Raw genomic sequence first — 72089 nt, 5'->3', positions numbered from 1 at the left:
TTCCCTCTGATTCAGTCCACGTGATAGTGTTCCCCTACGCGCCTATTTTGGTGGTAATGTTGCCGAGCCAGCACCAAAAGTCATATTCTCGGTCCTCCATTTTGCAACTAAGATCAAATTGCATTTTTCAAAATCGCCTGCGTGAATACAGCTGCGGTATTGCGAAATAACTGGACGTATGCTTTAAACACAAGCAAACGCAGTGAACAAACGTGCGGGTCTTGATAGAGAAGACAAGTGCCTGCTACAACAAATCAATAATAAGAAGCCCACGTCCGACTATGAAAGATTGCACGGCTTCTGTGAATGATGAGGAATAGTACGTGGTACAGAGGCCACAGCACAGCTGAAAATCCTGTGACGTGATACCCCAGGTCTACCTTGACAAGTGTAAAGTACAACGCCGAACAGTGTGGCTACAGCTCTATATGATTGGCTTTTGGCTTCCATGCGGTTATAGTCGAGGTTGACTAAAAACAACGGACTCGAAAAAGACGAAAAAAGGCCGTGCGGGTCCACCTGGCGTCGTTTCTGACTGCCCCATTTGCACTTGACCGAGGCGCAAGTCGTGATAGCAGCGCAACCTGCAACGCTATCTGTGGGCTAACGTACGGGATAGCAGAGGACCCCGGCTAGCTACGCTAGAGAACGCTACGCGCCGTACACTAGCCCTGCGGAATCCGAAGACTCACGCCGGGTTCGGGTACTCACATGCGGTAGACAGGCTCCGGCAATCCAAAGTGAGGCTTTATTGCCTGGCAGATACAGGGCATATACCAGACAACACGACTATCGCTCGCGGGGAGACAGTGGCTCCTGTCGCTCGCTCAGACCTCGATATCCGTCATCACGGCCGCGGGAGCATGGGAGGCATCTCGTGGCGACCGATCAGGGCAGAATCTCTCGGCAGAGTCCGTGGAGCCACCTGGGTTCACCGTCATCGGGGCATTCGGCATAGGCACTGCCGAGCCAACCGACTCCGACCAAATCGCCCAGTCGACTCCCGGCGGAGCGCTCGTTCGTCCGGCAGGTCAGCTCGGAGGGGAGAGGAGGTCTTCCCCAGGTCGGGGAGAGGGTGGCGCAAAGGAAGCTGACAAACTCGTCCTCCTTCCCTCGCGCCCTCGCGCACACGTTCGCGGCGAGCCGGTTCGGCGCGTCGCACGGGGTCACGAAGAGGACACGACCTACGTGACGCGCCGGCTACCCAAAATGGCGGCTCCCAGCTCGCGAAAACATGTGTAGGCGAGGCGTAGGAAAACAAGGGTCCCCACACCACATGGAACTTTTTTTCCCGCGTTTTGAGGCGTCGACGTCGGCCCGCGTTTGGGCGAGTCAGCGCACTTCGCCAAAATGCATAGAAACGCGAATCGAAGCGCAAGAAGCAATGCTAATGCCTATGCTAGCCAGATATCAGCGTTAACACAGTGCCAGGAAGCATGGGCATCCGCGTGGCAGTGTTCGGGTTACGTGTCTATCTCATATTCGGCGGTCATTGCTTTCAGGAAGAAACAATCAATTTCTTTTTAACCTGCGGTAATCGGCTTCCTTGAGACAAATTGCGGGCTATTTCTGTTTGGAAGGGCGCGTTTCGTTCGTGGCTTGCTTGGCTTCCGTAGGGGAGATGAGGGTATATGATACCTTTTTGGTAGTTAAATAAGGGAGCTTTGGCTAAATCGCTTGTAGGTCTAGCATAGTTGCATAGACTAGCATAGTTGCATAGAATTGCTTCTTACACTAGCATAGAATCGCTGTGTAAGAAGCAATCATTATCACTCCCCGAATTTGTCAAATACGCCAAAAAGATACCCACCCGACAATAGTCGTTGATAACCTGGGTTCCTATACTATGTCGTACCGGGGTTCTTGCACCAGGCCGTGGTTCCGCAGAAAGACACCGTGCCCCCTAAAACCAGACCTTTATTAGGACTCCGTTCCACCAAGTTCCACTCCTCAGCGGATCCGACTGCGCACACCTAGTCGAACCGAGTCCGCCAAGATCTAATCGCGGTCATATCGCGCCACATGTTCATCCTCATCCGGCACATGCCCATCCCGTGGGATCGTCCCCCGCCACTATTACAGGGTTACCACCCCCCCCCCTCCGAAGAAAAGGCCGACGCACAGTCCTCGAGCCAAACCAACAATGCACCAAGAGTAACTCGAAGGCTTTGGCATCGGAGCCCCAATATTACGCCACAGTCCTCGAAAAAGCTTTCAACAGGAAGCTTGAAACTTGAGACATCCTCCGAGACAGCAGTCACAGGATCAGACCAGCCCAGGTACCGCCATAGACGCCGCTGGATCACTGGCGCCACTGGAGGAATCCCACCAACCGATGAGGGTCTGTCCAACAGCCACAGAGTGGGGAGATAGGGCCTCCCAGCCAGAGGCACGCAGCGCCTGAGGCTAGCCGACAGCACCACCGAAACGTCCGGTTCAAGGCCCACAGCACGCAGGCAAAGGCAGCCCAGTGGAGAGGAGAGCGCAGGGACGGCCAGGAGCAAGCGCCGTGGAGCCGGGAAGGTGGCCCCAAGGCCAACGAGTCAGGAGCTCAGATGCCACCGGGTCACGCAGAACGCGGATGTTGATGTGGCAGTGTTGAAAGTCTTCCAAACGGTGTGACGGTTAATGCAGGCGCAGCCGGAGCGAATGCCAAAATGGATGCTGGACGCGAAAGAAGCAAAAATAAACGTCCGGAAACAAACAAGTCTAGCTGGGGGAAAAAAATAAAGAATCGCATCACGTTGGACTGATCAAGCATCGAATTCAGGGCTAAGAAAAGGCAAACCAAAACAAAAAATCCATAAAAAGGGAGCAGCAGAAACATGCAATAGAAAAGTGATATTACGAATACGCAGATGCCATTGAGAAACAAGAGGTGTTGCGGGCAAAAGCAGATCAGTCCACGTGGTCTGCTATGTTAACCGGGCCTGCATGTTCACCTGTACTCTGTGGCGTAAAAGTTACATTATGGGAGACAGGTTCTCGCTTTCGGTAAAAGGGCCCTCCCATTTGGGGGCTAGCGACGCAGCAAACTTGCGGGAAGCGTCGCTCAGCGGATGAGTGCACCGGAGAACAATGCCGCCAACCACAAACTGAACATCTCGACGGCTCCGGATATACTGCTCCGCCTGCTGCAGACGAGCAACGTCAAGCTGCTCCCGGGCAGCCTGTATCGCGTCACGCAGGCGCTGTCGGACGGCCACAGCATGGGGCGACAGACCAGAACACGCGTCCATTTCTGGTAGTATCCTGTCAAGAGGAAATGGCATCTCCCGACCGTAATTCAAATAAGCCGGCATGAACCCGGTTGAACGATTTACCGTAGTGCGAGTGGCAAATGCAATCTCAGGCAGCTTAGCACTCCAATCCTTCTGTTGCTCCGTATGAGCAATTGGCATCGCCTTTAGGTAGCGATTCACACGCTCAGTTATGTTTGCCTGAGGGTGATATGTGGTTGTACGTTTGTGTTTCACACCTACAGCTCAGCAGTTGTCCTCAAATAACCTGCTCGTGATATACGTAGCATTATCCGTTATCAGCTGTGCGGGGATCCCAAAGCGCGAAACCTCTTCCATTAGGCACCTCCATACATTCGGGGTATTGACGGTACGTAGCGGAAACAGTTCTACCGACTTTGTGAAATGGTCCGTCACCACAAACAAATACCCATTACCACACGGGCTACGGGGGCAAGGGACCATGATATCGCAAGCAACTATTTGCCAGGGGCTCTTACTCTCAACAGACTGCATCAATCCGGGCGGGCAACCAACTCGGGGTTTCGCTGTCTGACAGACGTGACCGCTCCTGACATACCTCAGCGCATCCTGCCTCATTCGCGGCCACGTGACAGTCCGACATAACTTCTCATAAGTTTTGCTGCCAGAGCTGTGTCCAGCCAGTGCTGAATCGTGAAAGTAACCAATGAAGGCCCTCCGAAGATTACGCCGTACAACAGCGCGGAATGGGAAATTGGCTTTGTCAGCTTCCTGCGGAATATACCGTAGCAGAAACCATCCTCTGGCAACACATATGCATCAAACGCACCGCTGTTGCTGGGGGGAGCAGCGCCGTGTGCCCCAAGGTGCTCAGTGATCTTACGGCAGGGTCCGTCGGCCCGTTGCGCCGCGAGAAGATCTGACCTGCAAACCAGCGTACCCCAGCGTGCGTCAGCATCCACTGCAGCCACCAGCGCCGGCACTTCCGTGTCCGAAGATGACGGCAGGGGCGGGCGTGATAGCGCTTCAACGACTTGGTTTTGTGAGCCCTTCCTGTGCTGGGTGGTAAAATCGTAGCGCTGAAGCGCACGCACCCAGCGCGCCAGACAACCAGCAGAGTTCTGCAAACGCTGCAGCCACGTTAATGCCCTGTGGTCTGTCTGAATCGTGAACGAGGCCCCGTCAAGATACATGTCAAATATCTTCAGTGCAAACATGATTGCTAGACACTCACGCTCTGTGACCGTGTAATTACGCTCAGGCGAAGTGAGCGTATGGCTAGCAAATGCGACCGGACGGAGAACGCCCTCAAACTCCTGCATTAGCACTGCGCCCAGCACATAGCCGCTAGCATCGGTTTGCAAGACAAATTGTTTGCTAAGGTCCGGTATCCTTAACGTAGCTGTGTCCGCAATTGCGAGAGGCAGTGCTGCAAAAGCTTGCTGTTCAGCGTCCTCCCATTGTCATTTCACGCCTTTCCGTAGAAGCCAGTTGAGCGGACGTGACAAACTGCCGCCAGTTTCAACCAATCCAAAAACATTCGTTCCAAGCACGTGAACAGAAACATGTGGTGCTATGCCCTGTGCGCGCGCTTCAACACGGCAAGCAGAGGGTAAAAAACACCAGTCACCGCCAACAGCCAATTCTGCGGCCCTCGGTGACTGGTTAGTCACCATCATTGCCTCGGGCTGGACTCCCTCATCTCTATGGCTATTTGTATTTCGGTGACCAGCCATCACACGGGGACACTCACGACGGATGTGTCCTGGCTGTCCACACTGGTAACAGCCGCCAGCTTTATTTCCATCAGGCACGTAGCCTCGCGACCCTCCCGTGTCGACAACTGGACGAGAAGGACCTCTGGAGTTTAGGGGATTTCGTTGCCGACCCCAAATGGAGAGACTCGGGTCGGAAAGCGGTGAGCCTGCCAGTAAAGAGGGCCTGTTTTCCCAACGCAGGAACCCTGGCTGAAACCGCTGCGGGGAGTTCTCGCCATTGGCTGCACCATCTTCAGCGCTCCAACTGCCTGTCACCAAGGGCAGAAGGATCTAGTGCAACGGGGGAATTCAGGCCCGCCGCTGCAGAACGCGGCTGTGGACTTCGCTCTAGCGAAGTCTGAAGGGTGTCTCTCCATGCACAAGCTGGCTCGATTGCTTCCCCTACTGGCGGAGGGGGTCCATAATTCAGCTCCTATATGAGAGCTTCCTCGATTGACCGGGCTGATCGTGCCATCTTTTTCAGGCTCGAGTACTCACGACCGCGTAAGTAAGGTCGGAAGCGCGGGTGGCGTCGTAGTAAGACGTGCCTCCCCATTTCTGCGTCAGACGCACCAGAGATAGCTCGTTTGAAGAGCTCCTGATAGCTCGAATGTATTCGAGCAAGCCCTCGCGCGGGTGCTGCGTACGTGCCTCTAACTTACCGCGGATGCGGTAGTCGTTGTCTGGAGGTAAGAACTTCTCGCGGAAGCGCGCCTCAAAGTCAGCCCAAGACGCGAACGGAGCCTGCAGACGCTACCAGTGACCGGCGGATCCCTCCAGAGCAACCGGCAGGACGCGGACCAGGACGAATCCCTCCGAGGCACCCGACACCGCCTTGTATACGGTGAGGTCGCACAGAAAGTCCGCCACTGTCTTGCGCTCGTCGTATCCCGTGAATCGTGGCACCGCAATGCTCGGCAGGAACGATGGCCCGTGCTCGGACCCACCGCGTTCGAGCCCGAGACCTGTCAGCCGGTTCATGAGGTTCTCGCAGAGGTCAATGATCTGGCGGAGCACACCGACGAGCCCAGTGGCGTCCGCATCTCTTGCGGTCTCGCGTGGAGCAACCAAGGGGATCCGACGGGTAGACGCTCCACGGCCAGGCATGTCCCTGGTACGAAATGCTCTCGCGCGCCGCGAAGTAACACAGGAAGAAAAGATGGGGATAAACAACACAAGCCACAAAAAATGCGCCTCAAAATACGAGAAGGACTACTAAAAATCCTGGCGGTGACGAAAAAAAACTCCAATGTAATTCGCCCTGCAGAACGTCCAGCGCGGAATAACAAAAACCGAAGAAGACCAGAATGCCCTTCTCAGGAACCACGGCCGGCTCCACGTTCAGGGCGCCAAATGTGGTACCGGGTTCTTCCACCCGGCCGCGGTTCCCCAGAAAGACACCGGGCCCCCTAAAACCAGACCTTTACTAGGACTCCGTTCCACCAAGGTCCACTCCTCAGCGGATCCGACTGCGCACACCTAGTCCAGCCGAGTCCGCCATGTTCTAATCTCGCTCATATCGCGCCACATCTTCATCCTCACCCGCCACTATTGCCGGGTTACCGCAACTAAATGCTCGCCCTCGGCGAATCATCGACGGCCTTCCGCGTGGAAAGCGGGAAACGGCCGAACACGTTTTTTCGGCTGTGATACAGCAATGGTTTTTTTGTTTTTTGGGATGAAATCCAACAGTGTTTCCGAACCTCGTGGCCATCACCTGATCGGCCTTGAAGTTTCTATGCGGGCGGAGAAATATCGCGTTGTTCGAAATTGTGTCCTCACCGTAGGCCTCCACTTACTCTGGAAAGCTAAGGTAGATGCAGTGGAGTGTGTCCTCCATGGACAGCCCTCATGGCGGCATCTCTACAGAAAGTGGAGTGAACGATTAGCGCGCTCGGAAAACCAGGCTGGGACATGAAAATACGAAGAATTCTCTGGCGAGGCAGCTACGCAGTTAGAAAACAGACAAATGAAGAAGGGCGCAGACATGTAATCATCAGAGCACATGCACACGGTCGAGAATTTAGCGGTTGAACGCATCTTCGCTTTGTTCGACCACTTCGTCTTGTTAGTTGTATATTTGGGAGATTGGCGCATGCTTATGGCGCCGATGAATTTTCTTGTGTGATCTCATATTAGCATTTGCGGTTTTAGTCAGATTGCTCCTCCCGCCCTCTGCGTTAGTCTCGTGTTTTTCAAGTGACCAATACAGTCACCTTTGGTACCAGAGAACAACGTCTACGCACCTTGATTTATGTCCACTTTCCTAAGTGCATGCCCATAGTCACCTTAGTATTAATATTGTAACAAAATACTTTTTATGTCCGACCACTGAATACGTTGTAACCTCTTAGGTGCCCTGTATAGTTTTGCACAAATAAAGTTGTTGTAACAAAATCTTCTGGCGTGTCCCAGTGGGTGGGTGTTGGGCTTCTGTTTTCAAGGTCAATAGTTTGGATATGTGCAAAGCCTCAAGGATTTTTTTTTTTTTTTGCGGCCAGGGTTTGATCATTTTTTTACCACGGTAAACAAAGGGTACCGCGATACCTAGCCTTTTAATCTACAAGGGACGTTTCGCCATAACTTCAAAAGCAAGGGAGCGGTGAAATGTTTTTTCAACGCTTGGAACTCATTCAGCAATCCTTGAATAAGGTAGGACATCGGGTTGCAAGTAAATCCTTTTTTTTAAGTCGTTGTTTGAGGTCTTAGTTTGTACGGTATCATGGTTATAACTTGAAATACATTTTGCAGCATTTCGAAATTGGCCTGTATCATTCATAAATGAATAAAGTAAGGCGAGTACATTTTTATGCAGATCCGGGACATCTAACCAATCAAAAATAACTGCTCACATATGGTCAACAATACGTTGAAAAGGCTGGCAGAGTTTATAAAAAAACATGTCCACCAAAGCACGTCGATACAGCGGCTGACGCGCGACTTCTTCGATAGTGTAACGCGCTTACTTGCCCTGTCCTGCTTGTCAGTGGGGTGCTGCCGAACAACGTCGTTACTTTGGATCCATGTGGTTAGTACTTAACGCTGCAGAGCGAGAGAGCATTTAATTAAAGCTGAACAGGTGAGCCCCGCTACCGGTGGGGCTTGCTACTCCAGATGGGGGTGACGACAATGCGACAAAAGGGGAAAAATACAGCGACAGTGTAATAAAGGAAAATGGTGGGTATGTACACATATATAAAGTGTGTATGTTCAGAGGGTTCACAGGAGCTCTTCCAGCCCTGTTTCAGCAAGAAAAGTAGAGGTTTTCCCCATCCCTGGCTCGCCATGATTTTGCCAGCATCCAAGGAAGTGGGCGAGTTCTAGAGCACTTCCACGTCGGAGTCACACCCGTTCCTTGAACACTGTTGCCCGTTCACTAGCATCTCACGGGAAATGGCATAACGTGTGCTGATGACCTCAGTATCAGAGCACACTGGATATAAAGGCGGCTCTGCCCAGCCTAGGTTAAACAAACACTGTCGTATTTAGGCTGCGTTAAGTCGCAGCCGGTGTATCTCGACATCAGTGAGCTGCTGTGCAAGCATAAAGGCATCCACTTCGCGAAAAAGAAGTAAAAGACTCTTACCGCACCTAAGCATTTCCTCCTGGTTGTGAAGGCATCTAAAACGTTGTTGTGCAATTAGATGTCTTAGACGCCTTGATTTCACCTTCAGCAGTCGTAGAGCTTTGAGACGTTGCCAGTTGCGATGCCTTGGTTCCCTATCCACTTCTGACTTAACGTTTCCGAATGACTTTGCCTATTCTCTTACGCTCCCGTGCTCGTTCTGGCATCGTGTAATGCAAGAGTTGGTGACGATTTTGAAGTTCCTTGTGTCTGTTCGCTTATTTGAACCCGGTCTACCACGGGGCTTACTTTACTTGTGGTGAGGGAGTGCTGACGGCCACCTTTCACAATAGCCGAACATAGTTCATGATATAAGCTCAGTGATAAATTCGTGTTCACCATTTCAGAATGTAAGATCGTAAATATAGGTTCGCGTAAGAATAGAAAGAAGACGGGCGAACGAAGGTTTGCACCAAACTGAACCACGTCGGCAGCACGGTTTCATGCTTTTACTCTTGACAATGAAAATGTCCGAGCTTTTAATCACGCTCAGCGGCCGTCTCACAACTAGAATATTATAACACACTCGATGAAAACACACAATAATCTGCACCGCCTATGCAGGTTGCCACTTCAAACCTAGAATATTATTGGGAGGCACGGAGACATTACTGGATTTGCGCGGCCAACAGGTTTTATGGGCGCTAAATGGTCCGAGCGGAACCTATGCAGAACTCTCGATTTTGCAGCGAAAGTCGGGAAGTTTATTCTAGCTCTTGTAGGAACGCCTCTATTATTCCCATCTCAGTTTTCTGAAGTCCTGCTTGGCGCTTAAACCTGCCTTACGATGACGCAGCAGTCTTTCCCGTCCCTCGACCTCATCAAGGCAGTGCCGACAACGACCCCATACCAAAATTGTGACTACCAAGAGCACGCATTGCGTTGACCAATTCGGTAATGAAATAACAAACAATAATTCGCTGGAAAATAGGTAACTAAAAACACAACAGCGTTCGGGAACAAAGCGAAACATTTCAACACCAGTTCCACGGCATCTACAAAGAACCGAGCAAGAAATGGGCCGGAGCTGCTGGAGGCACACACGTCTCTGTTTGCATAGACCCCTGGGCTTGGGTTCTCTCCTGGCACCACGGGCGAGTTTCGGAGGGTACCGCGATCACGTTCGTCAGGAACGTGTACCTACTTTTACCACAGCGTTCTCATGCACTGTTACATCGTTCGATACAGGAAAACATGGAGGGCTACTTTTCACAGTGTCAATTTTCTAACGATGTCCAGTTATAGCCGTATTATCGAATATTTTCTAATGCTAACACTTTATGTATAACAAAACTTTAGTACAAAGAAGTGATGTTTTCCTGTTGCATAAGTTGTGCATGAAGACGGCGGCACGGCCCACTGATGTGTTTTTTGCCTCCTCGCAGCGCGAACACCGGCGGGAGGACAGCGTGGCTGCAAGGAGGAGGCGCCGTGGCTACAAAGCACTCGCTATGGTGTTCTGCAGAAACGTCGCCACACTGGTTTGGCGCACGCTGTACCTGCAGACCGTGCGCCGCCACTACATATACATCGCCCTGGAGCTGCTTTTCGTCGGGTTTATGTACTATTTGAGCCGGGAAGAGTACGAAAAGCCTGCCCCGCTAGAGCCGCCCATCGCACGGCCGCTGCAGAACGTCTTCAAGAGCGTCATGGCGGTCGTGTACGGGCCAAGCACGGGCTACACCGACAGCCTTATGGAGCCCGTCATTGACATGTTCACCCCGGCGGGGGTAAAGAAAACTACTGAAGGTAAGCGTTGGCACACATTATGGGGATCACGAAGGAGGGAGGCGTCGAACCAAAATGAATGTTGAAATAAGGCAGCAGGCATACAAGACGCACGAAGCAGACGCAGTAGGATTCACCGCGTTGGCGGTTAAACTCGTTTAAGAGGCTGCGGCTGATCGCCAATGAGACAGCAAGGTAATTTGCTCTAGTACAAAAACCGTCAATAAAATAGCTTGTCTTAATTGCTGCACAATTTATTCTCCAAAGTATGCTCTAAATAAGTATGTTGAACCTTGCTCTAAATAAGTATGTTGAACCGGCGGTACCCGGTTTCGAACCCAGTACCTCCCGCATACGAGGTGAATGGCGTACCTCTGAGGAATCACTGCGGTTCAAAGTTAGAGCCCCTTACACCGGGGCATTTCCCGACAAAGTCGGGTAACTTCCCAAGCACGAGATCCCGTGTGTAGGGGGTGCTGTACCAATTTTAACTGGTTGGTGCCCACTGGTACCGAAGTACCTCCCACATTCTCGTACCCCATGGTAAAAACGACGTGGTGGAACAGTTTCGAGTACACTAGATCCCCAGTACGGGGGGCGCATGTCCCCATTTTTATTCTGGTGTGTGACCAGCAGAGCCAGAGGAACCTACCACGTCTGCCGCAGTGGTAGTGCGTGTCCAAGCACTTAATCCCCAGCCGAGACAGGGGACACTTGTACCCTTTGAACTGGTGGGTGCCCAGTGGTCCAGACCCTGCCCGAAGGGGTTCGAGGGACCTACTACATGGCCTCCAACGGCTGCTTTAGTCAAACTCCAAAAGTTTGTTTCACCGTCGAGACCATCTACACTACGGGGACGCCTGTACCCTTAAAAAAACCGGTGTGAATTCGGCGGCCCAGGATTCAAACCCGGTACCTCCCGCTTACGAGACGAGTGTTTTACCACTCGACCATCGCCGTCACTCGACAATCGCCAGGGTAAGGCATAGCGAGGTTTTGTAAAAGCAGACTTTAGGCAAGGTATTTTTAAATCGTTACCATGCGCTCAGCTAAACTGGCAATATGAGCAGTGATTTCAGTCCGTGGATTTATTTGCCACAGAGAATCGTCCTCAATGATGCTTTGCGCTGCATCATCTTGGCAGTGGTTTTATGTGCCCGTCGAAGTTACGGCTAAGGTATTGTTAAGGCTAAGATACTCCCAGGATAAACAGGGAGGATTTCAAGTCAATTTTCTAGTGTTTTAATTCACTGTAACCATTTGTTACAGTGGAACTTGAAGCACTGCTGCAGGATCGACGCTCACGCGAGGTTTTTTTTGTATTTTTGGTTGGAAATATTTTTTCTAACCAGTATTTTGATTTCATATCACAAATATGCAGCACACATTTATTTTTCATTAAAAGAACACTCTTAGTGCCAATTGTGCGCTGGTATGTACCTGATTTTTTCATTTTGCTCAACAACGTTGACAAGTGCAAAGTGTGTTTCCAGATCCGATGTTTTGGAAATATTTTGTCTACATTAACTTCTCGCTGACGAAATGTTTAACCTGTTTTTCGGATATATGAATTTCGGGACAGAGAGGTGTGCACAGAGAGGGACAACAAATTTTGCTTATTGAGGTCGCCCAAGATAAACTTGTAAAACGCGCATGAGGCATTCCATAGCATGAGGCGTTTTATAGCTACAGCTCATTGTGCGAGGCAGCAGCGACAAGTTTAACGGTGCGAGCTAAAGAGCGAAGCTCTACGCGCGAACCTTCAAGAATTGGACCTAGTTCCGCTGATTGAATAAAGTGGAAAGAATGGGGATGCCAACGACACTTTTTCCGGATGCCCGATACCGTTTTCCGGTAAAGTAGTCAGGCCAGAATTACAAGCACGATGCGTTGAAGGTGGTGTTTATGAAGAAAGCAATGAACTTTAAAGAAAGTATATCATGTGCCGGACTTCGGTACATCGTCGCTCAAGCTTTCGCCTTCACGTCCTGTTCGATATAAAAGAAGTGGATTCCTTGCGTGTGTTTGCAAGATTTTCCAAATGACAAATAGATGTCGTAAAATTTGTTTGGCGCACTCATTACTACGAACCCATGCTTTTGACAAAAGCGTACATCAATTATATTTCTCTTTCAGTTTTTTCCCTAACAGGAAAAGATAATACTTCAGGAGAGGAGGAAGACAGGGAAGCCGTCGGCAGAAAGGTTGATGCGAGATCGTACGGTGCCAACGTGGTTCGAAAAGTTGGTTCGGCCGACGACGTAAGGTAAAACCCCAAAACTCGTCTCCAAGCTATTAACCAAATAATAAAAACGACGGCTCAAATCATATCCGAAGAAAAGCCATAGGAGATTTATTAAGAAAACACAACGAACTCTTGCATCGTACATTATAACCTCTTATAGACATGTTTTCTTAAGAGCGCGGGCAAACTTGGCACTCTTACCAGACGTCCTTTCTCACAGTACATTCGTCAAAACGGGATTCGAAACAATGCATACAGTGTGCGCAATTAATTCTGGTGAAAAGTGCACCTGGTATCAGAAGCACATACTATTGAATTTCAAGTAAACGATAGGAGCTAGCCGGTCCGGTTGTGGAACGTTCCCGGAAGTTTGGCAACTGCAGCCCACGGACGGCAGTTTGCTGTGAATTATATTAGGCCGCCATTTGCTCAGTGAGCAATCTTAAAATTGTCTCCACACATTTACTACTAGCCTCATGCTGCAGTTTTGATAGCTTAAGTCAGGGGACTACCAGCGTTGTTTGGCGGATGTCGCGTGTTATCTCCTTGTATTTTTTACATTTGCGAAATGCCTTTACCGCGTTTCATTCTTATGCAAAAAAGAGTCGCTTGTTGTACATACACCCCTTAGTGTTAGCGAGCGACTAAGTTTTTAAGGCGCAGTAACGGCGGGTGTGTGTGCGCCACGAGCGAAGATTGCGCAGTGATCGTTACGCGTGGACGATTTAGGGAGCGCCAAGAAGTTCAATAACTCGTTGCTTTGCCATCGCTCCCGCTGTAATGGCATTGTCGTGAGACTGACGCATACGTATGTAGACAGTTCCACAATTCCCAAACACAAGTACGGTTTTTTATGCAGATTCGTGACAGGAAAGCTCAATTCAGGAATTTTACTGTGCCTAGGCTAGGTCAAGGGGTTCGCCCTGGAAACGAAAGACGAGGGGCGACGAAAAATTCTTCTCCGTGAAAAGCTTTATGTGGTGGGTTGGACGCGTTAGGAAAGGTTTTGTACACGCCTTGTAAAACGGCAGCTTTATTGAAACTAGGACAGATTTTTTGCTACGTTTAGTACGAGGCCCGTATTTATGGGAAGAAGATCATGTACAAGTAGCTGACAACAATGAACAATATAAATTCACGTGCTCTAGGTCAAGGCCTTGGTGTCGCCTTTCGCTCCCTGGACACAAATTACTTGAACAGAAAAGCTATGACATTGGTCAGAGCACCAGCCAAAAGCCTCGGCGGCCTTTCCCTCTGCTGAACGTCTACGAACCAAAGGTGAAGAAAGCAGGCTAACCAGCGCTGTTGTTTTGTCTACAAAGGACAATCTCCGTCTCTCTCTTTTGCCCCACACAGGCGATCACGTCAAACATCGGCTGCAGCATAATGGCGAGTTGGGCTAGTTGGTGAAAGTGGATTTTGAAACCGTCAGAAAGCGCGACACTAATAAAAGGCGACACGACCAAAGGGAACACAGGACGTGTAGCATTCGCCCTGTGTTCCCTTTGTTCGTGTCGCGTTTTTTCAGTGTCGCGCTTTTAAAGGTTTCAAACGCACGAAGTCGATGTCGATGGGGAAATGTAGCACTTACTGGGAGAGAGCTCATTTGGCACTATTGTATGACTAAACACATTACTGGTGAGATCACTCGGCCTCGTGTAGAAACTAATGCTATTATTTTTTAAAAACCAGAGCTGTTTACGTTTAACACCGCATGCATCCCAGGAATGCGTTGCCAGGCGGTACCCGAGGCGGGAAATGCCCGAGTACAAAAAACAAAGTAAAGAGGACCCGCTGGAATTGACGTTTGACTTTTGACTTTGACGAAAAGGTTGACTTTTTACCACCTGGGGATTTTTAACGTGCGCCGAGATGTCGAACACACGGGCAGTTTCGCTTTTCACTTGAAAAGCGAAAACGCCCGTGTTTTCGAGCGGATCAGATATGCGGCCGCCCGGCCGGGAATCGAACCCGCGGCCTTGGGCGTAGCACCACAACGCCATAGCCACTGACACACCACACCGGGTGGCGCAGAACATAAGGCATCGTTCTTTGCCATGAGTCAAATTGCCGATATTTAGTTGACACAAACTAAGGGGTTAGACGCACCTTTAAAGTACAAGCTGCGGTGTAGATTCCGCGGTCGTAGCTGAGAGGAACATTTTGCCCGTATTAGCAGCATCATTTGCTTAAGTTATTCCTTCACACTGCATGCGTGGACAATCATTGCCTGATCAGTCGCAACCAAATTGCAGTTTCTTGCACGTGCTCGTCAGCGTCAGCAGCATCTGTGCCTTTTTCGTTTGCAGGCCCGCTTGCCTAGCCTTGGTGAACGGAACGAGAGACGCACTCCGGTCACTAAGAACCTCACCACTGTGCGTCGCTTTTCATGGCAACGCGGTTTCAGGCTCAGGGCCGGATCTGAAATTGGATCTGATTTCGTACACGGACAACTACAATAAGTTCCCTACGACGTTCGAGCTGGGCGACGGTGTCTCCAACCATGAGATATGGTGTAAGAAATTAGGGTCCCTTGACTTTTAGCAACGTCAGCTCGAACTGTGCGGGCTCTGTACATTCGACTGGATGCTTTGCCAGGAAGATAGCAGAGACAGACGCTAGAGCGGGAAGTGGGAATAGGCTTCCGGCTGCATGCTAGGCGAGGGCAATCGCAAAGTTGTAGCAATATTCTTAGCGCGCCGTCATCGTGGTGTAGGCACCCACAGTACTTTTCACAGTTAAAGTGACGCATAGCAACCATGTGGAGCTTGCATTTGTTTTATGTCCAAAACAAAATACCGCGGAGACTTAAGCACTTCTGGTGGCTTGTGAATGCGAAAGCATGAATATCCACTTGAACGCTAAGACGCCTTGCTTCGTCACACGTCGTCGAAGGGTTTGTAATGTTGGCGATGGAGGTTGTCTGCTTTGCGACCCACCCTAACTCTGTCGAATGGCTTAGATCTGTGTCCCGCTTTTAACCGTAAATCTTCACCCGACGAGACAATTTTTGACAAACCTTAAATTTCATAACGTGGTTACGTGGCCTTATATATATATATATATATTGTGAACTGGCTATAGTACAAAGAAATACGTGAGATACGTTTCTAAGCTGCACCTTAACCCAGTGTAATCCACAGTGGGACGCAAGGAGCAACGGTATCGTACATCATAAAACAAAATATTAAATCTTAAGAGTTCCCAGCTGCAATTCTTGCTGCAGGTTTGTTTGCAATAAATGAACTCAAATGTTGTTATTCTGAGCCAACTAATAGGCCCATAAATTATATTGTCCAATAATCTTTTTAGCCATGCGTGTGACCATTTCTGTTCCAAGTATTCACTCTTCCGGTCGCGTCTCATTTGTGCAAAATATCTTCACTAGCTGTGAGAGTGTTTTGGTTTATAGAATTACTTTTAACGCTGGAGCTCCTGTACGCCCAGCCTTTCTGTCGTCTACTGTTGGTCGCGCAGCACACTGAGCCACTGAGCAAAAATACATATATTAAGAGAAGTCATCCATTCCGGCACACGCGGGTGAGCGACCATATGACGTCACATTGACAACGAACGCCGACTACAATACTTCGTAGCTGTTATGGCGAAGGAGAGGGTAGCGGCTTATGATAAATCAAATGATAGTGGCCACAATTTATTCCGGGGCTGCTTACTGAAACGCCGATCGCAGCGTCTAGGCATTTTTTTGCGGTAAGGATGCAACTTGTTAAGCCCACATTCCGCATTATAGATAGAGGGCTGCCCATGCTCGGGGATGCCACGTGCTGAATTTCTTACTGATTGTTTTCAGTTTTGTAGTTCCTGTCGACGCCATTGCAACGGCTTGGATCAATTTGATCCCAGTTTCTTCGCTGTAGGCGGGTTTGCTCTGCTAGCCATTGTTATTATTTCGTCCTTTCTCGCTCCGTTGTACTCATTTTTCGTCAATTCACCTTAGGGGCAGAGAGAGAATACACTTTATTGAATGAGAAAAAAAAACAAAATGGAGTCTTCGGGGGGTTTCCTTAGTCCACGGCGCCTTGAACTCGGGCCCCATCCACAGCCCTATTGACCAGCTGACGCTGATCCTCAAGGGTGGAGCGGGCCAAGGCTCTCTCCAAAACCCCTAAATGGGATAGAGATTGGGGCGGGGAAGTGTGGCTTCGTCGCAACCTCCTACAATGTGATAGAGGTTCTCGGGGGCCTCGCAGAAGCGGCACTGCGGGGAAAACAGGTAGGAGCCAAAATTTGACGTCTGGTAAGGTGGGGGAAAGTGTTCGTTTGAAGGGCACGGAGAAGTCGGGCCAGCTCTCTCTGGAGTTGTTTTTGCGCTGGGGAGTGAGGCTGTTGCTCTAGTCGGTGTTGTTGCATGATTTTTTGGTACGTGACCATCGGGTGCATGAGCTCAGGCTTACTTCCGGCAACAGCGGCTCGGCGGGATAGCTCTCGAGCTAGAAGATGGGCGGTCTTGTTGCCCGGAACGCCGAGATGAGGGAGGGCCCAGATGATTTTGATGAAACGGTTTGGGGGCGTTGAGCAAGAATCTTGAGGGTTGCGCGGTTAATTCTTCTGATGGTGAAATTTCCGCACGCCTCCGGCGAGCCGGTGATGATGACAGCAGCTCTAGATTGACTCACGGCGAGGGCGATGGCCGCTTCCTGAATGCGTCATTGTTCCCCCTCTACCATGCACATGCACCCAGTGCACTACGCGGCGAGACGAGACGCCAGAGCCAGAGCAATTTCGAGGCAATAACAGAGGCGAATCCGACACTCCCTAGACGTATTGCCACACATCCCAGGATTCAGGCCACGATGGCTGTTGTAGTTACGAAGAAACAACACCACTCCAGTCACCTTAGGGGAATTGCGCACATTTTGTGGTGCCAACGATGTGCTTAAATAGGAGTTCTTTAATGCGAAAGGATAACTTGGCTGGGTTTCCCAAACACACACACAGCAGACGTCGACCAAATGCTTGCCCATCAGGAAAATCGCCCGCAAAAAGCGTCCAGAGCAGCTAACCTTTTGCTAATGCGTTTCATAGTGTTCCAAGTGGTTCCCAGCGGGCACATCATGAGGAATATAACCCAAAGCAATATTCACCGCATTTTGTTCCGTAGCGCGGATCAGAAAAGGAAATACAAGAAAGCACTTGGCACGCGCTGTTTCGTTTAGTGCATCAGAAATAACATTCAGTGCGCGGTCAATTCACATTGGCTTACGACATGTTTCATCGCACGTGTATAACATAACACAAAGAATGTCGTTGGTGTTTTCTGACAAGCACAGGAACCGAACCCGCAATCGTAGTTCGCCGTCAGCTTCTGCGGACGCAGTGTCGTAGCAGCATGGATAGCGAGTCTACTAAAAGTAGCTCAATGTTTCTGGTTCCGAGAGCTCCATGACAAATAGAGCCAAAGGAAACATTTTCGATGAGAAATATGCTAAAAGATCCTATGCAGCTTTTCTTAAATGCTACGTTAAGTGAGCATATCATAAGTGGTGCTACTCATTGCGTCCAGCTGAGCATGATTGGCAGTTGCTCGATTGGCAGCAGCATTTGCGGCTACGAGACCACTCTTCTGAATCACGTCTGCTCTGTTTGCAGCCTCTGTTGCTGGCACGTCATCGTTGGATTCTGCTGCCTCGCCTGCCTCCGTGGTTTATTCCACGTGCGCCTGCGCCACTACCCGCTAGTGTGCGCTTGAGCGTTGGCCAAAAAGACCCCTTCTGAGCGTGCGCTGCCTGCAGCCTGCTGCGCCTGCGCGGTTCTTGTCACCAGCAAGAGGGTTCTTAAAGGCGCGTCCACGGCAACTCTGGCTTCATTTGGCAGCAGCATTTGCGGCTACGAGACCACTCCTCTGAATCACGTCTGCTCTGTTTGCAGCCTCTGTTGCTGACACGTCATTGTTGGATTCTGCTGCCTCGCCTGCCTCCGTGGTTTATTCCACGTGCACCTGCGCCACTACCCGCTAGTGTGCGCTTGAGCGTTGGCCAAAAAGACCCCTTCTGAGCGTGCGCTTCCTGCAGCCAGCTGTGCCTGCGCGGTTCTTGTCACCAGCAAGAGGGTTCTTAAAGGCGCGTCCACGGCAACTCGGGCTTCGTTTGGCAGCATCATTTGCGGCTACGAGACCACTCCTCTGAATCACGTCTGCTCTGTTTGCAGGTCGGTTGTGTCAATATTCAATCTGTTTCTTCTTGTCTAGTCGCAACTGCTGCTGCCCAGAGTTTTTTGGCTTCTTCTGTTTCATTTACTGTCTAGAAATGACTAAAACTGCTGAGCTAGCTAAGGAGATTGAAGTGCTGGAAGCGTTGCTCGAAGGTAACCTAGAAGGGATGATCGATGCACTTGCCGAAAAGTTTAAAACTAATTTGGAAAACTTGGGGCTTGGTGAACAAGCTGAGCTCGCTGAGAGTGTTAACTTCTTGAGCAAAGATTACGACACAATGAAGGCCCAACAGGCTGAACTGATAGCGTCCAACAACGAGCTTTTGGCTCGCAACGCAGCCCTTGAGAAAAGGGTGGCCGAGCTAGAACAGTACTCCAGACTCAACAACATCGAGATTAAGGGAGTGCCTGTGACGGATGGCCAAGACTGCCATGATATATTGCAGTGCATGGCGAAAGCTATCCAGTGCCCTGTTGAGGCTACTGACATCGACGTCATACATCGTGTCCCCATCATGTCAAAAAAACAGAATGAAAAAAAAAACATAATCGTTCGCTTTTGCTCCCGTGAAAAGAAGAGTGACTTCCTTCGCAGGGCACAGAAAGCAAAGCTTTGCGCAAGCAACATCGGGTTCTCAGGGAAGACAGATGCACCTGTCTTCGTCAATGAGCATCTGACTTTCGAAAACAAGAAATTGTTTTCAAAGGCTGTAGCGCTCAAGAAGGAACACCAGTGGCCGTTTCTGTGGACGGATAACTGTCGCATCAAGGCTCGCAAAACGGAGGACAGCAAAGTGTTTCGCATAGCGACTGAGCGTGACTTGAGGGTTTTCACATAACCCAGAGTCCTGTACCCTCTGAGAACTGCCCCCACATTGCAACCGATGGCTTTGCTGTCTCCCGAGGAAGTCAAATTCCGTCTTTTTGACAATAGGCACTCCCTAATTCACTTCAATGCACGAAGCCTTAAGAAAAACCTTGACACGATTGAAAGTTTTTTAGATACGCTCAACCACTCCTTTTCCTTCATATGTATATCTGAAACTTGGCTATCTCAATATGACAATAATATGTACAGTTTTCCGCGGTATCAAACAGAGTATTGTCATAGAATTTCGGATAGTCATGGAGGCACAGCAGAGTTCATTTCGCCTAATATATCGTATACACGCAGACATGATCTGTTGTTTACCAAAAACCTTTGTGAATCGGTGTGGATTGAAACAGATCGATCATTCCTTCCACATGGTAAAAATGTTGTCATTGGCTGCATTTATCGTTCCCCGTCATCTTCTTTCACTGAATTCTTGCTCAACCTAGATACAATCCTATGCCAGCTGTCACTTGAAAATAAAGATGTTCTGTTAGTAGGGGACATAAACATTAACTTACTGGACACCGAATCTAACTTGTACGCTGCCTACACTGACTGCTTTTCTGGATTTGGATTCGAATCTCTAATGCATGCGCCTACAAGATGTGTGCGCAATGGTCCTCGCACGTTAATAGACCATGCACTATCTAACATATCACCCCAACCATTTTCAGCTGTTCTTGAAACAGATATCACGGACCATTTTCCTGTTTTGCTTATTTTTGACGTTGACGTAACAAGCATACGCAACTCCCGCGTTACTTCAGTGTTTGACGCAGTTAGATTTAAAGAAACTATCGTGGCGACCGACTGGTGTCTCTTTAATTCGATAGATGATGCAGAGGAAGCACTGCAACGCTTTTCTTGTGAATTCTTAAAAGCCGTTTCATTAAGTACCACGACGGTTAAATGTAAAAAAGATTCAGTTATCCGCACAATCCATGGATGACTAAAGGGCTGTTAGTAAGCATACGAAAAAAAGATAATCTGCACAAGGAAACGAAGAGACAGCCCTTTAATTCCAATCTAGCTAAGCGGTACAAGAAATACTGCGGCCTCTTGAACATTCTCTTAAAACGGGCAAAAATACGGCACTATGAAAATGAATTTTCTAAACACAAAAATGACCCCAAAAACAATGGAATCTGCTAAATACCTTCCTTAACACAGCTACAGGTAATGCCTCAATACCAAAAATTACCCATAATGGAATAATCTTGACGGAACCCACTCACATTGCTAATGCCTTTTGCGAGTATTTTTCGTCCGTTTATAACAATACCCCCCAGTCCTTGAACGCACAACTTGGTTTGAGGCGTGCTAGCCAATCATTCTTTTTTGTTTCCAGTTACAGCAGAAGTGCTCTCTACGCTTGGTACGCTGAAAAACACTAGCCCAGGTCTAGATAATATTTCTATTCGTCATTTGAAGCTAGTTTCCGATTCAGTCGTAAATACACTCAGTCACATAATAAATCTTGTCTTTAAGTCTGGCACTTTTCCATCTTTTCTGAAGAAAGCAAAAGTCGTACCTGTTTTCAAAAAAGGTGACCGGTTATTAATATCCAATTACCGCCCAATTTCCATTCTTTCTTGTCTGAGCAAACTAATCGAACAGATATTTGCCAAACGTCTGAACAGCTACCTCAATAAATTTAATCTACTGAATCAATGTCAATTCGGTTTCCGGTCTGGACGTTCGACTAACCTAGCATTACTTTCCCTAACGGATTTCATTAAAAAATCTATTGACTCTGGAAATTTTGTGGGTTCAGTTTTTTTGGACTTTACAAAGGCGTTCGACATGATTAATCATATCTTGTTTAAAAAATTGGAAGCTTTGGCATAACAGGACCACCTCTAATATTTTTGAAAAACTATTTACTTAACAGGCAATACTCTGTATATGTGGCTAACGCGTTTTCAGAAACTAGAACATTTAACCAAGGTGTGCCCCAGGGGTCAATTTTAGGTCCTTTACTCTTTATTTTGTATATTAATGACCTTCCGGATTGCGTTAGTTCTTCCCATTGCGTCTTGTATGCTGATGATACAACCATTTCTTTATCTGATAAATCATTTATTTGTCTCACGACATACTTGAATGCAGTACTAATTAACGTTGTAAAGTGGTGCCGTGACAACTATTTAGTGATTAACCCTGAGAAAACTAAATTCATGGTCTTTAGGTCTTATCAGAAACCCATAACTTTTTTTCCAGAATTAAACCTTGGACCTCATTTAATCACAACTTGCGACGATGTTACATTCCTTGGTATTCACCTCGACCCTCACCTTACATTTTCTTCGCATTTTTCTAATCTCAAGCAGAAAACGGCGTTCGGCATAAGAGCTTTAATTAAAGCTCGCCGCTTTTTTCCTCATACAGCTTTATTATCTTTGTATTTTGCTTTCGTTCACAGCCATTTTCATTACGGCATTGTCTCATGGGGCAACACATACCCTTCTCACGTTACATCTGTGCAACATATTCAAAACCAATGTATTCGCATCATAACATTTAGTTCCTGTCACTCCTCTGCCTCAGGGCTTCTGCGTCAGAATAACATATTTATTTATTTATTTATTTGTACCCTCAAGGCCGATAGGCATTTCAGAGGGGAGTGGGTTACAAGGTTTATACACAAAACTAGAAAGCAGCAACAAAAGTAGTAAGCAGTTAAGTACAAACATAGATGGGTCCCAATCATACAATGTTAGCTAGGGCTGCACGAAACTGACGGTTGTCTTCGATTGCGGCGGTCAGTCCGGGAAGGCGGTTCCAATCTTGTGACGTCCGAGGAATAAATGACTGAGAGAAGGCGTTGGTGTTACATGATATTGTTCCTACTTTGTGTCGGTGGTCAATACGAGAAGAAATATATGAAGGAGGAGTAATTAACTCACTGCATAGGGGCGAATTATGGTAGTAAATTTTGTGAAAGAGACAGAGGCGAAAGTGTTTGCGGGGTGAACTTAGAGTGGGCAATTGAAGCAAGTTTTTCATGGACGTGACACTTGCCGCACGGGTGAAATTGCCGAGAATAAAGCGTGCTGCGTTGTTCTGCACAAGCTCAAGCGATGTCACCAGATAGTGATGGCTCGGGTCCCAAATGGATGACGCATATTCGAGTTTGGAACGAACCAATGAATTGTACAAAAGTGTTTTTAAAGAGGTAGGTGCAGAAAAGAAGTTGCGGCGAAGGTAGCCAAGCATGCGATTGGCATTATTAATAACGGTATTAATATGAAGCGATCAGGTAAGATCAGTTGTGATGTGAATTCCCAGGTATCGATACGACGTTACAGGTTCAAAAAGAGTGTTGTTAAGATAATAGGAAGCAGTCGAAGGGGCTGTTCTTGAAATGCGTAAGACTTTGCACTTAGTAGTATTAAGATCCATTAACCATTGCTCACACCAGTTAGAAATTGCATTAATGTCTGATTGCAGTGCCGTAACGTCGTTATCGTTGTTAATTTCCCGAAAAATAACACAGTCATCTGCAAACAAGTGAATATTAGAGAGAACACAGCTAGGTAGATCATTAACGTATATCAAAAACAAAAGTGGTCCCAAGACAGAGCCCTGGGGAACACCAGAATGAACAGAACTGGGTGGAGATTCATAGTTATTGGCTGTGACGAACTGGAAACGATTAGAAAGGAAATATTCAATCCATGCAAACAACTTAGGATCTAGATTTAACTTGCTTAGTTTGTAAAGGAGTAGTTTGTGAGACACTTTGTCAAAAGCCTTCGAGAAATCGAGGAAAATACAATCAGCGGATGAGCGGCGACCTAAAATTAAATGTAGCTTGTGGGTTAAAGAAAGCAATTGGATCTCGCACGAGAACTTTCTTCGAAAACCATGTTGCGCGGGTGAGAAGAAAGAGTTAAATTCAAGAAATTTGACCAAATGGGAAAAAATTACATGTTCAAGAATTTTGCATGGAATACTTGTTAGCGATATGGGTCGGAAATTGTTAGGCGTGTGTTTGTTACCGGACTTATGGAGTGGCACCACCTTCCCGACTTCCCAGTCCGCAGGCAAGATGCTCGTGTCGAGGGTCTGCTGGAAGATTTTGCACAAAATAATAGAGGAATACACAACAGTACTTTTTAAGAACTTCATATTAATAAGGTCAACACCGGGGCTTGATGTGGGTTTCCATGACTGGATTATTTTACTTACACCACCTGGGTCAGTAACAATGGGGTCCATGGAAAGATAGTTACAGTTCTGAAGTTCAGGTAGTGAGGGGTTAGAAGAAACAACAAAGTTCTGGCAAAAAACTGCATTGAGTAGGGAAGAACATTCGCTACTGGGTATGATGGAACCATCTGGCCCAGTCAATGTAATGCTATTCGTTTTAGAAGGAGTGATCACACGCCAAAATTTTTTAGGGTCGTTAATAAGCATAGAAGGAAGCGTGTGCTGAAGAAAGTGCGATTTGGCAAGTTTTACTGCTGCAATGTATGCTTTGTTGGCGGCTGTGTATGCGTTCCATCGGTAATCACTCGGGGATTTTTTAGCCAGACGATAGCAGCGCTTTTTTCGATTAGATAGCCTGTTTAACTGCCTGTTTTACCAAGGCGCCTCCGGGTTAGAATTTATTGTGCGCAGAGGGATCTATTTATTAGTTAGTTCGTGAATTTTATTTTTAAATAGGTTCCAGTTTTCTTGAACGGTACGCGTATCAAAATGCAACAAGAAAATGTCCAGAAAGCAAGCTAGTTCGTTGTTAATAGTTTCAAAGTCAGCTCTTGAGTAGTCGCGAATTTGCTTAGTTGAGATCGTAGCCTTGCTTAGTGGAACGTTTATATTAAATGAAAGGAGCGAGTGGTCGCTCAGACCGGGTAGGTGTGAAATCGGGGAAGCAAAATTGGGGTGCGTAGTTAATATCAAATCCAGTATGTTAGCGGTCTCTTGCGTGGTTCTAGTTGGTTCAGAAACGAGCCGGGAAAAGGAAAATAATGAACAAAGATTCAGAAATTCAGTTGTTTGAGATGAAGGTGGTTTGGATGCGGGAGTGTCCGAAGACCAAGAAATATGTGGGAAGTTAAAATCACCCATAAGGAATATAGGAGCATTGGGGTGTCGTGTAGAAACAATATTCAGGGCATCGTGTAGTTCAGAGACAAACGTTGGGGGATATGAAGGTGGACGGTAACAAACGCCAATAAAAAATTTCCGGTGACCAATGTCAACGCAAGACAATACAGACTCTAAATCAGTATGAATGTGAATTAAGTGAGATGGATAAGACTTTTTGACAGCAAGTAATACGCCACCGCCTCGACGCAAGGTGCGATCGCAGCGATAGACGTTAAAACAAGACATGTCGAAAATTTCACTATCATGAATGTGTGCGTGCAACCATGTTTCAGTGAGTGCTATAATGTCTGCGCTGATGGTGTTAATGACAGAGTTAAGGGATTCCCGTTTGCTTGTTACACTGCGAGTGTTTGCTAGAATTATGGAGACACATGACATCGGTGCACCAGCTCCCCTCGCGTGTTCCTAGCTGGTCGGGCTGCCGGGCGAAGCAGACGCACTCGCAAAAAGCGGTGCTGCGGACGTGGTCTCGGGAAGTGGCGCAGTAGGCGGCGCCCGTTTGATTTCTTTTACGCTGTCAGACACGGCATCGTACATGAAGCACCGGTCATCTATTATTAGTTTGTTATAGCGCAACTGGAATTGGGGAGAGTGTGGTTGGCCTTTGCCGAATTCTAGAAGTTTCTTTCTAGCCTGCCTTGTCCCGGCTGAGTAGTCTTCCGATACCGCAATGTTTTTAGTTTTTAAAACTGCGCGGTCGGAAAGAATCGCTTCCTTCATCTTGAAGCTGCGAAATTTAATGATGACCGGGCGAGATTTGGAGCTGGAAAAGGTACCTATGCGGTGAACGCGATCGACATCGTTTCCAGTAATGTTTTTTCCTGTCGCACTTGATAGCGCAGCTAGCGTCTTCTCCTCTGTTTCTTGCCACGATTCCCGCGAGTCCGGGATGCCATGAACGAGCAGGTTATTTCTCCGTGACCTGTCCTCTAGGTCGTCCAGGCGAGATTGCAAGACGTCCTGCTGCGACATCAAGCGCTCTGCAGCGTCGCTGACAGCCGCCAGGTCATCACTCATCTGCTCTATCGCTTCCGATTTTGATTCTAAGCATTCAAGACGGCCGAAAATGTCAACCAGCTTTGTTTCTATGGCCTGCTGGCCAGACTTGATTTCTCTGATATCTGTTTGAACATCCGCTTGCCCTTTAGTTAATATGATTGTCCGTTCGTTGATGTCTTTGAGTATCTGAAGCATTGTGTTTATTTGCTCCGAGTTCGCATCCAGAGGTTCGTCGCGAGCTGCGGGTTGGTTTCGGGTAGAAGGACCAGGGTTAGTCTCTATGTCGCCTGACAGAAGCAGCAACAGCGCGACATCAACGCAATCGAGCAATGTTTTACAAAACACTTGTGGGCATGGGAGCAGTATCAAAAAGCGATTGTTAGATCGCTGTGCGAAAAGAGAGAACTGATTACGCACCTGCGGGGCGTAGAGAAGAATTTTCGGCATGGTTTCACGAATGCTGCTCCCATGCCCACTGAAGGCAAGTGTGCTGCGCGGCTTGTTTATATCCGTGCGCCACAGTGCTGCCGCCGTCACTTTGGCCGTGTTCCGAGTAAACGACGAGTTGCTTAGTCGAAGGTTGATACCGTCGCAGCCACGATTGTAGATATCCAGAACGTCATCGCCAGTTGACGCTTGAAAGGCCTTCCCAGGATCGATGCGCGTAGGACGAGATGGCCAGACGAAAAAGACGGTCAGCAAAACCTGCGGGGCGTAGAGAATTTTCGGCATGGTTTCACGAATGCTGCTCCCATGCCCACTGAAGACAAGTGTGCTGCGCGGCTTGTTTATATCCGTGCGCCACAGTGCTGCCGCCGTCACTTTGGCCGTGTTCCGAGTGAACGACGAGTTGCTTAGTCGAAGGTTGATACCGTCGCAGCCACGATTGTAGATATCCAGAACGTCATCGCCAGTTGACGCTTGAAAGGCCTGCCCAGGATCGATGCGCGTAGGACGAGATGGCCAGACGAAAAAGACGGTCAGCAAAACCTGCGGGGCGTAGAGAAGAATTTTCGGCATGGTTTCACGAATGCTGCTCCCATGCCCACGAATGCTGCTCCCATACTATCAATCAAAGCGCTGTTTCACTATAACTTAGGAATGTTTTTTTACAAATTGCTACATTGCAACCTTTCATATAACCTTATCGATGTCACTATTTTGCGCGGCAAAAGCACCACTAGGTTTTCAAGAAATGACAATTTCTTACTACCGACTGTTCACACTAATTATGGGAAGAAAACCACTTGTTTTGCAGCTGTCACATTTTGGAATAATTTGCCAATGGCCATTAAATCATGCCCGTCCCTAGCTTGCTTTAAGAAAAATCTCAGAGAATTTCTTTTGCTGCAGTAAATAACTTTTTTTTGTTCTTAACTATTGCGTACTTTCCTGGTGTTCTCATGTGACTTTGTTTCCTATTTTCTTGTTCACGAATTGATTGAACTGGTTGGTTATTTGGTCCGGCTACCTTTTTGAGTGTATGTATTTTCGTTTGTATTTTCGTAAGTATTTTCGTATGTATCATTTTACACCGCGTACTTAACCGATGCGCTCTTGTGCCCATTTGCTGCTTTCATGCAATTATCGTATGTATTCAAAATCGAGGGTCCCCTTTCAGTCTTCTGACTCTGGGACCCTCGGCTGTATACCAATATGTTTGTATTGCTTTCATGAAATAAACTTTCACTTCACTTCACTTCAAAAGCACTTTTTACACCAGGTTCCCAAGGCATCGGTAGGGGTGCAGTAGTTTAAAAAGATATCACGAAGATAACTGCATTTTTAACTGCAGTCATTAGCCGGAGAGGACTGTCATGCCCACTTGGCTATTTTTTGGGCTTGTAAGCCACCCGGATGGCCATACTACAAACGTGGCTCCAGTTATGGCGGAAATGCCATAGCCGGTGAAGAGGTTGCCACGATTAGTGCTCTCTTCGCACGGAAAACAGTGTTTTCGCACAATAATGACGGTCCTTCAGCCCACAGAATTGCCTTGTTGAAGCTGTTTCATACAAGTTGAAGACTTCCTTAAACTTTTTTGCAAGTATTTTGGTAAGCTTCCCGTAAAAAGAAAGCTGCTCGACGAAACGTCATAGTCAATAAAGTGTCCGAATCTTTGATTGAACGGGAATTCTTGAAAATAAAGAATGCTGGTGGACCAGGCAGATATCTTGGTTGTTTCTGTACGTTGGAATTTTCTTAGCTAAGGAGTGGGTCTAGACTGTACCGTAAATTCACGGACCTGCCCAATATTATAGGTGCTCATCGCTACAATGATTGGTACAATCGCTGTACATTTTGTGCGAACAGTCCCAGGTAGATCTGCGAGCGAAGCGAAACTGGCGAAGTTGGGGAATAAACGTAGCACCACCGGACGGAGTGCGCCGTCTCTACACAGCAATGTTTCGGTGCGCTGGCTCCCATTGTGGCCCGCTGCGGTGGGCAGGTCACAACCTCTAAAGCAGGTCGTATCTAAAGCACAGGCCGAACTGCTTGTGACGCTACGTGACCGCCAACAGAAGCGCCGTTCCCGCTAATTGCTGTTATACCGTGCACATGGGTAGGAGCAGGTCCCCAGACCTGCCGGCGGACTCACAAACCCTGGTTCCGATACCCGCTGACAGAGGGCGCTGTAGAATTTCAGGGCGTGGTTCTATCCCTCCCGAGACGGAGAGGGGACGGAGACTTCCGTAGCTGAAGTGTAGCTGCCGATTCACTTGCGCGAACAGTACGATTTGCGCGGTGTCCGCGCTGCCATTCTCGAACGAGCACCCATTGTCGTTTAAGCTGGCACCAGAGAAGCACACCTCCGCTCTTTCAGCAGATTTCATAGAAGGTGGAACTGTGATTATTTTTAGGAATAACATATATCCGTGGAAGCATTAACACTTAGGGTAAATTGGATAAAACAGTATGACCTACACTGATAAAACAGCCTGAAAATTTCGGGGCCAGGTACAGTGCACCTGTACTTTTCGGAGCCTACCTATCAGTACACAAGTCCAGTGATGGTGGCTCATGGTTAACCTGCACCAGCCTCTTTAAGCAATAATTTTCAGGGGCATTTCAAGTCTCCTCAGCAAGTTGATGTCGACAGTTTTTTTACTTTTACGTTACTTTAACAGCCTATGTTGCATTTACACAAGCCATATGTAGGTACTCTATAGAACCAGGAAATCGACTAACGTCGCTTCTACCCAACATTTACAGAGAAGGTTCCTTTAAGCCTCAAATGTGTTTCTCTTTCAGACCCGGCAATCATGTTCGACTATTTCATTAAAGAGTCTCACCTGGCGCTACAAAAAAAGCAACAAATGAAAAACGACTCCTTGCCAAAGGCATGTAATCTCCAGTATGCTTTGCTTTCTGCGCGCTCTGTCAGGACAAAATATCGGAACTCATGCAGGCCAGTTCCTGGTTTTATCAATAGAGGAATGGTAAAACTCAGCACTGTACATGGTGTGAGATACTTTCTTGCATTTAGTACGACGCTTCTATCTATTATTTAAAAATGAATGTTAAACTGGCTTTTTTTGTATGGAGCATTTGTAATTTCCTATAAAAAGGGCTGATCCATTTGTTTGGGGTATCACAAGCTTTAAATTCTCTGTGAATATTTGTGGTCATGATTACGCAGATGATGATGATGATTTCTAGTGGTACCCCTTTTGCAGCGGGGTATTTTAATCTGTATTTTACTCTTAGTTTTATACTAGCGCAGCTCTTAGGGCAGGCATAAAATTCTAATTAGTTCTGTTACAGGTGGTAGCCTTCCTAGGCAATATTCCCCTCTCTGCTTTTCGTCCACCATCATTCTAAATTCGTTTTCGTCGCCTCGACAGCCTTGAAGTTACCTCCCTCTGCGCGACCCTTACGTCCTAGGGCTTCTGGAAAGTGAATATTTCCCTCATGTAGGTTTGGATGGATACACTCGCAGTACAATGCTATCTGCACATAGTTTCTCTTTCTTTACTGCAGACCACGCATATCCCGTCATTTTGCATATACTTCCGCCGAAAACTCTTAGTTCGCAAGCAACCTTCTCTAGCGTAAAAGGGCAAAGCACTAGCATTGAAATTAGACATTTTAAGTGCGAATGCACTTCTTAGTCGAGCCTACTTCGTCCGCCGCCGTCCGTCCGCCGCTCCGGCGCGGCAGGTGTTATCGGGCACCTCCTCTCCCCTAGCAACGGAGATGAGCGCGTGCCTAGCAACGGCGCCGGCGCTACGGCGGGGAGCGGCGGGCCGGCGCGCGGGCAGGCGCGGCGGCCTGGGCGGTGGTGCGCTCCTCCTCTCCACTCTCCCCTCTCCTCTCCTCGCCGTAGCGGCGTGAGCTACTCTCCTCCTCCTCTCTCCTCGCAGTTTCACTACGAGCGTGGGCGCCTCCTCTCCACTTCGGGCGGGAGAGCGCTCGCTCGCTTCGCGTGCGCTTCGGATTTCCGACGCGTGGGGGCGCTCGCGTACCGGCCGCGTGGCGCGGGAGGATCAGTCGAGCTCCTGCCACCGTCGAGAGCGGATCGCTCGTTCGTCAGTCTCGATACCGATGATGGCGGATCGTTCGCAGGCAACGGTACCCCCAACAACTAGTGAAATACAATCCAACAATAAATGTATCTTTCTTTCTGTATACTTGTGTGTGTGTGTGTGATCTCTCTCGACTACTCATTTACATTACCGGACCGCGCAATGAACTCGTGCATTCGCACTTTCACATTCTCCCCCTCGGGGAAATGCGGGGGAATTTTTTCTTTATGTGAAATGTATCAGCCCTGGACATCTCGAGCGAAGAATTATCTTGTGTTTTTTCTCTCCCTTTACTAATTTCTATCTGCCTTGCTTCTTTTTCGGTTACATTGGCTTTCTTTCGCTCTCCACTGTTCTTTCCATTTTTTATCGATAGCCTTGTAGGAGTTCCCTAGCCACTGCGTGTCTAAGGAAGACTACATGTATAGGTTCTTACGCTTTTCATGTATAGGTTCTTACAAACTTTAGCTGTCCACACACGTTTAGCTGTCCATTGCTCCGAACCCCATTCCCGCCTCAAATATATTTCACTCTGAGCTTCTCCAACCTCAAACGCCGTCCAGCCCATATCTAACTGCACAGCTTGGTTAGTTCTGTTACCGTGCGCTCCTTAGGCCAAAGGACATATTGCTGGCTGGTTCACGTCAATGCATACTAGAACGTCTTATGTTAAGCAGAGCACTGCGTTCGCACATGTGAGGCCCGGAACCATTATTCCTTTCCACATTCATCTCACTAGCTTATATTTCTTATACCCCAAAGAATCTATGCTTCATTATAGCTGCGTTACGCTTTCCTTACTCTTAAGTTGGTCATCGTGAGTTCTTAAGTAGTTGTCACCTTCATTTATCCACACTGTCTCATGCATATTCGTTCACTCTCCGAGATACACATCGTTGAATTTACACTACGTCACTGCTAGTGCAGTTGATAACCATTACTCCTGGTTTTTCACTGTTAATATTTAACCCGAGGTCTGGGGCATCGTGGCCACTAATATTTATGAGCCGTTGCATACCGCTCTGCTTTTCAGCTAAAAGAACAATGCCTTCTACGTAAAACATTCCCCGAATACGCGATTGTACCACTTAGCCTTGCAACATATGCGTTAGTTTGAGCCATATCTGACTTTTTCTTGTGTGTTTTCTAACCCAGCCATGTGATACCTAAATCCTATTGGGCTCAAAGCGCATCCTTGTTTCGATTCCCGGTGGGTGTTGACCTGCTGTGCGCATTTCTGCAGTTCCCAAGTATGGTGCACTCTATTGTCTTTATAGACTGCTATAAGGAACTGTATCAACTTCTCCTCTAAGACCTGGATATTCAATATTCTCTGCAGCATTTCTCTGTTTACATTGTTATATGTTCTTTTAATGTCCAAGAACATAATCCGTACCCGTCTGTTCTGAGCTTTCGCAATTTCATTGCAGTGTGTTATCATAAAGAAATGATTACGCAAGGGACTGTATTGTTTAAATCCTTTCTGCAGTTCCCCAATGTGTTCACTTTTTTCCATCCGTGCTTGAATTTCAGCTCTTATCGCCTCCAATGTGGATCTATACACCACTGACGTTACTGTGAAGGGTGTTTATAAATGAATACTGGCTTTCTTGCCTCTGCCTTTATATAATTAATTCATCCTACTATCTACCCAAACCTACAGCACTTGCTTAGTTTGTATCACCTTATGTATTGCCTGCAAAAACGATGCCTTATTGTTTGTCCGGGCAGGTTTATCACCTGCATTGGTATTCCGTCCGGGCTCACTGCTGTTTGCTCTTTTCCAATTACGGTTTCTCAAACTTCTTTATCTTCCCGCCGTCTTCCGTGGCGCTGAGTTTATCGGTGCACTCTTCCCTTCCTCTATTCTTCTAAACAACTCACTAATCACTCGATGAATATGCGCCACCGCCTGCTCTTCGTCGAAATGTTGGCCCTCCTAATCAACCAAGAATTTTTCATAGATATCGTTTTCGGGCTTAGTAATTTTACATGGTTGCAAATTTTTTTTGATGCGTTTTGGTACTTCTTCTCTAATTCTGCCATCCGTTGTTCGCCTGTTTCTATTGATCTTTGCTTGAACCATTTTCTGCACTTCAGTTTTTTTCCGTTGTAGCTATCCCATTTTTCCTTCGCTATCTACGATTCCACACCATTTCTTCTTTCCTCGCTATGTTCTCTCGACCCGTTTTTCCGCTGCTTAATAGCCTTTTTTATTTCCTTATTCCACCAGCTTCTTGGCTTTCTGTTTCCTTTCCTAGGTTTCGTTGTTTCGCTTCACCAATCGTATGCTTTCCGAACCCGATCATTTTGTCGCAATCCCATTTTTTGTCTTGGTACTTATTGATTTTGTCGTCTATCGCATCATAAATGCTCTTCAACTGTTTATTGTTCAAATTATTTCCCCCCGCTGTACGAATTTCTAAATTCGTCTGTGTTGCGCCTCCAAAGTGCAAGGTGTAAGGCACTTGTGCTCGCTTCCTAAGCGGTCTGTTCCGTTTTCATGTATCCTCATTTCCAGAAACCTTTCGTATACTGTCTCGGAAACTAGACCATAGCCTATGCTGGACTCTCTAGTATCTCTTTCCCACGTTATTTGTCCGTTACACTTGTTTACTGTGTACTATTATACGCCAGTTTTCCGGACACAAACCTATCTCTAGAGAACCATTGTGATCTGTTTATCTACCCAAGTCTTCCATTTGTGCATTCATATCTCCAACTAAGGTTATTTCACCGAAATCTTTGAACTCGTTGATGTATCTCCTCAAACAGTTTACCATTTGCAAATTTTCCTAATTTCCAAATTTTTCTTCCGAACTTCGGTGCCGGCCCACAGATACCCAGCTCCTACTATGTATTTTTTCCCGCTATCGTGCATTTAACCCATGGATGCTTTTGCAGCTTTCATGCACTCTCTTCAAGTCGGTCCCTTGTTCAATAAGCGTGCCAACGGCTCCCCCTCTCCTCATCCCTGCGGTTTTGTTCATACGTCTCATACATTACCTATGAAAGGTAAAGCTTCCAGGTCGAGGAGGTGAGGCTCGGCCAAGACTTTCGCGTTTATTTCTACCCGTTCAAGTTGGTTTTCAATTTCCACCCACTTATCAGGCTTTCTGCATCCCTCCATATTTATGTATCTGATTAAATAATTATTGACTTTGCTTTTCCTTTTCGCTTCCCATTTAGAAGGTTTATTTCTGTCTCACAAAATTGTTTGTGGTATTGTTTCCACTCAAATTTCCTTTGTCTACGTTCTCAGCTATGGCTATAGGTTCTTGGGTTCGCTCTAGGCTTGGCTGCCGCCCAGCGTTGAGTGTTTATACGTCCCTAGGTTCCCATTTGTCTCCTAGTTTGCCTGCCTTAGCTTCGCTGTGCCCCCTAAAAAAGCTACTGCTCTTACAACCTAAGCGCCACCTCAGCTTGTTTCATAGCCTGGAACTGAAGTTAATTCCGTCCCTATGTGCATTGCTTCCCACTACCCTGTTCACGTCTATCACTTGAAGCGCGAGGTAAATCCCTCGCCTTTCAATGTCGCTGTTAGCAGCGAGTACTGGCCGTTCGGAGTGCATGCCCTGCTTTCTCACCTCCGTCACTGTGCAGGCTGCAATCAGCACATTTGGGGGCGTCGCCCGCAGCTCGTTTACCCCCTTTGCTATCTCCCGGCCAAGGTTTCTCTCCTCTCCCTTGAGAACATCGATTAGCCCCGCGGCAATCACAACTGGGTTTCTAGCATTCCTGAACAACGCGAGCTGCCCCTTTCCTTCTGACATTACGGTCTGCAAGGTCTGAAAGGGGAAACACCCGTCCTTCACACGGATATCACCGTCTACCCATCCCGTTCCTCCAGCACTGCTGCTCTTCATGTTCGAATCTCCCGCAATGATTACCACGCCATCTGCCACGTGCTGTTCTTCACCCTGCTTTCCGACTGGTTTAGCTTGCCTACCTTCCAGCACGTAGAAGTAGTGATTGCCTTTCTAACCTGCCGTCCTTTGTGTCACCGCGGGGCATGCCTCCCCTCCGCTGCATAGCCCGAGGTGTTAGTCAATGTTTGGCGAAATGACGATTCTTTCTAGCTTTCTTTCAGCTGCTTCTAACTTTGCCTTAAAGGCCCTGCGTTCGTCGCGTTTCCTACTTTTACTGCCCCCAGTTCTGCAACCCGCTTAGCTAACGCCGAGTTATCTAGTTCTACACGTTCTAGCCGTGACACCACTAAGCGTAAACGACACGTTCCTACCCCTTCGTCTGCCACGCCTCCTGAATGCTTCTGTCCTGAATGTCGAACGAGATAAAAGATCAACCGTGTTAGAACGTCAAATCCGTCACGTGATCGGCGAGACGAAACATCCACCAAGACGTTAGGTCCGATCGAGCCTCAATGTCCACTGTTACGATTGAGGCCGCCGCTGGGCTTCGTTTTAATACTCCTCGGCCGTGCGGCGAAGCCTCCACTACGTGCGGGTTTCGAGCAAGCCACACCGTCTTGGTGACTCATGTTTTCACGTCTCGGCAAGCCCGGGTCAGACGCTTCGCTTTCGGCGCGTTGCAAACTTCGGCGGTTGCCGGCGAGGCACGCCGAGATTTGCCCAAGGACACGGAACACCGCTAAAGAGACTTCCTCTTTCCCCTCTCTCGGGATCAGCGTGCGCCGATTCTACCGACTGCTCACGAACTCTGTAAAGAGTGTTGTGTGTGTTTGTGTCGTTCGTGGTGTGTGCACAATCTAGAGGGAACGCTGTTTTGACCGTTGGCGCTTTTGGGTATAAATACGAGCCCCTCAAGCGCTATAACTCATTCCTGTTTGAGCAGTGAATCAATGCTGTCACTCTGCTCGAGTCCTGTACTGTAACCTCGCCCGTCGGGGCATTGTTCTTTGGCTTCGGCTCACCTCTCACTATGATGTAAACAGTTACGTCAGCCAACGGCTTCTGGACTTCTTCACGGCTGCAAAAGCGGCTGGCCGCTCACTTCATACCACGCTACCACACGTATGTCGGAGGCGACGGAGCTCGGCTCGGGTCGGCCTTCCCGGTCGCAACACCACCGAGACGAAAGATCCACTGAAATTCAAAACAGCGCAAAAAGACGGGACAACAAAACGACGTCTTTTTGCGCAGTTTCGAATTTCAGTATGCCCCAACTAGCCCAAACCACCGTTCTAACGCAAAGATCCACTGAGGCGGATGTTACAACCGAACCGCCAACAGAGTGGCGTTGGCTACCACCCCCAAGGACAGGAAAAAAATTACATTGACATAAATACCCCAGAAAGCGGGGGGGAAAATCGCCCCGCCGGTACCGTAGTGGTTATCGCCAGACCGGTATTCTGGAGGTCGTGGGCTCGTATCCCACCTGGCGGGCATTTTTTCTCCGCTTTCTTTCTTTCTTTCCAAATTCTTTATCTGTTTCAATGGCCTACCACAATTTCCCCTTTGCTTTCCGAGGTTTTCTTGACTGCCAACCCTTACTTTCTATATATATATATATATATATATAATTTCTCGATTTTCAATTTTTTCCACGAATTATCTCCATTTACGCTATTACACATGTTGAGTTTGGAAATGATGGGAGCACAGCGACACGGCAGCAGTGGCTTATTGCTTTATTCGACGCATGGACTGGCGTCAGCACAAGGTACAAGTCAAGAAGCACACACAGTTAGGGCTGCCGGCTTATGAAGCCGGCGCACACTACGTCACCGTCGCGTAGACAGTCGCTCAGATCTTATGAAGAGATAGCACCGGGCGCGCGCTACGCCGAACACTGCAAGATGCCGAGCTGCGGGACGTAACATCCCTCCCCTCTTAAGCCAAAAGTTCACATCAACTTTTTTTTTTCAGCACATGTACAGCATACGCAGAACAACAAAATATGCAATCACTCATTGCAACAAAATCATTCGTACATCAGCCGGTCAGGCGACCGTCGACTCCGGGTACTGCGCCGAAGTGGGGTTGGCGAGGCAGCACGGCTACGGACAGTTTCTGCACGCGAGTCACTTGTGTGATTGTTCTCAGGGAAAGCTACCCAATCAGGTTGCACATCTTGTTCGCTGGTACATTGAGGCACAAAGGTTGCTGCCCTCAAATGATCTGCATGCACAAACCGTATGCGCTGTTGCACACGAACCAGAAATGTGACATCAGACACAACCTTGATCACTTTGGCCCGAAACCACTTGATGTTTTCCCCTCTGACCGATTTCACCATGACCGCATCCCCCACAGAAAAAGTGGTAGCAGTACCGCGACGTTTGTTTGCGGTACTCTCAATCCTTTTCATTTTATCTTTCATTGCTTGAGTCATGTCTGGTTTCAACAGGGCGAGGCGCGTTCGCAATTTCCTACCGAGAAACAGTTCACTTGGTGTCTTTCCAGTGAAAGAGTGGGGAGTCATTCGGTATGAAAAAAGAAAGTTGTCTACCTTGTGCTGCATGCTTCTGCCGCACTCGGTCTTTTGATCAACAAGTAGGGATTTTAAAAGAGCCTTTTTCACGGTCTGAACTGGACATTCCGCGGCACCGTTTGACTGTGGATGGTAAGGCGGGGTCAGAGTGTGCTTTACATCATTTTTGCGAAGGAATTCTTGGAATTCCAAACTAGTAAACTGGGGACCATTGTCCGTCACCACTTCAACCGGCAGGCCATAGGACGCGAACACAGAGCGGACAACTTCAACTGTTTTCTGCGCAGTTGTGCTGGTCATTAGTTTAACTTCCAGCCACTTTGAGTGCGAGTCAACCATGACCAAGAAGGATTTGCCCTCTTTTTCCGTGACGTCCATGTGTACGCGCTCCCAGTTGTTCGAACACCACATCCATTGCTGCAATGGAGCGGCCGGGGTCGAAGTTCGAACGCTGTCACAAATTTCGCATTTCTTGACACACTCCTCAAGATCCTTGTCGATGTTCGGCCACCACACCATTCCTCGAGCCAACATCTTCATTTTGTTAATCCCAGGGTGCTCTTCGTGCAGAAGGTCTAAGACGTGTTTCCTCAACGAACTGGGAATGACTACGCGGTTGTTCCAAAGAAGACAGTTCATTTCTAAGGAAAGCTCATACCTTCTGATAAAATATGGCTCTAGCGCTTTGTCGAGTGCTTTAGGCCAACCCTGCCACGTCATTTCGCGAATCATTCCGAGTTCGTCGTCTTTGTCAGTTTCTTTGGCTATTTCTTTAGCCGTGAGTGGCATGTCTGGAATGGGTGAAAAGTAGTTCACGTTTCGTCAATAGACCTCCGAGGCAACGGTAACCGTGACAACCCATCTGCATTGCCAATCGAGCCTCCCTTTCGGTACTCAATCTTGTACTGATAACTAGCCAGCAAATTCGACCAGCGGCGCAGCCTTGCTGCTGCAAACGAGTTTGCATGTTTCTTTGGGTCGAAAATGTAGGTCAGCGGCTGATGATCCGTCAAGATAGTAAACATTCGCCCATACAGATATTTGTGAAATTTCTGTATGCCGAACAGGATTGCAAGTGCTTCTCTTTCAATGTGCACATAGTTTCTTTCCGCTGGGGTCAACGTTCGAGAAGCGTACGCCACCGGTCTATCTTCCCCGTTTACAACATGAGAGGTAACGGCAGCCACGCCATGCGCAGATGCGTCACAAGTTAGCCTCAGTGGCTTTGATGCGTCGTAGAGTTCAAGTACCGCATCGCTACAGAGAAGCTCTTTGCAACACTCGAAACTTTCTTGGCATTCTTGGGACCAGTTCCATTCATTTTCTTTCCTTAGGAATTTATGCAAGGGTTCGAGCATTTCGGCAAGAGCTGGCAAGAACTTCGCGTAAAAGTTCAAAACACCCAAGAAAGCTCGCAACTCTTTTTCGTTTTGTGGCTGTGGCGCATTCCGTACAGCCTCAACCTTTTCTTTCGTCGGCCGCAGCCCTTTGCCGCTTATCTCGTGCCCGAGATATCGAACGCTGCTTTGAAAAAAATTGCATTTTGCGACATTTGCGCAAATGCCATGCTTCTGAAGCTGCTTTAGAACGCGTTCAGTGTTTTCTGCGCATTCCTTTTGAGTTTTACCGGAAATGAGTACGTCGTCTAGGTAGCAAACAGTTCCCGGAATTGCCTTTAGGATTTGGTCCATAACTGACTGAAACAACGCCGGGGCGCTTGCCACGCCGTAGGGAAGACGTTTGAACCGAAACAACCCAAGGTGTGTGTTCACCGTTAGAATTTCCTGGGAGTGCTCGTCAAGCTCTAGTTGCAGATATGCTTTTGACAAGTCTAAAACAGTAAAAACTGTACCCCCTGCTAGAGTTGCAAAAATATCTTCGGGCAGCGGAAGCGGATAGTGATCTATCTTCAAATGCGGATTTACCGTCACACGATAGTCACCGCAAAGCCTCACACTTTTGTCGTCTTTCAAAACTGTGACTAGGGGCGTTGCCCAGTCACTGTGTGGGACTCTGTAGATAACGTCGACTTTTTCCAAGCTTTATAGCTCAGTTTCTACGCTTCCGTGAAGCGCGTAAGGCACTGGCCTCGCTTTGAAAAAAATTGGCTGGGCAGTTTCCTTCAACACCAAGCTTCCTTTGAACCCTTTGATGACGCCAAACCCTTTTTCAAACACGCCGCGGTACTTCTGTTTCAACGACAACTCCGTTGTGACCGTGTTTACGGACATCACTTGTTTCCAGTTTAAGCGCACTTGCGAGAACCAATCCCGGCCCAGCAAATTCGGCATAACAAGACCCTTGACGTCTCGCGCAATGATCAACGGCAAAGTGTGGTCCTTCCGTTCATAGGTTACACTAACCTGAACTCGTCCTATTACTGGTGTCGAGCTTCCGTTGTAGGCTGTTAGCCTTACGTTTGTCTTTTGACACTGCTTGTGCGGAAACATTTTTCAAAACTCGCTTTCGCTCATTATTGAGACTGCCGCACCTGTGTCAACTTGCATATCGACCTGTTTGCCATCAATCACTACGCTTACAAAATACGCCCCCAGCTTAGGCGTTGCTTCCACTTTGAACAGCACAGTCTCATCAGTGGCAGCATCTACGCTCGTTACAGACCTAATGTTAGTTCTGCACATTTTAGCCAAGTGTCCCGTTTTCGAGCATTTATAGCACTTGCTAGCTAAATGCGGACACTTCTTTCCGCCATGTGCACTACCGCACCTAGTACATGCAGCACGAGTCCTTGGAGGCGGAAAGTTGTTTTAAGTGCGATGCACTTTATAAGCGACCCTGAATCCGCCGTCCGCATTGCTCCTCCTCCTCTCCCCTAGCAACGGCGCGAGGAGCGGAGAGGAGCGTCTGTAGCAACGGCGCAGCGACGTCACACCCCACGTGACCCGCGCGCGCTCCGCCTCCCGCGCCATGGCTGCGCGCGCCCGCGCCGGCTCCCGCACCGCTCCTCGCGCCGTGACGTCACACTCCCACGTGACCGCGCGCTGGCGCCTTTGCGTCTGCTCCCCCTCTCCTCGCGCCGTGACGTCACATGCTCTGCAGCTGGCGCGCCTCTCCCCCCGTTAGGTTTGCACTCACCCTCGGCGCGCGCCTCTCCCCTCGCCTGACAGCTCCCCCTCGCCGGTACTGCGCCTCTCAAGGCGATGGCAGAATTACTACGCCGTGTACTTTCGGCGCAAGAAATGCATTCGCACTTCCTCACGATTCCCTTCGGGGAGGTGGGGGCAATTTTTTTTACCTGATGCTGCAGACTTTCGTTGCCAGCAGACGTCTTCCATGGCACTGGCGCTGCCTGCTGTGTCGTTGCTGCGCACTTCCTTCCTCTGTGCTTGCGCTGCTTCCATCCCCAACGCGGAGCTGTAGGCCTTTTCGAAGGTGAGGTCGTGGTCTTCCGTCGCGAGAAGCTTGGAGCGGATGGCGTCGTTGTGTAGTCCCACGATGAAGCGGTCTCGAATCGCCTCTTCAAGAAACGTGCCGAAGTTGCACGTGGCTGCCATCTTCTTGAGCTCCACGACGAAGTCACTGATGCCTTCACCTGGGCGTTGGTCTCGCCGATAGAGCTTGTACCTTTCCACTACCACGGAGCGCTTCGGTGTGTAGTGCTTACGCAGGGTCTTCACAACATCTTCGAAGCTGAATTCTGCAGGAGTCTTCGGAAACAACAGGTTTTGAAGCGTTATAAACGCGGCCTCCCCAATGAGCGCCAAGAAAGCCTGCTGCTTCGTTGCCTTCTCTATCTTGTTTGCAGTTGCGAATGCTTCGAAGCGTTGAACGTAGACGTCGTAGTCACCTTTTTCCGGCGGAAATTCCGGAAGGTGGACGAAAACCGCGCTGCTACTCGCCATGGTAGTTGGTTGTCCCGTTGTCATCGCTTCCTGCGTTGAATCCATCCCATCCTCGTCGCCACTGTTGGGTTTGGAAATGACGGGAGCACGACGACACGGCACCCGCCGCGGTGGCTCAGTGGCTAAGGCGTTGCGCTGCTGAGCATGAAGTCGCGGGTTCGATTCCCGGCCCCGGCGGCCGCTTTTCTGATGGAGGCGAAAAGCAAAAACGCCCGTGTGTACGAGATTTCGGCGCACGTTAAAGATCCCCAGGTGGTCAAAATTAATCCGGAGCCCTCTACTACGGCGCGCCTCATCGCCTGCGTTGCGTCCGCGCGTTAAACCCTACAATCAATCAATCACGACGACACGGCAGCAGTGGCTTAATGCTTTATTCGACGCATGGACTGGCGTCAGCACAAAGTACAAGTCAAGAAGAAGCACACACAGTTAGGGCTGCCGGCTTTTGAAGCCGGCGCACACTACGTCACCGTCGCGTAGACAGTCGCTCAGATCTTATCAAGAGATAGCACCGGGCGCGCGCTACGCCGAACACTGCAAGATGCCGAGCTGCGGGACGTAACAACACAGACTACAGGCATTATCTACGCCAATTATGCAGTGTTGAGGAAATGAAGGGTGGTACACCGTTTGCTGAATCTCGCTGTTCGTTATTCGTATTTTCAACATTTTATTCGGGTTATTTCGAGCGGTCTTTTTTTGACTTTCAGTTAAGTGTTCGTGTTTAGAGGCGGTGTTACGACGCATATGTTTTTTAATTTTTACTGCTCTTTGTCTTAATATTTTTTTGTATTTTGATCTTTTGAAATTCCGTTCGAACAAAGATATGCATTTACGCTACTGTAAATAATTGTTTTATTACTAGAGACCGGAACTTTAGGCAAAATGCCTACTTGTTCCTTCAGTCCGCATCAAGCCTATTTAACATATAAGCACGAACTAATGAAAGGGTTGCATTTTAAGCAACAGTTTATTGTGCCTATAGTGCCTATTTTGCCTATATGGGCTTTTTGGAGCCTAAAAATTCCTTTTTTGTGTTACATATGTCTTTTCATTAATTTTTTGAGTCGATGTTCTGCAGATACTGTTCTCGCTTCAGCAGCCCGCAACGGCGTGTTTGCTTCACGCCCTTTGCGAGAAAAATCCACTAGCCATGACAAGCACGCCAAAATCCCAAACCGTGCGCAAGCCGCCACCACCCGTAACTTGCCACCTCGGCCGAGCCGCCAGAAACCCGTGCGCAGCAACGCCGGAGCCAAGCTCACCGACGACACCCCGGTCCGCGCGAACTCTTTTGTTCTATGTCCTTCTGACGGGCTGTGACCACGGACCAACAGTGAAAACTTCTGCCCACGTGCCCTATCTATAGCTAACAGAATAAAAAGACAGCAAACAAAAAATGAACGCGACACAGCCACGTACATGCCGCTCAAGCTCAAAGTCGTCTGCTGGGGGAAAGTACGTGCAAATCTTAGGTACCAACGTTTTAAGGTGATGCCACGAACACGTGCACTGTGAGCCACCCATAATGGGTGCCCCACCGTCTGGCAAGATGCTGTACGCGTACCACGAACAACGAACGAGAAACGGAGCTTAGGAAGGGGGATCTCAGCACTTTACAAGTCGTCTAGTCGTGACACCCGTCATCTGCCGCGGCCGGGTATTATTTGGGGGCATTTGGAAACCTAGTATTACGGAAATCAGTTCCGAAGAATCGCACTGTCTAATATTGATAATCGGTGTATAGTGCATAGTTACTGAATGGTGTTATTCCGGCAGCTTCACAAGTCATCCGCTTCTGCAGTACAGAATAGCCCAGTAATATGTACGGCATTATTGCAATTCCCTGTACTATCCATGGGATAAATGGGTGTTGTAAAGAGCTTAGGAGGTCGCTCTGCTCCGTCAATGAATAAGCTGCAGTAAAGATATTTCTTCAACGCACAGTTAAGTCTTCAAGGGGCAGCTACCGATTGTGCCTCTTCCACCGGAGCTCATTGTACACCGTCATGAACTGGGGTGAGGGCAGAAAACAACACAAAAACACTCCGGTTTCTATCAATAACTTTGCAATTGACAAAAGCGTCGCAGCCCAAAGTATTTGCCCCACGCTACAGTTCTAAGTGACATGGCACATTCGTGTGCTTATTTCGCACTCTTAGAAGAAAGCATTTCAGCAGCAGAGGGAGTTGGCGCCACTATAAGAATGCTAAGTTCATTTGAGAGGTTCAGGACAGATCTGCCACCATCACCGAAGGATGGTTTGATTAAATCTGCCTGACATGCAATTTCTGGATTTCGCGTGCTTAAATAACTTTCGAATATTTGAACAGCCAAAATTGTGATATTCCAGGTGTAATTAGATCATGGAGCGTCCGAAAGTACAAGAACGCTCCGCCAACTTTAATGGAGGTGGACCGTTGTTTTTTCGCACACAATTATTGACTGAAAGAGGGTACAACTTCAAGCAGCAAACCATTGAAATTGCTGTGGTTTTCTATGGCTTTCAATCTTTTCTTTTGGTGTGGAATCACCGTAAATTTCGCGCAAATTTTGAAATATGGACTCTTGTACTGCTTATTTACCGGATGAAAATAAGACTACTTTCCCGGTGCACATTATTTGTCCGCGGTTTCACTGCAAGTCAAAAATTTGTGCTAAAATATGCTTCTGAAGCAAACAGGAATTGAGCCTGTATATGCCTACTCGAGAGTATTTGGTGTCTATATATGTGTCTAAATGGCACTTCTCAGTGCCTAATATAGGCGCCTAAAACAGAGATTTGCGTGTCTAAAGTTGAGGTCTCTAGAGCGTATTACGGTCACTTTTACACTTTCGTGGAAATGCTCAGCCTTACCATGTCTGCTGATTTTTTGATCATTTTTTCAGATATTCTTTCGGAATTCTTTCATTGAGTGTTCGCTTATGGAGAAGGTGTATAAGACGCCTATCATTAATTTTGTCAGCTCATTCCTGTACTTTGTTTTCTAATTTTGTGGTTCTTCAAATGTATTTTTGGCCTATTATCTACGTTCACGCTATTAGAACTAAAGTTAAACCTCGATATAACGAAGGTGACAGAAATTCGCAATTTTTTGTTACATGCAGATTTTTCTTACATGCAGGTTTTGAGTTAAGGCTCGCGAGAATGAAGGAGAAGCGATACCAAAATACTAGACACCAGTGATGGTGAAGTAACCACCCAAGCATTGATTTCACGGTGGAAAACGGCGTCAACTGCGCCTGCTGCTGTTCCACGAGCTTGGGCACTGCACGCCACTCCAAAGAAGCCAGATCACTTACCTCCGGATTTACAAACGTAGTTTAGGGCACGTTTGACACTTTCCGGTGCCTTAAAACGTTTCAAGAACCAAACTGAGGATGATGAGGGGTCTTTTCGCGAACTTGATGCTATTTTCTGCACTCAAATTGTTGAGAAGGTGCTAGCTCTGATACTGTACCGGGCGGGGACGTTTTTTTTCTCGCCGGCGGAGGCGGCATTTAAAATTGCTAGCTGTCTTCAAGAGGCAGAACGTTTCGTTTTATGGCCAGCAGGACTTATCACCCACGAAGCGACAGCACAGATATCAGTGGAGACGCGTGACTACACGCCGACAGGCAGGCCTAGCACCCAACCGACACCGCAATCACACTGGAAACGCTGGAAGATTTGCGGCGCGGACGAAGTTGGCTACATTAGTGCATTTTCTTTTCCAGTTTTTCAGAAAAAGTGTAAAAAGTAATAGCTCATCAGTGTAGCGACTTCGGTACATCCGGGTTAGCCGTCGTGACGCCTTCGTTACATCGAGTTCACGAACACATGGATTTCAATGGGGTTGACAATGGGGAACTGAAAAACTTTGTTTTATCCAGGAATTCGTTAAACAGAGGTTTGTTACACCAAGGTATACCTGTACTATATCTATTACTGCCGATTATTAAGCATTTTTGTAGAATTGCAGGGCCTAACACGGTTTTCCCACATTCAGTCATTTTATTCTTACTCCCGACGCTTTTTCCTGGGCTTTTACTGCTCAGCCATGAATTTTCAAAGTTGTTTATAATGCGTATATTTCATACCGTGAGCTCATTTCTCTAAATTTTCTTTTCTTTTAGTTTTTTTAGTTAGGAACTCTATTCGACCGGTTATCGCAGTTTACACTACTGCGACAATAAAATATATTACTTCCGTCACTTACAAACTTTGCGAAAATGTAGGGCGTTGTGCGGTTCCGTCTCCTGGTGTACTCGGCAAGAAATTCTACGCTATCAAAGGAAAGAAATACACGATTCTTCCTTGGCCGGAACTCTACGGTTCCAGTTCACACTACGAAGAGCAAACCGCATACAAAAGCGAAATCGCACAATAGTGCAGTCCCCCTCATGCATATCAAGGGAAAGCAGGAAGTTACATGGTGGGCGCCCCTTACATGGAAAATATGCGAATCCCAAACAGTGAAAACGAGAATAAACAGAATAAAAAAAGTAAAAACCAGTACAGTGAAAAGAGGTATAGTATTGGGAATTAAGCAATCTTTATTGGTTGTTATTCCTTTTCAGACTCTGTTAGGAGTACGTGCTGTTACAGGAATGGGCAAGTTCATCATAAACGATACTCATACACAAAAATGTCACAGTGCAAAGCAAAATAGCCAAGAGTAGCTTGTGTTGGTTTAGGAAATTTGCCACGATTTGTTACAAGCCATTATTGCTCTTATTTCCCGAAGAAACTCGCGGGTCAAAGTTATTCTACTGCAGAATAGTTTCGACAAGTAAAGGAATGCTTAGAAATAATAATTGGGGGAGTTACTGAACAAAGCGGCTCGCGTAATTTAAATGTTCCTGTTGGGTCCACGAATGCATCCACCATTCCGGATGCCGGGGAGCTGGTTTTGAAATGCATCCTTCCTATACGAAGAAAAAAAAAATCTCTTCAAAAATTGCTCGTTAAATTTTCTAGGTCGCTATTATGTACACTACACCAGGATGAGGAATGGCGAGTGTTGTGTCGTTTTCTGCAGCTGCTTTGAAATAGTGCCGGCGAAAGTTTAGTTTTTCTATTGATAACATTTTTGTCTCTTTTTCCCTGCTGCAAACCTGCTTGGTTTTACCTATGCACATTACCGTTTGATAGTGCAATATGTTAACGAAATTTCCCTTCCTACATGCAGGTGACGGTCGAACCACTGCCGGAGTGGAATCTTCTGGATGCAGGGAGCGGTTCCTATAGACCTGTCCTGGGTCAAATGATATTGCTCACATACGCCTGCGTTTTGCTCATCAGAATACCAACTCTGATCTCCGAGTTTTCTTCAGGCCTGGCGGTAAGCTGCAAACAGGTGTTCGGCATTTCGTCTAGGAAGTCCTTACACACTTAAATATAATCTATTTGGGCGCTTGTGTTCAGCAGTGAAAAATGTGGTGTCGTTCGAAGCACAGTATTTAAAAAAACGTGCGCCAGCCGTGGAATTACGGACTTGCAATATTTTCCCGCGCTCGAGTAGCATGTCTTCCGAACAGTCAATGGATTGAAACAATAGTCTATGTTAATCGAATTGGACAAGCATACTTTTGTACACGCAAAAGAATAGAAATTCTGGGTTTGAGTTAAACGTTGAGATATGTAAAAAATTTATACAATAAAAGAAGTGGCGCACAATAAGTATTTTGAGATACAAATACAGCCACACATGCTCCTCAGAGAACGAATGCTCTGTCTGAAGGACATTTTGCGTACGTTTGAGGAGGTGGTTTACGCTGCAGCAGTTGCCAAATAGTCCACTTTGCATTTCATTTGAGAATATACTTCCCTTCCTCTTGGAAGTGCACGATTGGTGAACTAAATCTTGCTGAGAGAACCGACCCGCCATCCGGGATCACACTCTCACAAACGAACAGTACAACACGATCAATTTCATAAAGACGCCGTCCCGTTGATGGTACTGGAAGCAAAAACTACGTGCAGAGCTATCCCATCTGCGTACCTCAACGTTTGTTAAACAGGTATTTATTGGAGTTGAAATCATAGGTTTTATGAGGGAAAACAGTCGCGGCTATGACATGCACAAAGCCAGTGTCACTGCTCCTGCTCTGCGAAGACAATGGCAAAATAACCAGCCTTTTACGCGCCATAAAATTTGATGCTTAGTAAATGTTCCACAGTTATGGCGAACATTCTAAGATTTTTGTTTTAGTGACCTTTTCAAGTACAAGGTTGGAAGGAACATTGTCGGCTCGGCTGCACTAGAAATACCATCTCTCAGGCAAAATGGCCGTAGTTTATCATGTATTTCGTTCGTAACTATTATTAATACCACGAAATTGAGTCGTGTACAAATTAGAAGAGGGTGGTAACACGTAATATGGAATCCGTTAACATGCGAAGTTGCCCTCAAATCCACACTATTCCACACTAGACGTCTGCGTGGCAGCAACTGGAACTTTGAGTCGTGGGCAACGACGTTGAAGCCCATTTGACTGACGACGTAGATGCAGACGACTGCGACGTGTTCATGCAATAGAAGGACGTCGCGAACAGCATGTTTGCATTGAGTAGCGACGTTCTGCACACCTATGCCATGCTTCCATCGTCGACTCCACCTTCAGCTGTAGCCGATGCGTCTCTAGAGGCGGCAACCAGCAGATACAAACCACCTGCACCAGGGTTCGGAGTAGGGCTTCACAAATTAGAGCTCCTTCGGTTTGACATTTTTGAGCACAAATGCCTCGAGAATGTGCGTATCCTCATATCTGTAAGCTCATCTAGCAACGTGCTTGTTTTAAAGAAGCTTTCGAAAACGGTGTAACTGAACAGGAGGATAGTGCATACCCATGACATCTCAGAGTCTTCATACGGAGCTATGCTAAACGGTGCGATGCCCAACGTGATACCAGCTGAAATCGTTGTAAATTGCAACGAGAGTTTACGAAAATTGCTCCAGGAAGCAGCCAAACTTTCTCTGGAGAACTCGACCAATTATTGCTTAAGTTTCTCTACATCGAAGTCGAATGCTGAGAAAAAACTTCGATGATCACCAATCGGCAGAAAAGATAAGAGAACAATATTCGCGTCTTCTAGCGATTTTTAAGAAAAGGGCTGCGATTCCTGCCGCGTCGGCTCTTCAGAAAAGGACGAAGTCTTTCCTTTCGATCCGTGTTTTTTTATGTTCCGCTACCCAGCACTAGCCTGGCGACTGCACGAGCGATACGACTCTCGCATAAAACAGCAATCAACTGGCATCAAACAGTGGATGCTTCGAGTGAACAGCAAAAGGCGATATACTCCGTGACTGCAGACGAAGAGTCTGCTGTCAGGCTTGAAAACACCGGCGCACGTCATCTATGGGCCACGCTCGTAATGCGAAAACAGCGCTATCCACAAGTTCTATAAAGTAGAGCGCTACAAGTCGAGTCGTGGCACCCTGCTCTTGAGGTCCTCCACTAATAAATTTTGGGATACTCCAGACATCTCGAACATTTATGACCACGCCCGAACGTTGCTCTCACATACGCGGAGTACTCGACAATGGCAGCCAATAAATGTTCGTCATAGAAAGTGTTCATTCTAAGTGCAATCTACGGCTACTCTCACCGTGGCCGAACTCGCCATGAGCGCTTTTGATAGAGGCAGCAGCGCGAATAGGTGACAAAGAATAGTGACGTTTACGCTACCGCAGTAAGCACGACAGCCTGACTACCGATACTGAAGCTACAGTCCTGTTCTTTATATGTGAAGACGGCTGAAGGTTCGAGTAAGAGCCGCATTTTCCAAGCCATGGTTGCAGACGGGAAACAGCAAGCACATGCCTAATTATCCGAGCCTGGATTCGGAGCCAATAGAAAGTGTCCTTACTGGCTCTGATCAGCTGTGGAACGTGATGCCCAGTACAGGCGAAGTGAACTGGCAAAAAGCCAGTCCTGCGTTAGCCGTTATCAGCAAAAAATGAATTATCAGCGAGGGCTTTAGCATGGTGGTTATAACGCCGCACGCAACGAAGCAAGCAGACATGTATGTGCTATGAGAACAGCTTCCCATGAAACCTACGAGACAACTTTCCCATAGCGAATACTTGGAGGCCTTGATGCCATCAGAATTTTAGAAACGGCATCACCCCAGGGTGGCGCAGGTGCCTTGACACAATTTATCAACAAAGCCATTAGCCGACATAAGCGCTGTGCGGCGGTAGCGTTACCTTAAATATTGCCTCTTTTAGACACGGGTGAAAATGGGAAAGTCGCCCTATTAAGGCTTTCGGGACTCATCACGCCTATATCACATACAAATGAATCCTTCAGTGTTATGATGAAACTATCCAGCAGTGCGAGATGAATCGGCAGGATTCACCTTTGATACACACAGCACCGTTAGTAAATCCGAGGGGCTCCTACGGTGGCCCGACGTCACGTCGCAGACTCGGCTCTATGAGCACCGTATAACCACCATCTGTGAAACCACCCTCGGCGGCGGCGCGTCCAGATTCATGGCATGGTATTTTTATTTAGCTGAATTGAAAGGAGAGCGTTTACCAAAATGTGCAAAAACAAAGACAAGTAAACACGAAAGTCGTTATTTATAGTGAAGCAAGATTCCAGAATGTTAGAGAAAGGTCGAGCTTCGCGGTACAACCCATGGTCCGACAGGTATAACTGATCTCTATGATGAGAACAGCTGCTATTCCGCGCTTCGTTACCGTCCTATCATCAAATTTTTATAATTATAAACAGCGCCATCTAAGCTGAAGCGCTACCAACTACACAAATTTTACGTCCTTTTAAACAGTGCTGGTAAGGCCCGCATATTGCTGTGTACATGTGCCGTCATTATGGCTATCCAGTCGAAATTATTCCCCGGTATGACTGCGCGATACTCTTATTGGCTTTCCGTCGGTTTGTGCCACCACGTGGTCTGCCCAAACTTGTTTACTGTGACAATGTCCTAGAATTTTTGTGCAGCCAGTCGTGATTTGAAAGCGGCTGCGGACGTTTGGGCCTAATTACCTGGAACATATCGCCGGAGATTTTTTGCTCAGCGCAGCGCGTGATGGGGAGGGTTCAGGGAAAGAATAATTTTATCGATCAAAGGCTGCCTGTGGAAAACGTTAGGGACAGGTTGCTTCAATTTTGAGCAGCTGGCCACCATCCTTACAGAGTAGGGGAATGAGGTATATTATAGAGCGCCAACCTCAATTTCTGACGCTCCTGAGACGGGGTACTTACGCCTTCACATGTCCTAAGAAGTAAGAGGTTCACTTCCTTGCCTACCTGTAATTGTGCTGAACCATCTTCAAATCGCTGATATTCTCAAGCGTTGGAAGTGCAGCCACAGAAGGTGAAGGACATTTGAAATTTCTGGCGCAAGGAGTATCTTTTATTTCTGAAAAGCACCTATATCCGGTGAATACAGCCCGGTAACCAGCTTAATAAGGTTGGCGATGGAGTTTTCATCCATAAACACAAAGTGCGAATCCCCGCACGGAGCACCTTGAGTAATCTTGGTAACGGTATTGGTGACACCGGGGACCCAGAGCCCCTACTAATGCTGTGTTCTACCCTGGCAAGGAGTTTTAAGGTGAAGGGCAGAAGCCACAAACGGTGGCCGTCGGAGCCGTTTGTGGCGGATGGGCTCCCCCTCTATTTTCCAGGCAGGGACCTCCAGGAGCTCTCTACTAAAAGGGTAAGACAAGAAAGGACAAGATTGTACCCACGTTCCCTGGTTTATACAACAGCGTATTGTATATTCTATACCCTCTCGACCAAATGATCGAGCCCTGAATAAGGCTCGCACCGACGTAGTTGCTTCTTCACCATTTTCGGTTTAATTGTTTCACCTGAAAACTTCTTTCCTTCTCTGCTAATTCAGTTCATTGATAAAGATACACCAATCAGCAGTAAATCAGTTTTTGTTTGATAGCTAAGCTCATCGAGAGCAGTGTTGCGGAGTTACCACTCCGGAATTGGAATCACTCCGGATTCATTCCACCTTTTCGAGTTGCCGGAATGGAATGGGAATGGAATGATGACAACGCTTGGAGGAATGGAATGGGAATGGAATTAAGCGTCTTTTTCCCGGAATGGAATGGGAATGAAATGGTGATTTTTATATGAAGGCGGCCCCATCGCTGGCGCCTTCCGGTTACTTATTAGTCTATGGCGACGACGGCGTTGGTATATCTCAAAGGGAGCACCGGCGATGAAACCCAGAACGCATACCGGGCATCTCGAGTAACCGAATCCGGTAGCCTGTGGCAGCGCGTGTGAAAGTGAACTTCGAGTTGTGCAGCGTCTGGCCGCCGAGCCGGTGGCGACGTTAAATCGGCTCTTCGTTCTTTGGCAGGCTTTTTGAGGCTTAGCTTTCTCTGTGCAACTGTCCGTGGCACCGATGGCAGGTTGCCGTGTCAGTTGCAGGTGCTGTGTGCCCAGGCCAGGAGGCGGGGTATAGCATCGAGAAGCAGGGGCTGGGGAATACAAACGGCGCGCATCCGAAGCCACGGTGTTTATCAGCACAAACTGGTGCTGCGAAATCTTGGAGCTAGCGATATATAGCGTTCGCGCATCAAGCATGAAACGAGTCACCTTGGCGTTCTCCTTTCATCCTCCCTACCCGGCGCTCAATGAATAGCGTTGTAGCTTGTCACCGGACCGAATACAGCGCCAAGCTGTCGACCCTCTGTCCGTCTGTTGCAGCGGGGCCCGGTGCTCCACCAAATCAAAACCAAGGCAGCAAAAAAAAAAAAAAAATGTGGGTGAGGACACTGTGTGCCCGAAACCCGCCATAGGCGTAAGAAGCGAGCTTCGGGTGTGTTACTGGGCTTTCTACCTCCACGCTCTGCTACAGTAGTGGGCAGCTCTGATATACCATTACATTAGATATTAAATACGACAATGCAGGAGACACAGCTTCCAAGGGGCGTTTGTTTCTAAATGTCGCCCTTGTTTGCGAGTGTTTTGACAGCTCTCAGCAGTGCGACGCTGTGTTTTGCTTCTATCCGAAAATGCGGCACTCTCCTCCAGTTGTGCTAAACTCGTTCGTGGTTTGGTTGTTGTGTTTATGTACATGTGGCCTTTGTGGCTGGGTACAAACTCATCTGATTACTGAAGCCTTAGTCTTCGGTTTGAAAGTTGGAGCATCGCCACTACTCAGGAAGGAAGGCCTCGTTTTAAAATTTTGATCAGGTCCTTCGCATATTGGTTACGCATTCATGGAAACAAGCTGTCTGACCACACTTTCTGGTTTTGCCTGGGCCCCCGTCACGATATGGTTCTGTCACTTCAAATGAGGGGGTCATAAATAATGTCCTGTATTGAACGTATTGGGCTGAGGTAGTGGCAGGGCAATAGACAAGCGGAATGGAAATCAACGTGGAAGTGGTGGCGACTTTCCTACGGTAAATGCAAAACTTAACTGTGTTCCGTGACGCTGCCCTCCCGTCTCTCACGTTGGTACAATAGATTAGTGCTCAGTGCTGTAAATTCCCTTTAAATCATTCAAGTAAGCATTTAGAATGCGTGTACATGTGGGAAATCTCCGCGCGATATGGCTGTGAGTTATCTACGGCATACTAATTACGCTGGTGTGACGGTACGCCAAGCATATAGCAAGAAAGAACGCGATAGACTGTGACACGAAACGGAAAAAGCAGACATCAACGGAATAGCGGCTTCACCTCGCGTCGCGCAAGAGCAAACCGTTAAAACATGCTAACATGCAAATATCATAGTAAGCAGCGGGATCCCGCTACTTATTATGCAAAAAGGGAAAGTGTGACACTGCCCCTTCTTAAAGCGAAAGCTTTCTTAGAGGGACCGATGGCGTTATGTGAAAAATTTATTACATTTCCCTTCAGACCGGCAGCTCGACCGAAATGCTCTAATATCATCTCTGGACACACAGCGCGTGCGCGAAATCGGGGACTGCAAATAGTCTGTCTGTCTCTGTCTGAAACCGGCCTTCCACTGTGTCAAAACGGTTACTTTAAAATCGCGAAAAAAGAACGGTTCTAAATGAGAAAAGAAACGCGTCGATCATGGAGACGGGGTACAATACTAAATCTTTAACTCATGAACCACGTAACCGTGCACATTTCTACCATTCGTAGATGCGTTTACTTAGTGCGCGAAAAATCGTCCCATGGGTGCGTTCTTTGCTGGCGATTTGGGTGTTTGAAGGGTTTACGATCGGTTGGACGCTCTTTCAGCGAAATTAGGACGCACGTCTGGCTTTCGCACTTCGCTCTACTTTAGTTAGGAAGGAGTAGTAAGCGTTTGCATTAGAAGGATAGTGGTTCTGCTGGAGATACGTAATCAACCTGCTACCACCTCCCAAATCGGTGACAAGCGACACACCTTGCATAGTTTTGCAGTTTTCAAAGCGTATGATAACGTCAGATTCATGTTGAGTTCCTCGATACCTCGACAGAGCACCTGAGGCAGCTTTTACGTTGAGGAATTAAAGGAATGGAATTGAACTGCCCATCCATTCCAGGAGTGGGAATGGGCTAAATTTTGTCATTCCGAGGAATTGAAAGGAATGGAATCACGACAAGTTCTAATTCCTCGGAATGGAATTGGAATGGAATGGGGATGCCCATTCCGCAACACTGATCGAGAGCCTAGTTGGCATAAACTACAAGGCAAAGAAGCTAACTTGAGGGGATATTCTCGTTTAAGTGCAAACTAAAGAACAATCCATGAAACTATTGAACCAGACTGACATCCACGATGTCAAAGTATCTATCACTCCACACCAAAAGCTTAAACAGCTCGCAAGGCGAAATTTCTGAACTTCACCCTTTGAAAGAAACAGATTCTAACACCCTAGAAGGTTTGCGTGACCAAGAAGTTACTGCAGTCAGGAGAATAATAAGTCGTTAGGGTTGTGAAATACCCACGACGCATGTGATACTAACTTTTGATTGGTGCATTCTTCCCCAGTAAGTCACGGCAGGATTCTTGCATTGCGAAGCCCGACCGTACATCCCCAACCCGCGCCGATACTACAAGTGCCAATCGTATGGACACAGTACAACCTCCTGCCGCGGACGTCTAACGTGCGCCAAGTCTGCAGCACATGATCACCCGTCCTGATAAATGTACAACCGATCAGGAGAAAAATACCAACTGTGAACAACTGCACGCAAACTATTCCAGAACATGTCAAACATTCAAAGCTGAAAAACAAATATTCAGCCTCCAAGTAAGACAAAACATCACCTACGAGGAAGCGCGGGGAAAGCATGCCATATTTTCTCTTAGTTATGCAAACGCGGCTCGCCGTCTGGGGAGCCTGGTGTGGTATTGGTGGCGATCCAGTACAGCAGTGCTCACTTGGTCCCACCCCGCCACCCCGCCCAGCGTTGTGCTACCCTCGGCCACCAAAAATGTCGCCACAGTGCCTGTGCTTGTGGCAACAGTGATGGCAAGCACTGCGGATGGTGGTGCCGCCGCTCCGTATCTGTTGCACCCACTCCCAGTGTTCCTGTGGGGCTGGGGAACATCGAGACTGGAGAACCGGCTGCGCCTTCCACGCCCGCCGTGCCGCGTTCTGCGCCCGCTGCGCGCATGACCAAGCAAGGCACCAACCCTCTGGGAGCACGGCCGAAAGAGCAGCCTCTGATGGGTCAGTCGTCGAACAAATGGACGTAACGCCCTCCCCGGGGGCTCCAGAGCTGCAGAGGGAGCGGCGCCCCTCAGTTGATCGTAGAAAACAAATAGCAAGAGTACCAGGTCCCCCGTGAAACAAATAATAAAACAGAAACAGCCATACCCAAATAATCATCACTCAGATCAGGTGCAAGACGCAAAATATATTACAATATAATCATAGGGGCCTGATCAAAAATCTTGATGACCTTTATGAATTATTGTCAGACACAATCCAGATGTAATGTGTCTCCAGGAAACACATGTGAACGCAGTAACACCCCTTTTCTGACGAGGTATATTGGTTTTTGGAAAGAATAGAGACGGTTACGCTCACTCTTTGGGAAGTGTTGCCCTACTTGTACAGAAGTCAGTAACAGGTTGCCAAACAAGGCGCCAAACTAACCATGAAGCGGTTGCCATGAGGGCAATTATTTTTGATAAGTTAACAACATTCTGTTCTTTATATATATCACCCGATTAGCAACTCCAAGCAAATGACTTTGAAAGTCTAGTTGACCGACTCCCACATATTTTTATACTGATTGGTGATTGCAATGCTCACATGAGTCCTAGGGCTCTCCACGACTTATACATTTTTTTTGCTGTAATCTGGCATGCTTATTTAACGGAAACGGCCAACTTGTTACAGTACAGCACACAACACATACTCCACGATCGACCCGGCAATAGGCTCCCCCGCTCTCTTTCCTTTAGTAAAGCGGAGTGTAGGTTTCAATCCCTACGGCAGCGACCACTTTCCTGTCACGTTAAGCGCTCTAAGCACCCAATTCCAGCACGTGCAAAGAGATTTCATATGGTGGGTGCGGATTCGAAAATTTTCATTGAAATGTTCCAACTGTGTTAAGCACAATAAGAATACCTTGGCATTGACCACACTACGGATATCATTACCGCGCACATCATAATTGATGCTCATTCTTTTCTGGGACCTCTGGTGGAAACAACAACAAACCGAGGCCTTGGTAAAACAAGGAGTGCAGTGGAGCTATAAATGAGCAAAACAAGGCCTGGGTGCCTTTAGAAGGCATCCTACGACTGAGAACATCATCTCTTTTAAACGTACAAAAGCAATTGGCAGGCAAATCAGACGGGCGGGCAAAAGGGAGTTAGAAAAAATTGATCTCATCCATCAACTCATACACTGATATACACAATGTTTGGAAAAGAAATTAGTGCATTGCAAGGACGTAACACAAACACTCTCCCACTTGTTAGCACGACTAAAGACACCCTTGAAGACGAAGCTAATGCTCTTGGCCAACATTTTGAGGGTGTTTCCAGCTCTGCTCACTACACCGCACACTTTTTAAGACACCAAAACGTAATGAAACTGCAGCCTCTGCAAAAGATGAAATCTGAAAAAAGGGATACAACTGTCCATTTACTATGCATGAGTTCTTGGTAGCACTCTCGACATGTGAGAAAACAACCCAAGGGGCGGACAGTATCGCATACGGAATGATAAAAAATACACACAGGGACACCCAAGATGCAATTCTTTATTTATTCAATAAAATATGGCAAACAGGACGTCTCCCAAAATCATGGGAAAGGGCCATTTTATTCCTATCTTAAATGGAAAACGTTCTACCATGCAGCTATAGGGCGATTTTGTTGACGAACTGCCTGTGCAAACTGTGTGAAAAAACGGTTAACAGATGTCTAGTGTACGTTTGGAACATAATGAAACTTTAGACAATGCCCAGGCAGACTTTTGGTCATAAAGGTGCACAACTGACAGTCTCGTGGTCGTTGAGTCTTATTCAAGGAATGCATTTTTACATAAGCAGCGCTGCATGACTGTCTTCTTTGACAGGGAAAAGGTTATGACACTACGTGGCGTCATGGTATCTTACTAGATCCCTGCTGGTGTGGAATTTGTGGCAATATGCTAACTATTGTCACTATTGTCACCTTGGCGAAGAAAATGACTTCAATGAAGGAGCGAAGATTATCCAGGTGTTCAGTTATGACGAAATTCTGCTCCAGAGACACGCGCCACTGCAGTGATCGGAAACCATGCTGGTACGCAGCCTTGGAGAAAGGGGACGACGACGCTTAGACATTTGCAGACGCGCGCGCTGTTCTTTGGAGATTGGAGCCGCCTTAGCTACATGGTCGTATTTGCCTGTTAATACATTTTATTACGAACAGTTCCTTCACAGCCACGTCACATCGTGTGGTAGAGGTGTAAGTTTCCTACCTGTCTCCCGCCACTCTTGACACAACACGAAGCTTTGGCGAGGACGTCGCACCCATCGCTGGACGTCACCGCCAACCCGCGAGCCTGCATCCACCAACCCGATAGTCATTGTCTTCTCACCTCGCAACACCGGCTTTTCTCTGGGGCTGACGATGTTGGCATTGATCAATGGCTGAGCATGTACGAGCGCGCGCGTCAGTACCCACAAACGGTGGGATGACACTTTCATGTTGAAAAATCTCCCCTTACATCTGAAAAAACCAGCCATGGAGTCATTCCAAACAAACGAAGCGAAACTGACCAGCTGGGATCAATGCAAACAGGAACTGCGTGATTGGTTCGGTAACTTCCTGGCGCGCTAGCTTGCCTCAAAGAAAGACCTCTATTCCCGCGTCCATTCATCCACCGAGTCTTACGTAGCTTACATTCTAGACGTTTTGCGCTCTCCTCAAAAGAATACCACAGCATGCCGGTATTGGACAAAGTTGGGCTCATCCTTAAGGCCATTCCGAACGATGCTTATAATTTGCTGATACGCCAATTGTGCACGACGGTTGAGTGTGTCTTCAAGGAATCCCGCCGGTTTGAAGATGCGAAGTGTCGTCGGATAGCGAAATCGTTCACCTGTTCCCTCCCACCGCGGCACCATCGTCGTGTGGGGATGTGGCAACGCCTTCCCGTCCACCGCTGACACACGACCTGCCAACTCATACTCACCCTTTGACGACGATAGTGCGCCGTGAAATAGAGACCATCTCTCCGGCTATCGAGTATCAATACGGCTACGTCCGAAAGGCCCCGACTGTAGCACTTATCCAGGCACTCGTGCGTGAAGAAGTTGCCAACCTGGGTATTTATCCTGTATGTGCTCTTACGAGCTCGCACTCACACGAAATCGCCTCCACTCGCTTTTCACGGAGCAGAATGCACCACCTTTACTACGACCCACCCCGTTACCGCCACCGCAGCCCTACGGAATGGCGCACCGCTGACGACCGGCCAATCTGCTTCAATTGTTCTCGCGTTGGACATGTGTCTCCCTACTGCCGTTACCACTGGTCATCGCCGCCGCGGCCAAGGTTTCCTCATACAAGCAACTCCAGCGACAGGACCCAGCAAATCATGCCTGGTTCCCAGCAGCATGACGTTTCGGACAGTACCCTAATGAGTCGTTTTGGCCGCTCCCCGTCTCCACAACGTCGCTAGTCTCGTTCGCCCCAACCCCGCCACCCTTCCCCGCCTGCTTCGTAAGCCGCCGCCTTAAGCCGGAGGTGATGCTGCATTCCCGACCTGGTCCGAAAATGCTCTATTCACTAATACGACGAACCAAAATCTCCTGGAAATTGATATCGATGGTATTCGTGTGAACACCCTAATAGAGACAGGTGCGAACATTTCGGTCATGAGCTAGCACCTTCGCCGCCGGCGGCACAAAGTTATGACCCCTGCTCCGTCCAACGTTTTACGAGTCGCCGATGGCCGCATGTCCACCGTAGCAGGTCTCTGCGCAGCTCGAGTTGGCATCGCCAGACTCAACATTTCAGTCCTATTCACCGTCCTGGACGAATGCTCTCATGATACTATTCTTGGTCTTGGCTTTCTTACTGACCACGCCGCCCTCATAGACTGGGCCTCCGGAATCCTTCATCTTGACCTGCCGACCGCTCCTGTGCCGATGCTGAACCTTATCACCGTCTATTGTCTGCCGAACACCTTCGATTAGCTCCAAAAGGCATAACGTACGTCCTTTTTCCACGTCCCCACCTCTCCCGAATGGTTAGTACATTCCCCTCTTAGTGATGTCCTCCTACGGCACAACGTGGCGCTCTCTTATGCAGTCGTCATGGCCGTACGAAATAAAATAAGGTGGCCGTTCTTGAATATTGGTCCTTTCTACCTCGTGCTTCCACAGGGAATTTCACTGGCCACTGTTTGTCCCTTCCATATATGCTAGCTCTCTTCTGTGTCCACTGATGTCTCTCCAAGTGCTCCCGACGGTCCGAAAGATCATCTGCCGACCTCCGATGACTTAACAAAGATGATGTCATCGGTCCTTTCGGCCTCACAAGCTCGCCAACTGCACGAGTTATTTGCATCCTACCGGGACACCCTTGATTTGGACGACCGTCCGTTAGGCCAGCCTTCGGAGGTAATCGTCTACGCGTGCATTTATGTTCCGTGATGGCGTCTTGTTCGGCCGAAACTTTTGTGAGAGCAGGCCTGGTGAGCTACTTGCTGTGCCTCAGAATCTCCGCTCTGACGTCCTCTGCTAGCTTCTCGCCGCGCCTATAGCTTGTCACGTTGGCGTGGCTCTGAGTCACGACAGCGTGCGTCGGCGCTTTTACTGGCCGGGCCTTTACCGGGCCCTGTACACGGGGAGCCTATCGGGTGTGTCATACGGAACGAACAATCATACAAATCGTGGCAGAGAAAATGCTGAACAAGAAAGTCATTGAACCTTCAAGTCTGTGGGCGCCACCAGTCATCTTGGTGTAAAATAAAGATGGTTCGTGGCGCATATGCGTTGACTTCCGGCATTTAAATAAATTCACTAAGAAGAACGTTTACCAGCCCCCCCTCGTATAGACGATGCCCTCGATTGCCTTCACGGTACGTCCTACTTCTCGTCTATAGACCTAAGATCTGGCTATTGGCAGATTGCTGTGGATGCCATGAACTGCGAAAAGGCCGATTTTGTGACACCCGACGGCTTGTCTTTGTAATAAAACTGCGACATTCTAAAGGATGATCAGCTCGCCTTCGCGTGGTTTCAAGTGGTCGAATTGCATCTGCTATTTGGATGATACCACCGTATTTTGTCCCCAACATTCTAGACACACCTACAACGCCTTTCGGACATCCTTGCGGTCTTCCGTCGTGCCGTCCTCCACCTCAACGTGTTTAGATGCCACACACTAAAAATTTTTACGCCCAAAAGGGTGCTTCAGCTTGTCGCCGCAGGAGCACCCTAAAAACTGAATATTTTACGCCCTTTAGGGTGCTTGGATTTTGTCGCCGCAGGAGCACCCTCTGTGAAGCACCCCAGATGACAGGTGCCTTATAAACACCCTTTTCCGCCTAAAAGTATCCTAGGGTGCTACTTAGCACCCCAATCTGTAGGAGCATCTTCTGCAAAAGCACCCACCTAAAGGGGTACAAAACGGGTGCGTCATCCTCGGTTCACAGGTGCAGCAGGTGTGAGACCACATATTGCACAATATCACACACGATTATGGTATGAAACATTCGTGCTTTCCAAGCTCGGTTCTGTGAGACATTCCATTGAAGCTCAACATCAGCTGATAATTTCCTTGAACTTGTGTCACCGATTGTTAAAACATCAATTTAAAAAGTCAGGAGCCACATCTCAGTACAGTTATAACTTTAGAGGTAGTTGATTACCCAAAACTTCGTAAAAAACCAATTATATGTTCACTTTGCCGAACTGCAGTACACATCCTTCGAGATTCACTGCAGAGCCTAACCATGCTGTGCAGTGAAAGCAATTAGGTGTGCAACACTTCAACCACACAAAACTTCCTTGAACCTTAAAACCCTTGGCTTCTTAGTATTGCATCAAACTTCCAATCAAGGTAGCTACCTGCAATGTTTAGTGCCTTATTCTTGAGCTGAGCAGGAAGGTTCAATATCAAGGAAGACCAAATGCAAAATGTATAGTAGTTTCCTCCGTAATGCGGCTCATAATATAGTTCCCTCCGTACTGCGGCTCATAATCTACTTATAAAAGTTGGGTACCCAAGCCATTTATTTTCGTTTGCATTATTCTTTTTGCTTTACGGAAAAATATTCATATGGTAGAGCACTTGCAAGGTTTGGTGGTATTTGGAGTTTTATAAACATACCTTTAGACTAGATGACCCCACATAGCAATAACAAGAACTGCAAACATCACAGAACAATGCATACAAGTTCCCTGGTGAAGCCCATGGTTGAAATGTAATGCCATTGTTCAGAAAACATTATTTTATCATGAGGCTAGCTTGTACATGGTGCTTTGCATTATGTCCCTGCCGGTGGATGTGGGGTCATTTGTCACTGTTGCAAATGAAAAACCAACAGCCAGGGCCCATTAGTTTTGGCTAGTATTACGAGGTGCCTCACGGTAAGCATTCTACGTCGATAGACTTTTTTAGAGTTGACTAGAACTGAAATCAGCAAAAGATTCTCTACAAAACATTCATTCTATCCGCAGCTTTAGGGTTTGCTATTTCCATAGTTGGGTTTCTTCTGCCTTTCTTAACAACATTTTTCTTTTGATAAGAAGGTGCACAACCAAAAGCAAAAAGCTTTTCTGAAACCTTTGGTAGCTATATAACTGTTACGAAATATTTTACTCTAAATATGGCAGCTTAAACTGAGAATATTTGCATTTAAAAACATTAAAATAAGTTTAAATTGATCATAAATTTTTAGCTGTTTTTACGCAAAACTGTTCATGGGATATGAAGTGCACCACAAGGAGGGCTTTGGATTAGCTTTAGCAAATTTGGGACATTTAAGGTGCACTGAAATCTCTACACATGCGCTTTTTCACTTTCTGTATCCACCAGGAAAATGGCTGCCAATTTAGACAGCGATTCTAAATAGTAGTTGACGTGCATTTTAAAATAATCACAAACATTATAGCCACAAAATTAATTTTTACAAGTTGTAGACATTGCCCGTTACACCAGACATTGGACTACACTGTCAAGAGCTTTGACATCTACAATGACGTCTACAAAGCAGGCTTATACTGGTAGAATGTTTCATACCATAATTACTGTGTGTTCAGAGCTCACGTGTGAAGTATGGATACTGCTGCTTCAGCAAGAACCGAGGATGAGCACCCTTCCTGGTTCTGAAAAAAAATAACAGAGGAAATGCCTTAAGCAGGATTCTGAAACGGGGTTGAATGAAACAAGAATGAACAAGAAATTCTTTCAAAACATGTAAAGCAATGCAAACAAATATTTATTTCAACTTATTTCTACAAAAGACCACCTCATGAAGACTGGTGGTGGGGTATTGGCTCAAAAAAAAAAAGCAGAGAGCACTTATACAAATGCTACAGGGAGCCTTCGCAGCCAACAATTGTTTGAACACACCTAAACTAATCACTGTTCAACAAACTCATAAAAAATGTTTGAATGCATAAAAAACCAGTGGTAAACACAGGAAACAGTTAAAACAGAATGACGGCACAAGTTTGTCCCGTCGTTCTCTTCTGTGTCCTGGGTTTTCCTATGGTTTTTCATCCATTCAAACATGTACCAGCTAGCCCAGTCCAACGCCTTGGTATCATAAAAATATGGATAGTCAATCCTTACACAAAGTTGAAAAAAAAAAGAAAGTATAAAGTAGGTGACAAAATTAAAACGACAGCAAATTGGTTGGCTTTTAATTTTAAATGATAATATAAAAAATAATGGCATGAATGAAAGTGAGCAGCACGCGAAGTACCTTGTTGCTAGCCCGACATTCCACTTTGAAGCAAAATGTCCGCTTTCAACACTACATAGGCTAAACATGCAATGAGGCATTCCTTCAGGCACACAAAATATACCATAATTGTTAAAAAAGCTACGAATTAGTTGAAAAAACCTGACCACGACAAATTCGAATTAGTGACTAGATACAGTTTCAGAAATACACAGCGACATCATATAAAAATATATGGTTCCCATACAAAGATTGATCATAACAAAAATTCAGGACATTTATCAGACTGGCATCAATGTGCAAAGCAGCTTAATGAAGGAAGACGGTCTTCACTAAAAACATGTTAATATTGGGAGCTCATGTGCTTCCCTGCAAGTTGGGTGTGTAAACCCACTGACATCTTAACTAACCCGCCTGAATCATCACATGATAGACATTGAGGAATTTTACGAATTGGTTTATTGTAGCCAGCTGTCTAGATTATTTCCCCATTTTTCTTGGCATTTCGTGTCTAATTCTAAATTTGGTGACTAGATAGCTTTTACTATGGTCATGCACTGGTGACAACGAATATTTGATTTCACTTTAAAAAAATTTCAGTTTTGTTTTATTGCTCACCAGCCAACGATCTGAAATATCAGAAGTGCTTAAAACGTATGTTGGCATTTCCTTCCTGCAGTGTAGTACAACTAATCATGACTTTTACCATAATTTGTTCACAAATCGTAATATGTGGAAAGTATTCAGCTTAATGAAAATGTCATTTCAGAAGCATGCACAATCAACAAGGCCTCAATGACTCTCATGACGTGGTCCACTTGTTTCTGTCACAAATAACCTGAGTGCAGACACATTCCACCGAAGACGAAGGTAACATGCCCTCTTGGGTGATGAATATTTAAAAAGCCTTACGAGTAAATTTGCTGCTGAGCACGTGAAATTGTGGCATTAAAACAAAAGATCCCTCTGCGGCATCTTTCACTTGGAGGAGCACTTGACCACAAACTTTGAGAAGCTGAAAAATGCTCCATGAACCGCTCCAGCCAGCAGAAACGATGCAGGACACAAGTTGGTAGGCGGACCGTTGGCATCCTGCGATTGTGAAGATATTTCTGTTTAGTAGATGCTCTTCTTTTTGTACCACTGTTTATTTCACCTTTAACAAGCAGCTGAACTCCCTAACGTTCGCATAATAAAATGCTGCAATGCGGAACAGTTAGCAGGGTTACCTCAATTTTGCTTTTCTACGAATTAACACAATGTAGGTAATCTGCACACAACTACAATCAAACTACAATTTTCACCTACTTCACTGCTAACATCAGCGTTTGACTGCTCAAGCACAAATACAGGTTAGACATGTGAGCAATCTGCTAAACGTATCCCCACAAACTGAACAATCAGGCATCAGAAATCGGCAAGGAAGGAGGTGTCACGTTTAAATGGCACTTTTTTTGTTCAAAACATAAACAACACCTGGAAGCTTGAAGCGTGAGAGGGGGTCTTTCACGCTGACAATGTCAGAACATAGCTTGCTAGTGGGCACCTGCACGATGTGCACAATGTGTTTCTTGAAAATGCGTGCGAAAGTTTGATTGATGTGTAGGACGAGAATTGCAGCACGTTTTGACACAGGCCTTGTGGACGCTTCTGCCTGCTAATGTCAATGTGGATTCTTGCTAGTCGCCCTCTTCGCTTCTTTCTGAATATAATGCTTTAGGCATTAGATTCAGGACAACGACTGCATCAAAACGTGCAGCAATTACCTACGTTCCACACATCGGTGAAACTCTCGCACACATTTTCAAGACACGCAGTGCATACATTGTGCATGTGCCCACTACAAGCTGCGTTCTGACATTGTCAGCGTGAGAGACCCCCTCTCACGCTCCAAGCTTCCGGGTATTGTTTATTAGATTCCATGCGCTGAATGCAAATCAGTGTACATTGGCGAAACGGGCAATCTGCACAGAAGATTAATGCAGCACTGGAACGAAGTGAACAAGGGCCATGCAAAAACAAGTCCACTGGCAGAGCACCGTGAGAGGACGGGACACGTGGTCGACTGGAACAAGACAAAATTACTGACAACTGAGTGCAATCTATCTTCTCGATTACTGCTTGAGTCCCTCATTGTTCAGACGACGCCCAACATTATCAACATAATGGATGGCAATCTGCACCATATCTATGCAAACTCACTGCGCCGCGTAATGCCCAATATATAGCTTCGTTTTCCACGACACATGCTCACCGTGAACAAGCAACAAACCGTTAAATGGCTTTCTTGACTTGGTCAGTGACCTACGTTTCATCACTGCAATAATGCTTTTACCTGCCTACACGGCATTCCGTCAAACACTGGACTACACCACATGAGCCATTGGCGTTCTTAACCTGCACCAGAGTATATAAACTTTCACTACTGCTATGAGATAGACCCATAAACGCACTTCAATATGGCCTTTATATTTAGCTCTTGGAAACATTATGTATAATTTTACCTTTAAGTTGCACCGGCTACAGCAGCTGGTACTATACCAAAAACATGAAAAAAAAACCGGTGGTTTAACACGCCAAAGCTACACTTGGGATATGGGGAGCACTGTAGGGGAAGGCTTCGCATTAATTTTGACCATCTGGGTATTTTTGTGCGCATCGAAATCTCCAAACACGGGCGTCTTTACGTGTTGCCTCCATCTGAAAAGCGGCTACACCAAGCGGTATCTCACCGACATTCGCCTCCACAGCACACCACCCTTGCCACGGCAGTGGGTTAAACATATGAAATAAAGCGAGTTTTGGAGTGCAAATGAAAATATTAATCACACGTCTTATTTTCCCAATCGATGTACCTTTTGAAATCCACCATGCAATCCCCCCTCCCCTACCGGCCTACCAAAACACCTTTGTCTCAAGAGGTAATCAGGCTGTTGTTAATGAAGTATTTACAATCCGGGACTTGCCACCGTTAAAGTCATGCACTTTGTTTTAGAGATAAGCGACATTAGCCATTTGCAGCACCAGGAGTTAATTGTGTTAAGATCAGATTGAAAGCATTGACGGTAGTAGTTGAAAGAAATTGTGTGATAAATTACAACATCATCTGCAAATAGACCTACATGGGAGGATATGCAACATGGAAGATAGACCAAGCAACCTGCCTGGGGGGACAACAAAGTGGCACGAGCAAAAGAAGTATATAGTTATTAGAAGTAAACTGCATTTGAGAAGAATGAAAATCTTTTGCTCAAGTGAGGACATTAGGGTGAAGTTTGAGAAGTAGTCTGTGGTGTGCAATGCGATTGAATGCTTTAGAAAAATCGAGAAAAACTACCGCAGTTTGTAAGCCTGTGTCAATGGATCAATGTAGATCGTGAACAAATCCTGAAAGTTGTGTTTCTCAAGTAACCCTTGTGAAAACCGTGGTGATACTCGAATGTGATATTGTGATTTTATAAATAATTAGCGACCTGAGAGTGGATGAAATGTTTCCTGACCTTGCATATGGTGCTTGTTAGGGAAATTTAATGGTGAAGTACCGTCTCCTGATTTAAAGACTGGTGCTACCTCGACTATCTTCCAACCATTGAGATTAGTGCCTGTCATGAGAGACTGCGAAAAAAGCGCTGTCAGAATTCTACAGACTGCAGGATGTACTTTTCGGTATAGTATGATTATTACCAGTATGATCTGTTTGTATTGCAAGTTTAAAACCATATCAAAAGATCCTAAATGTTTGCTTGGCTTGATTACATACGAATACTTGCTTCAAAGTCAGTTCAATTTCTCTTCTTGCCCTTTAGTCGTCAGCCCCAGATTCTCTTCAATATCTCTGCTAAGCAATGACACGCTCCATACGCACAGCACTGCTTCATGAAAATGTTTCAAATAATCAGAGGCCACAGCACTGCTAACAGGTATACATCATGGCAAGTTCCACAACATGCAATAACTAACCTGAAAATACATAATCGGTGGGTGCACCGATATGGCAGCAGTGCCTGGACCGATGTGTAGAGCAAATGCGCTGACTTCTGAACGGGTGGTCCAAGCGGCCAGATGATGGATGAATGACCATTCCTGGCGGCAAAGCGTACGGAGCACCAACGAAAGGCCAGGCAGTACTTGGGTACAGCAGGTGCAGTGTCGGTTGGCCAAGGGAGGCCCTGGCAAAGCCTTTGAAACTGGACTGGAAGGCAGCTGACCCAGGACAGCCAGCAGCAGCACCTGCAGGTGCATAATCTGTGAGTGTGCTGACACTTGTTGAAATACAAGAAGAACACACACAAAGCACGAATGCTTACATCAAGTAGATTTTTAATCGTTTAAAGACAGTAACCTCCAAGGCACTAATAAGAACATTCCCGGAACACCCCAAGTGAAATTTAGGTCACAGTAAGAATGTATTTATTAGACCCGCAGGTACTGTGAGTGGGGTATGCATGATATATGCAAAGCCAGCTACTGAGCTAATTTGCATGGAACGCATGCTAGCAGCTCATCTGTATCCCTTGCTTTCAATCGGAACTGGTGTGTGATAGTTGAGGCTCCTCCATTTCAATGTCTGACTTGTATCTGCACGTTCAATTCTCCAATATAAATCGAGTTGAGTGAGTGCCTACAGCTTTCTTGTTAGTCTCTGTATGGCCTGCGGTTTTGCGAAAATGAGAACTTGCGAATTGGCTCAATTTTCTGCACTAATTTAAACAATACATATGCCTCAGATATCAAGCCCCAGACTTCCCGAGAGCTACTCTGACAGAATCGGCAGGCGCCTCGTAGGCGTTGTGAAATCTCCCCCACTACCCCGAGACTATGCTAACTCCCTGCGAGGCCACATGCGCGCATTTCACCTTCAATTTGCACGTATGTGAATTCTATACCTCTATGAACTCTCAGACGGGCGTCGTCATATTCGTGCCGGACTCGTGAAACTCGGCAACGTAAATTACCGCACTCGCTCGCTGGCGCGCGGCCCGAACTCTCTCACCGTTTCCGGCCCTTGCATACTATTTTCTCCACCTTGCACTTTGTAAATTCTCATGTTTAACTACACCTCGTGCGCCCTCATCTCTTGCCTGCTTTTCTTCCAGCACAACTCCGGCAGCACCCGGTCGACGCGTACGCTGTCGGGGCGCGTTGGCGAGCGAGTACGGCAATTTCGCTGTTGTCGAGCTTCACGAGAACAGCACACATATCGCGGCCCGAAGACCGCGAGGCGTACGGTCGCCGGTCTCGCGAGCGCAATAGCTGCGAAGCGCACTGCACGGAATTCGTGAAAGGGGGGGGGGGGGGGGGGGAGAGACGCCAGCCATGGAATCACGAGTACGCGTTTTCACATGCACTTCCAGGGAACCTCCTGTTCATGTTATTTCTTGGTATACCGCGGGTATTCACGAGGGAGGACTAATCACAGCGTTGTGCCACTCACGCGAAATTGCGACTGCGATCTGCAACCGCAAAGGCACTGTTTGAGAGACACATAAACAAACGCCCCGGTGTTAAAGAGCCTTGCGTGATGTGAAATTATTAGCAGCCGTGTACCATAGCGCGAGCATCGTAGCCAAGGTCTAGCTTCAGCGTAAATTGATGCTGACTTCTGCGGAAACGGTGGACTGGGCGCCAAACAAGTATACTAACTCACTAGGCTCTCAGAGCAAACGAGATGGGGGTCTAGCGAATTACTGACCCATAAACACCAGAACTCGTTCCAACCAAATACAGAATAATAAAAAATGCGTACTTACCCGAGCAAAAACGATGTTTCCAACGTAAAATTCTCCTTCACTGTCGTCTTCATCTCGCGGACACACGAACACGCTTTGTTCTGATGCAATGTCATCCACTTTTGACGCGCAGTATTTTATCCGGCGATGATCGTTCTTCCGGGGGTCCCCATGTTCAACACACGCGTAGGTTAGAAGGGTAGACATCACCCATAAAGCTTCTATAACTATGATTTAAGCTTGAAATAGATAAAACAGATTAAATCACGCCACCAACCACTCGGCACAAAACGCCATGAAACAACACACACAAAAGTGAGAGATAGTTGCCAGACTTCAAAATGCAGCACCTCTACGTTTGACGAAAATTGTGTTACTACTGTAATGTTGGTAATTATCTTTCTGCTTTCAAAGTCTGAAATGTGTTTATAACTTAAATTTAAGGTTTTTAAACACAAAAAGTGAATACACATAAAGTACTTGACATATATACTGATATTGTAAAGAGGTTTGACGTTTGTTTTGGTTTTGTTTTCACGGCGGGCTTCTCAAGAGAGAACGTGCGAGAAAACGAGCTACTTTGGGTTTAGGAAGAGGGCGGTAAATGTCGGCGTGATAGAAAGCAAGGAACAGGTGCTTGCCCTGGTCGTTAAAAAAGGAGCTAATAAAACCCTCACGTAAAAAAAAAAAAAAAAAAAAAAAAAAGACACGTTCGACGAGGAATCGAACCATTGACCTACAAAACAGTAAACGGACGCGTTAACAAACAGCTATGTCGGCGGGCGGTGTTCGAGGCGCCTAAAACAACTCTATACTTACGTAAGTTGTCAACGAATATTGTTGCTTGTGTCTAGTCATCGCCTCCTTTAACGATGGTCTAGTTTATGCTGCATTTTTGAAATTCTGGCTGTCCTAACGCTTGTTTCTCACGCACCGGTCTTGCAGACGAGGCCGCATTGCTAGCGCTGCAAGCGATTGAGCCAAAGCTCCATTATTTGACTCAAGAAAAGCTATCGCAGTCAACCCGACCTTTTCTGCGCAAGCCACGGCAGCCACGAAATAAATGGAATGTGCCGTTAGAATTATGGCGTTGATAACGATTGTTTGACAGGCACCGTCTTGCAGACAAGCAACGTCGCTCTAATACTACAAGCGATGTCACTCCTGGCATGTCAGGCGCATCAAACCCATCGTGTAAAACGACTGCTAACAGTGCGAAAACCTCTGAGTTTGTAACAAGTGGGGATTTGCGGTGGCGGCGACGTAATAGGTACAGCAAGCAGGTAGGCAGAACAGCAGCGTAGGGTTACAAACTTTCCCCGAAAAAAAAAACGGGCCTTCCGGGGGAGGGGGGGGGGGGGGAGGGGGGATTGTGTTGAAAAAAGACGCCATGTTTTTTAACATGCAGTGCCATTTATTGTAGTGTTTTCTTAGAGAGAAATCAACATAACGTTTGTACTGAAAGTGATTGAGAGCTTGGTTAATCGATCTGCATGTGCTTCACTGAAAAGTAACCGCAATTGCTGACCGCGGCGGTAGAATTTCGTTATTTTGTTCTTCCCTTAGGTCCCCCTCCATCTGAGGCAGCGCGCTCGCCCGCGTATTTTCTCTGCTCGCGTGTCCTTGCGCAGCTTGTCGACATAGGCGTGCGCAGAGTTCTCAATTTGGGGGGCAAAGTCTTACCGCTGCTCCACCCCCCCCCCCCCCCCCCCCCCCCCCCCCAGAGCAACTCCCGACCTCTTCTCACTGAAGGCCTTGCGGTGCGAACGCAGTGCAAAGAGGGATGGTTATAAAATTTTTATTTCAATGTGATGGAATTGCAACACACACAAAATATTTCTGAGCAGAAATTTTACTTTCATGTGTTACATCGGCAAGGCATGGGGCAAATTTGGCGCCCCCTTCAGATGATTAGGGGGGCGGCCGCCCCCCCTGCCCCCCCTGTGCGCACGCCTATGTTTGTCGACACGTATTTATCGTCTTAGTTGTTGAATTGACGCTTATAAAACGCCAAAACGGGCATAATCACGGCACAAAAGCCAGAAAACCGGCTGATGACGGCTGGTTTTAGATATGGACCGGCAACCGGCCCGCTGTTTAAAAAACGGGTCGGGCCGGTCCAAAACCAGGAAGGTGGCAACCCTACGGCAGCGACGAGCGAAAATGATTTTACACGACCGCCCCCGTCGGCCTGCGCAAAAAAGGAAGATAGAACCCCTGCATACACGCCCTCGAAGAAAGCTGTACAGCCGATTCAGTTTGTTGCGGACGAAGAGCAACCGAGGCTGCAGCCACAAACGATTGCGCTTGCCGTGGTATGAGGCAAAGCATATCTTCACATAGTTATGTTATCGTCCGTCTGACTGTTACTTACTGAAGGGAAAATTCAGAACACAAACGTTGACGTCTAGCGTCTATGCCAGACATAGACGCTGCTGTTTAGGCCCTAAAAACCACCTTCAGGGCGTCTGTCGGTTCTGTCTGATGGCGCGCTCGCGCCGCTGATTACGAACGAGGCGTCTGTTGGCGTTGACTTATCGTGTTGGCGAGCCGGTAAACGCCATCACGGTTAAACTCCCTGTTGGAAGACTACGCTGTTGGGACGATAGAGTGCCGACAGAGCTTCTTATTGGCCCCACAAACGCCATCAAGGTTAAATTCCCTGTTGGAAGACTAGGCTATTGGAACGATAGAGTGCCGACAGAACTTCGTATTGGCCCCACAGGCGTGCTGTGAGCCCAACAAGAAAGTCTTGTTGGAATTTTTGCCCGGGGCATAATAATACGGGAACAAATTCTTAGGTAAATTCGATTTCGTTGAGGACACCGATGCCTCGCGTAAAAGTTTTATTTATAGGACTACAAGAGGCATTTTGTAGCCTTTCCTTCCCGTGCACCCAGACATCGAAACGAACCTTGTGATACACTCCAAGCAGTAGATTAGTGCAGAGTGGAATTTAAACATTCAGCACGTTTTGTTCAATTTACGAACAGCAATTTTAGAGCCTTTCCCCTGGTCTATGTGGAGAGTTCATATTTATTCTCTCAACGGGCGGTGAAATAGTGCAATGTGCGGTTTAAACATTCAGCCTGCTTTTGTGCAATTTTGCATGCTTGCATTCACACACCGTTCTTTTAGGCACCCTAACGATAAGGTGCCGTGGTAACACCCCAATCGAGAAGAAATACTTTTTAGCACCCCTTTAACGGTCGTAGCACCCTATGAAACTGTTGATTACACCCCTGAATTTTGGCACCCTCGAGGTGGGGTGCCCGAGCAATATTTGGGTGCTTGAAAGGTGCAAAAAGGGTGCAAAATGTTCAGTACACCCTCCTTGCACCTTAAAGGGTGTAAAAATGTTAAGATTTACACCCCTTAATATGTGGCACCCTCATGATTGGGTGCCGGAGCAATGTTTTAGTCCTTAAAAGGTGCAAAAAGGGTGCAAAATGTTGAGTGCACCCTTTTAGCACCTTTAAGGGTGTTAAAAAGTTTAGTGTGCATTTCGGCGGTCGAAAACTTAAGATCCTGGGACAAGTGGTTGATGCCGATGGTGTGCGACCTGACCGTGACAAGGTGCGCACCGTCAAAATCTCCTGTCCCTCAATCTGCGAAGGACGTTCGCAGATTTGCGGGGCTTTTTTCTTACTTCCACCGCTTCATAGAGAACATCGCTTACATAGCCCGCCCACTCAAGAATCTTCTGTAGACCGATACCTCGTTCTCGTGGGGCTACGCGTAAGCCTCGCCATTTTCGTCTCTCATTGACCGCATGACGCGTTGTCCGATTTTGGTCCATTTTGATGATACAGCTCCGACAGAAGTTCGTACTGATGCAAATCGGCATGGCATAGGAACTGTATTGGTCCAGCAACAGGCCGGTCGCACAAGAGTGATTGCGGATGCGCCTTTGGAGTCCTTCCTAACGAAACTGTTCTACCGCTGAGCTTGAATGCCTCGCACTTGTGTGGGGTGTAAGCAAATTCCACCCGCACTAGTACGGCAAATAAATCGCTGTAGTTACGGATCACCATGCGCTATGCTGACGTTCCACAGGAATGCGAGTATTCGGTTGTCTAAAAATGTGGTCGAATCCACAGGGACGCGGACTGCCTGGCTCGTCACCCTGTCTACCCCCCTCACCGTCGACAGAATTACAACTACCCCGGCGTATTCGCTCTGTCGGACTTGCTCAACATTGCTGACCATCACCACGGTGATCCGTAACTTTGCAAGATCATCGAACGTCTCAGCTCCGAGCCGGCCGACTCCTGTATGCGTGCATTTATTGTTCTGTGATAGGGTGTTCTTCCGCCGAAGCTTTCGGGAGCACGCGCCTGACGAGCTACTTGCTGTGCCTCACCATCTCCGCTCTGACGTCCTCCGCTAGCTTCACGCCGTGCCTACAGCTGGTCACCTTGTCGTAGCTCGAACTTACGACCGCGCGCAGTGGTGCTTTTGCTGGCCAGGCTCTTACCGGTCCGTGAGATGATACGTCACGGCTTGTGACCGCTGCCG

General features: G+C 47.4%; 2 protein-coding genes and 1 long non-coding RNA gene across 3 annotated transcripts; all 3 read right to left on the bottom strand.

Moving 5' to 3' along the window:
* Positions 1 to 22233: 22233 nt before the first annotated feature.
* LOC144161869 (uncharacterized) lies at positions 22234 to 27053 on the bottom strand. Its single transcript, XM_077692446.1, has one exon. The coding sequence runs from the start codon at positions 26753 to 26755 to the stop codon at positions 25142 to 25144; it is 1614 nt and encodes a 537-aa protein (XP_077548572.1). The 5' UTR covers positions 26756 to 27053; the 3' UTR covers positions 22234 to 25141.
* Positions 27054 to 36173: 9120 nt separating this feature from the next.
* LOC144162240 (uncharacterized) lies at positions 36174 to 40535 on the bottom strand. The gene is made up of 2 exons (XM_077692701.1): positions 39929 to 40535; positions 36174 to 36205 (listed from the first exon to the last, which is right to left on the bottom strand). The coding sequence occupies exons 1-2, from the start codon at positions 40533 to 40535 to the stop codon at positions 36174 to 36176; spliced, it is 639 nt and encodes a 212-aa protein (XP_077548827.1).
* Positions 40536 to 61353: 20818 nt separating this feature from the next.
* On the bottom strand, positions 61354 to 67881 carry LOC144162413 (uncharacterized). Its single transcript, XR_013320669.1, has 3 exons — positions 67593 to 67881; positions 65803 to 66072; positions 61354 to 62934 (listed from the first exon to the last, which is right to left on the bottom strand). It is a non-coding gene; the product is annotated as an uncharacterized LOC144162413 (long non-coding RNA).
* Positions 67882 to 72089: the final 4208 nt, after the last annotated feature.

The sequence above is a fragment of the Haemaphysalis longicornis genome, unplaced genomic scaffold (genome assembly GCF_048455015.1).
Source record: "Haemaphysalis longicornis isolate Haplotype H1 unplaced genomic scaffold, Haemaphysalis longicornis Haplotype H1 scaffold_12, whole genome shotgun sequence".
Taxonomy (NCBI): Eukaryota; Metazoa; Arthropoda; class Arachnida; order Ixodida; family Ixodidae; genus Haemaphysalis; species Haemaphysalis longicornis.
This window is presented reverse-complemented; position numbering and strand designations above follow the sequence as displayed.

Bases quoted from the DNA above. Each gene is read 5' to 3' on its own strand.
- LOC144162240 (XM_077692701.1), bottom strand. From the start codon at position 40,535: ATGGCGAGTAGCAGCGCGGTTTTCGTCCACCTTCCGGAATTTCCGCCG. The intron at 36,206-39,928 runs GTAAAAAAAATT...ACTTCGGCGCAG, and splicing joins ACGAAAGTCTGCAGCATCAG to TACCCGGAGTCGACGGTCGC.
- LOC144161869 (XM_077692446.1), bottom strand. From the start codon at position 26,755: ATGCCGAAAATTCTTCTCTACGCCCCGCAGGTTTTGCTGACCGTCTTT.